This window comes from Myodes glareolus, chromosome 23, assembly GCF_982192425.1.
Source record: "Myodes glareolus chromosome 23, mMyoGla1.1, whole genome shotgun sequence".
Taxonomy (NCBI): domain Eukaryota; kingdom Metazoa; phylum Chordata; class Mammalia; order Rodentia; family Cricetidae; genus Myodes; species Myodes glareolus.
In genome coordinates, this window is record NC_142048.1 from 5,728,755 (window position 1) to 5,800,843 (window position 72,089).

At 39.0% G+C, this 72,089-nt stretch overlaps 1 protein-coding gene and 1 pseudogene across 2 annotated transcripts; one reads left to right on the forward strand and one right to left on the reverse strand.

The window, feature by feature from the left end:
- Positions 1–12,175: 12,175 nt before the first annotated feature.
- On the reverse strand, positions 12,176–43,239 carry LOC125405992 (uncharacterized). Of its 2 annotated transcripts, none has more exons than XM_048442787.3 (4): positions 43,134–43,239; positions 25,970–26,096; positions 25,707–25,767; positions 12,176–14,646 (listed from the first exon to the last, which is right to left on the reverse strand). In XM_048442787.3, exons 1-4 carry the CDS (start codon positions 43,134–43,136, stop codon positions 13,443–13,445), a joined length of 1,395 nt encoding a protein of 464 aa, XP_048298744.1. In that variant the 5' UTR covers positions 43,137–43,239; the 3' UTR covers positions 12,176–13,442. The 2 variants fall into 2 exon arrangements, with proteins under 2 accessions (XP_048298744.1, XP_087757196.1); XM_087901070.1 differs by lacking the exon at positions 43,134–43,239 and adding an exon at positions 27,205–27,433 and having other exon boundaries at positions 25,970–26,098.
- Positions 20,894–21,101, forward strand: LOC125405998 (guanine nucleotide-binding protein G(I)/G(S)/G(O) subunit gamma-10 pseudogene; annotated as a pseudogene).
- Positions 43,240–72,089: the final 28,850 nt, after the last annotated feature.

Sequence of the window (72,089 nt, forward strand, 5' to 3'; positions counted from 1 at the left end):
CGTATCCAATCTCTTAGTCTGTGCCTTTTTATAGGTGAATTGAGTCCATTAATATTAAGTGATATTAATGACCAGTGGTTGTTGACTCCGGTTATTATTATTTTTGTTCGTTTGCTTGTTTAATAGAGTTTGTATGTGTCCCTTCTTTGAGTAAAGCTCGTGAATGGTTGCTAGATGTCTGAGTTATTGTACGCAGTGTTGGCAATGTTGGATTCCTTGGGTTGCGTTTTTCCTTCTATTACTTTCTGTAAGGCTGGGTTTGTGGCTACGAATTGTTTAAATTTGTTCTTATCCTGAAACATTTTGTTTCCTCCATTGATAGTGAATGATAGCTTGGCTGGGTATAGAAGTCTGGGTTTGCATCCATGGTCTCTTAGTTTCTGCAGTACCTCTATCCAGGACCTTCTGGCTTTCATGGTTTCCATAGAGAAGTCCGGTGTAAGTCTGATAGGTTTACCTTTATAAGTTACTTGACCTTTTTCCTTTGCAGCTCTTAATAGTCTTTCTTTAATCTGTAATGTTTTGTGTTTTGATTATTATATGGCGAGGGGATTTTTTTTTTGATCAAGTCTATTCGGTGTTCTGTATGCTTCTTGCACCTTCATAGGAATATCATTCTTTAGGTTGGGAAAGTTTTCTTCTATAATTTTGTTGAATATATTTTCTGGGCCTTTGATCTGCAGTTCTTCTCCTTCCTTAATCCCTATTTTTCTTAGATTTGGTTTTTTTTATTGTGTCCCAGATTTCTTGAATGTTTTGTGATGAGAATTTGTTGGATTTGCTATTTTCTTTGATCAGAGCATTTATTTTCTCTATGGTATCTTCAGACTCTGAGATTCGTTCTTCCATCTCTTGTATCTTATTGGTTATGCTTGATTCTGTAGTCTCTGTTCATTTACCTAGATTTTCCATATCCAGCCGGTTCTCGTTTTGTGTTTTCTTCATTGCCTCCATTTCAGTTTTCAATTCTTGAACTGTTTCCATTACCTGTTTGATTGTTTTTTTTTTTGGTTTCCCAGTGTATCATTCATGGATTTACTCATTTCTTCGAACTTTTTCTTATACTTCTCATCCATTTCTTTACTCATTTCTTCAATCTTTTTGTTGTACTTCTCATCCAGTTCTTTAAGGGAGTTATTCATATCCTGTTTAAGGGACTCTATTGCTTTCATAATGGCACTTTCCCCCACTTCTTCTGAATTAAGAGGTTCATGTCCTTCTATTGTAGGGTCGTTGGGATCTGGTGATTTCATGTTGTTTTTTAGATTGTTGGAGGAGTTATTGCCTTGGCATCTGCCCATCTCTTCCTTCAAATGCTCTCTATTGGATCTTCTGGTACCGGGTCAGGTTCCCTTGTTGGGCAGGGACTTCACTGATAGAAGGCCTACCTTTCCTCAGGCAGCCTATTGAAACACAGGCACTCCCTCCTGCTGGGTTGCACTCACAGCCCAGGCCCAGCATGCAAGGGAGCTGCTCTGGGGAGATCTTGTGGCCCCAGGGGAAGAGAGGAAGGTGTACCTGGATGAATGCTGGGATGGAATTCGGGAGAACTCAGCAGGGTGGAGCCACCACTGCAGGGTGACCAGAAAGTCGAGGGGTCAGGGAAAGTCTGAATTCCTCCTTGCCGAAGCCCTCGGGTCAGGAGCAAACTCACCCCTCCTCCAATGGATGTCTGCTAGAAGATCATTGCCTCTTGCTGGCCAGGAATGTGGCTGAGCTGACACAGGGCCCGCCTGTCCTCAGGCAGGCTATCAAAGCACAGGAACTGCCCCTGCCGGGTTGCACCCACAGCCCAGGCCCAGCGCGCAAAGAAGCTGCTCTGGGGAGATCTTGTGGCCCCAGGGGGAAGGGGGGAAGAGAGGAAGGTGTACCTGGATGAAGGCTGGGATGGGATTCGGGAGAGCTCCGCAGGGTGAAGCCACCACTGCAGGGTGACCAGGAAGTCGAGGGGGGCTGGGAAAGTCTGAGCAAACTCACCCCTCCTCCAATGGATGTCTGCTAGAAGATCATTGCCTCTTGCTGGCCAGGAATGTGACTGAGCTGACACAGGGCCTGCCTGTCCTCAGGCAGACTATCAAAAACAGGAACTGCCCCTGCCGGGTTGTGCCCACAGCCCAGGCCCAGCGTGCAATGGAGCTGCTCTGGGGAGATCTTGTGGCCCCAGGGGGAAGGGGAGAAGAGAGCATAGTTTTCATTTCTTATATCATATGTTGTCAGGTATTTATTTTCTCCAAAGAGGCAGTAGCTTAAACAACTCCTCCATGTTCTCCTTGGGAACAGAAGTATATTTTTGTAGGACTAATTTTTCTTTTTTCTTTTACTTTTCTTTTTTAAAACAATCTTTTTTTTTTTATACTGAGTTGATTTTTTTTTAGTAAATTTTATTAAATTATAAAAGTTTCCATTTCCGCCCCCGCTCCCAACACCCTCCCACTCCCCCCACTCCCCCCCTCCTTCCCCTCCGTCCCCCAGGGCAGTCAGGGTTTCCTGCCCTGTGGGAAGCTCCAGCTCCCTCCCCCTCCCTCCAGGTCCAGGAAGGCGAGCGTCCAAACAGACTGGATCCCCAAAATCCAGCATATGCAGAGGAAACAGGTCCCAGTGTCATAGTCAATGGCTTTTCAGAAAGACCCCGGGCCAGCCACAGTCAGAGAATCCGGCCAAATTCCGAGAATCTGGCTAGATCACGTCCTCGTAAAACAATCTTTTTTACTTTACATACCGATACCAGTTCCCTCTCCCTTTCCTCCTCCTACTTCCCTCACCTTTCTCCAACCCCACTCTCCATCCATTTCTCAGAGGGTGAGGCCTGCCATGGGGAATCAACAAAGTCTGTGTATGACTAATTTTTAAATCTAATTGTCAGTGTCAAGAGTCATAGCAAAGATTTTCATAAGTGCAAGTCAGTGCCAGATACTAGCTTATGCCCAGCTATTTAGCCTTGTGGTTCCTGTGGAACTGTAGATACAGATAGTTGTAAACTCCCCTGTAGGTGCTGGGATCCAACTAGGTGTCCTCTTGAAGTAGTAACAGCGCTGTTAACCACTAAATGATCTTTCCAGTCTCTCTTTTAATAAAGCAAAATACAATATCATACACAGGAGAGTGGAGAAAGGAGGACCATGTACATTCTTTGAGAAAGGAGTGGGCATGTAATAGAGCTGGTCAAAAGGAGATGATATGTGCTACAGACAGAGATGGAGGGGTGGGAATACCTATGTTCTCTGCATTCCAGTCAATTTTACCGTGAGCTAAAGATATACATAGAATTGTCAGATCTGATGTTTAGTTTGTTGGATTTTGGTCATGCTTTTGGTCTGTCTTTTACTTTCTGTGCTCTGATTCTTTCATTGTGGAATGGAAATGTTTATTTTGTGGCAATAAATGTTGAAAGCATCACAGTCTCACTTAAGGATATGGTAGAGTTTGTTCAGATAAAGAGTAGGTGTAACTATCTAAGACTAGAAGAAATGTATGCTGATTTGAATGAAAATGATTCTCATATACTCATACAGTTGAATACTTGCTTCTCATTTGGTGGAATATTTAGAAAACATTAGAGCTATTGTCCTTTTTAAGGTGTGTCACAGGAGTGGGTTTTGAGCCTTTAAAATCCTCCCACCACCCCAAGTATGCTCCCTGTTAGTTTGGGAGGTGAGCTCTCAGCTGTTCTTGCTGCCATTACCTTACTCAATCTTCATAAACTAACCCTCTAGAACCATAATCCCAATTTAACATTTTCTTTTAAAAGTTGCCTTGATTATGGTGTTTTATCAGAGAAATAGAATAGCAACAAATATAGAAATATTTTGTGGGAGATTAGACTATTCATTTCTTCCAAATATATTTCTTCAAACTACAGAAACCAAGGAGTTGTTTTCTCTGACTTTATCTCTACACTAGGTAGCATAAACTCTATGTCTTTTAGACTAGGAGTGAACTCAAAATTCACAAATCTATATTGCCTTGAAGGAACAACAGTATTGCGAACATTCTCCTTTACTTCTACCAAGACCAACATCAAATTGCTTGGAAATTGTTCTATAAAAGATTGTCATGCTAGTAATCATGAACCAAAGACACAAAATTAAATATATGCCAGTATTTATTTTCAGATACTCACTATATATTATACATTATAGTGAACACATGAAGCAAGGCAAGCTGGGGTATCTAATGAGACCATGTCTCAAACAAAGAAAAATTGTGGTGATTTGAATAAGAAGACAGTCCACTTTATGCTTATATATTTAAATGTTTAGGAAATTGGAGTTAAAGAAAAGTTTGAGCAGGGAAGGAAATCACCAAAAATATTAAGCTGATGTAGTTGTTATTGAACAAGGGGGAGCATGTTCCAGTGTCATTGAGCAGGAGAACTTGGCAGCTTTGGCCATGTAGTTCTGGATTTAGGGTCAAGGATTCAACAAAACAGTTATGGAATCTCTCTCCATGGTTATAGAAAGTCACTGAGACCAGGTGTGTGTCAAGGTAATCACTGCACAGAGGTCCAGAGAGGCCTTTGCATGAAGCTATGAAGGTGAAGCCTGCATTGCCTGGGAGACTACAAGATGCTTGAAATTTCAGAGTTATATGGGATTCCTCTTTGTAGGCTGTGAATATGTTTTATTGCTATTCGTTAATAAAGAAGTTTCTTTGATCTATGGCAGGGCAGAATATAGCCAAGTGGGAAATCTGAACAGAGATAGAAAGAAAGAGTAGGTGGAGTCAAGGAGACATCATGTAGCTGCCAAAGGAGAAAGATGCTGGAACTTTACCGGTAGGCTACAGCCATGCGGTGATATATTGATTAATAGAAATGGGTTAATTTAAGATCTAAGAGCTAGCTAGAAATATGCCTGAGTCATCCACCAAACAGTGTTGTAATTAATATAGCTTTGTATGATTATTTGGGTCTGGGTGGCTGGGAAATGAACAAGTAGTCTCCACTTATAAAATGGCATCCAGCAGCAGAGGAGAGGGTGCCTGAACTGCCCTTATCCCATAGCCACACTGATGAATATCTTACATATCACCATAGAACCTTCATCTGGCGATGGATGGAGATAGAGACAGAAACCCACATTGGAGCACTGGACTGAGCTCCCAAGTCCCAGATGAAGAGCAGAGAGAGGGAGAACATGAGCAAGGAAGTCAGGACTGCGAGGGGTGCATCCATGCACAGAGACGGTGGGACTAATCTAATGGGAGCTCACCAAGGCCTGCTGGACTGGGACTGAACGAGCATGTGATCATACCAGACTCTCTGAATGTGACTGACAACGAGGGTGGACTGAGAAGCCAATGATAATGACACCAGATTTTGATTCTACTGCATGTACTGGCTTTTGGGGATCCTAGTCTGTTTGGATGCACCCCTTCCTAGACCTGGATGGAGTTGGGGGCTTGGACTTCCGACAGGGCAGGGCATCCTGACTTCTCTTAGGACTGGAGAGCGAGGAGGAGGGGGAGTGGGGGGGAGTGAGAGGGAAATGGGAGGATGGGAGGAGGTGGAAATTTTTAATAAATAAATAAATAATATAAAATGGCATCCAGTGTTTGGCAATGTACATCTACATAAAGCCCAAGAAAACTTAAAAAAGGGCATCTAGACCCACAAAAACAGGAGTTATTTTGGAGCTTTTTGGTAGCCACATGTTTTCAGATAGGCTGTTTGCTGGAGGTGAGCAGAGGCACAGTTCCTTTAAGAGATGTTAGGTTTTTATTATATTTTATATATAATACATCTCTGTATATCTAGAAAACCTAACGTGTTTACTACAAATTTATTATAAATGACTATGTATTAGTCTATAATTTTAATTATACATTACATTATAACATATATATATAAGCTTTAACACTTCAAAGAACTACAGAATTTGGCATTTAAATTGTTTTAAGAGCTAAGTCTTTTCTCAATAGTGAGACATATCTGCTTCTTGCTGCACCAAATACTTCAGAGAGGTTGATGGGCACTGAAGAAACTTTTTGTGGAATTTGCCTTCAATGTGATAAGACTAGCCATTTGGGCAAGAAACTACTCTTGCCTGGACTTTCAGATAGTATGCTGTATAAACTGGACATGCAGGGCCCATAGGAAAATGACTACTGAGCTTGCCTAAAGAAGGTGTGACAGTCCCTCAGGTTTCCTGTTTCATGAGTCTTCTAGACATTCTGCAGAACACAGAAGAAAGTGACTGACAAACTGTCAATATAGGTAAAACAGTCTTTCAAATTTCCTGCTTCTTGAAAAGGTCTTCCAGATACTATGGATCTGTAGGCTGAAGATGAATGCCCCAACATTACAGAAGAACTTTGGGTCCAGGCAGTCTCTGTCAATACTAGAGTTTCAGAAGTTGCTTACAATGCACTTCCGTTTCTTAGATAATATTATATTCTTCTGGGGTCTTTGATGGAGTTGAAGACAGCTATAGTTTTCTTTAGTTATAATAAAAGATAAATTATATATGAAAGTTTAGACTTTCAAAGAAATACTGTACCAGTAATTCTTGCTCGATACCTGTTTCGTTATATGTAATTTCACTATGTTAAAGTTAAAAAACGTGGAGATGATGTAGGATTCCCTTCTGTATGCTGTGACTATGTTTTATTTATTTATGTCCTTGGTTAATAAGGAAGTTTCTTTGGCCTATGACAGGGCAGAATATAGTCAGATGGAAAGCCCAAACAGAGATAGGAAGAGTAGGCAGAGTTGAGGAGACACCATGTAGCTGCTGAAGGAGAAAGATGTTGGAACCTTAACAGTAGGCCACAGCCTCTTTGCAAAACAGATGAATAGAAATGGGTTAATTTAAAATGTAAAAGTTAGCTAGAAATATGCCTGAGCCATCAGGCAAGCAGTGTTGTGATTAATATAGTTTTTGTGTGATTATTTGTGTCTGGGTGACTGGGAAATGCACAAGCAGTCTCCATTTACACCAGAGCCATGGGAAACCTTCCAAGAAAAGCAGCAGACTGGGCACAGACCAACTCGAGAGGGAGTAGTATGTTGCAGACAACTGAGAGGAGTTGGAAATTTGAAGACCCTTCCATATTAGACACGAAGATGCAAAGTTTGAAGACTTCCTTGCTGGTTTTATGTGTTCCTTTGGTTTAGTATTTTCCCACTCTGCTCCCTTTCCTCCATTTTGGAATGACAATGTTTTTCCTGTGATGTTGTATGTCAGAAGTATGTGATCTGCTTTTTTATCTTTATTTTACAGGGGCTACAGGTAAGAGATTGCCCTTAATCTCAGAAGACCTTTGAATATTGGAACTTTAACCAGTTTTGAGATTATTATGGACCACAGAGACTTTTGAAGTTGGACTGAATATATTTTTGCATTGTGGTATGGCCATAAGCCTATGTGGGCCAGGGAATGGAATGCAGCAGTTTTTAATAAGAACAGTCCCCATAGTTTCATAGACACTATTTGGAAGGATTACTAGGTTTGATCTTGCTGGAGGAAGTATGTTACTGGAGATGGGTTTTGAAGTTTCGGAAGCCCAAGCCAGGTCAAAAGTCTCTGTCTGGTCTCTGATCTGTGGATTCAGGTGCAGAACTCTCAGTTACTCATGAGCACCACGTCTGCCTTCAAGCTGCCAGGATCACTGCCATGATGTTTGTATGGGCTGGTTTGTTTGTTGACTTGACACAAGCTAGATTCATCAGAGAGGAAGAAGCTTCAGTTAAAAAAAAATGCCTCCATGAGATCCACTAGTAAGACATTTTCTCAATTAGTGATCATTTGGAGAGGACCCAGCATATTGTGGGTGGTCTGAGCAAGCAATGTGAAGAAAGCCAGTGAGCCACACCCTTCCAGAGCCTCTGTAACAGCTCCTGCCTCCAGAATCCAGCCCTGCTTGACTTCTTCCAATGATGGCCTATGATCTGGAAATGTAAGCCAAATAATCCCTTTCCTTCCCAACTTGCTTTTTGGTCACAGTGTTTTTGTCACAGCAATAGAAACACTAAGACAATGATAATGGACTAAACTTCAAACTGTTAGAAAGCCCCAGTTAAATGCTTTCATTTGTACTAGTTTCTGTGGTTATTGTGCCTCTGCACCACAATAGAACACTGTTTAACACACAAAAAATGTATTTTCCTTTCAGTGTTTGTTTGTCTTACTATAACAGACTGTTTAGACCAATCTGGCCTGGAACTCATCATGACTAGCCTAACTCTGTCTTCCAGTTTCTGGAATTAATAGTATGTGCTCATATCCTGGATAATTTTGTTTTTGAAAATGATGGATTGTATGGGAATAAGCAGTTTACAAGTGAAAAGACTTTAGGAGATATTTTACCATTTCCCCAAGACTTCTCTTCCTGTTATTCAGTTTTCTTCTTCTTTTCATGTGTGTGTGTTGATGTAGTACCAGTTTTCCTCGAACTGACAGTGATCTTTCTGCCTCTGAATCCTTTGTGCTATAATTTAAGGCATACACCACCATGCCTGACTAGAAAAAAAAAGTTTTATTCTGCAGTTCTCTTTAATTTTTTTATGTTATTATTTAATGTGTATGGATGTTTTGCCTCTGATTTTATCTCTGTACCCAGTTCATGCCTGGTAGTGGTGGTGGTGGGGGGGGCAGAAAGAGAGTGTCAGATTTCTTGGAAGTGGATTTATAGATAGATTAAATCACCATATGTATAACGAAATGCATCCTGCATGTTCTGCAAGAGTCTTTAGGACTATTAACTGCTGAGCTATTTCTTCAGCTTGTTTTCTGTTCAAGACATGCTATGCCACTAGGGCATCAGACTCCTGTTCTTCATTAAAGAGTAGAATCTTCTTCAAATGGGAGAATTAGCCTAAGGCAGGGATGAACTCTCTAACTTGTTACCTAATACATGGTTAGGTGACTAACCCCGAAACTATGTATACACAACCAAAAAAAAATTATTAAGCAAGATATATTCATATATTTGTGTGCACATATTCATATAAATGTATAGAGACTTGACAAAAAAAGGTGTGAATAGGGAACCTGAGTAGGGATGAAGGGATGGCAAAGAAGGAAAGTAATGTAATTATATTTTAATTGAAAATGAATTAAAATAAAATGAAGATGAGATGGCCTAGATAAGTGAGTCTCAATCTGCGATCCACACCCCCTTTAGGTATTAGATACTCTCTCATGGGGTTTGCATATCAGATATCCTGCATATCAGATATTTACATTATGATTCCTAACAGTAGCAAATTTACAGTCTCCACTGTTATCTAACATGTATTTGTTATAGAGAATAGCAAAGATTTATACACCTAAATTCATTTAAATTTTGAAAATAAATAACAGACACATGAAAAATATTTATTTTTACAAACTGTTATGACATATATATGTGTGTCTTTTTACCATTTGTATATCTGGTGCCTTAGGAGGCGAGAAGAGGCATCTAATCTCCTGGATCTAAAAATACAAGTAGTTCTGAGTCACCTGATGTTGGAGCTAGGAATCAAACTTGGGTACTTAAGAGAAGCAGTACTACTGAACAAACTCTCCAGGTCCCGAATATGTGATTATAATAAAGATGAAGATGCCAAACTATTTCTTCTGTCTTATATCATGTGAAGGAGCTGAAGTACCTGTTAGATGGTTGTCAAATGAGTCAATGAATTTCTATTCCTCTGTGAATAGACTCTCCACATTGCTTCTTAATTTCATTATTAATATGGTTAATGTTAAGCAAAGATAAGAAAAGGTTTTATTGAAACCAGTCAGAGTTCAGTCAGGTTATATTAGGAAAAGTTTCATAATTCAATATATACTCTTTTTTTGGGGGGAAATTTTTTTTGAGACAGGCTATCACTATATAGTCAAGGCTGTTCTCGAACTCATTTATGTTGACCAAGATGGCCTCTAACTCAGAGAGAATGGCCTTCCACCATCTCCTAAGTACTGAGATTACAGGCTTGCACTACTAAGACCAGGAGAGATTTTTAAAAATGACTTATCTTTGAATAATGAAAGAATAAAATGAAGTTTACAAAGAAACCATTATTGTTTTGATGGACAATAATACTCCTTGAAATTCTATAATAACAATAACAATAATAATAATAAATTTAAACTTGAAAATTATTTCATACATTCCCAATAATTGGGTTATTTTCATTGCTTTTGAAAATTTCAGTCACTTAAAAATGCTTGAACTGTGTGTGTATATACCCATGCTATGTAACAGTGAGAGGTAATTTACAGGTGTCAGTTGTCTACTTCCTCTACGTGAGTTATCTACTTCTCTGTGAGGTCTAGAGATGAAACCTAGGGAGTCAGGTTTGGCTAAAAGTAACCTCATTAGCCCTTATTTGGATTTAAAAATTACTTATGTATGTGCTGGCATTGGAGAGTGCACAGTTCAAGTGTAGGTATAAGAGAAAAACTTGTAGGAGTATTACAGCGATTTAACTGAGGTCACTAGACTTAGCAGCAATCAATTTTACCCACTGAGATTTCTGGCATTCATTTGTGCTTCTGATGAAATGTTATGAACAATTGTTTAGTCCTCAGAATAAACAAACACAATCAAAGGAGAGAAAGAGCAAAGAAAAAAGAAAGATAGCAATACATCATTTTCATTTGCATTTATGATTATTCAAACTCTCCTGTTTTTATCATCCTTAGACGGCAATGTTTACAGTTTGAAAAGACAATATTTTATTGATGTAAGGTTTCAACTAATCTTTTTTGATAATCAGTGAGGGAGCTCACTGGAAAATGTCTATGGTGTGCAAAGCTGGAACCTGTCCTTGATATACATATAAAGACGGTAAAAAGTAGACCCCACAAAACTGTTTTTCGTCTCCACACTGTCTTGGCCTAAAAACTGATAATTACATTGGTTTTGACACACACACATGTATTAACACGTATATACAACATACACACACGCCAGGCTTTTAAAAAAAAAAGTAAATCCCATTGCTGTTGTGTTATCTGGCATATTTAGATAAATTCCCTAGAAGGCAGTACTTCAAGATAAAGTGCCCAATAGATAACTAATTGGGGCATGAAGACGCATGGAACATCAACCAATACAACCACACCCATATCAAATATAGCTATGTTGTGTCATATGTTGTGCTGATTATCTTACTTTATCATATTTCACCCTGAAAGTAGAAAATGCCTCTTTGGATATATGCATGAGGTATTTATTGTTTTTTATGTTCTCTTCTATTAAGCATTTTAACATTAACATTGTTAATTAAATGTTAAATAATTAAACATTGTAAAAATGTGTAGAAATATCAGCACACATCAGGGGTACATCTTCTGCCTTGGACTTGTATTCAAGATACTGACAAATGGATCAAGAGTTGAAATGTATCCCTGACTACTTGTAGATATCCAAGTCAGGCTGCAAGGGCCCACAGATGTGAGTCCATTTCACCGTGACTAAATGTTAGAGAGTCTGAGCTTATTCTTGCTCTCTCAAAGTTGCTGACAACAGGTGTGGCTACAAACAAGAGATCCTGATCAAGGATGTGGTGAATTAATATTTTAAGTATAAAGGTGGATCTGCTGTACCTTGACCAAAGGTCAGAGAATACAAGTCTATTCCTGTTTCGTTAAGGAGATTGGCTGGAAGTTCCAGGGAGTGGCTGCCTGCAGGTACTTGTTCAAAGGGTGGATTGTTATGTGTCCTGTCTAAACAACAGAGTACTTGACTGAAGATGCTGTGTTTATTCCTTATATCATGTTAATGAAGTCTGTTGCCTCCCCAGTCCCTTTTTGGAGTAGGATATAAACATGTAGAAAACAAACACAGGTGATTTCAGTATTTACTGAATTTCCCTCCTGGTTCTTCAGTATTTTGTTTCTCTCATATCTCTTTTTCTTTTGTTTGATAATTCAAATCCTCCTGCTCCTATCCTGGAATATGTGAACCCCTCCGAGGCTAGACCCCATCACCAGGCTAGACAACAAAAAACAACATCTCAAGGGAATTTGTGAATACATGAAAAACAAAACCAGGAACAAAATCCCAACACGCTTTCACAGACACCCTTACTTGAAAAGTGTGATGACACATGGCCTGATGTTTAAATAAACAATGGATCACTTAAAAGATGGGCATCACATTCTATATATTGCAAATATATACCAACCAAGTGAAAGTGCAAAAGGAAAACAATAGCTACACAAGGAATAGCAGGACCACAAAATAAACTTCACTAAATGAATTTGCTACATGTACTGCAAATTTCATACCTACTCCAAATGTTTCAAAACACAAAGCACAACCACAATTGTTATCTTCACCATTACACTTGCATGAACATGAAAAATAATTTACTTCTTTCAGGATATGATGAAAAAGAGATGAAACAACATTTTTTCCTTGAAAGTGAAGACAACTTTGATGTTTAAAATCTTTGTGAAATCATTTACATGAATAGGTTTTTTTTTTTACCTTGTATGAATCTTTCCTATTATCTAACATTAAGTTGACATATAAAGTCTTTAAAACATTTACAGGGTAGGAGACGTGCACGGCCACACAGTTAAGACAGGTTCATTCCCAGGGCCAAGGTCAGGTTTTTGACAACTTCCTGAAATTCCTCCTGCTACAAGACTTTTGGGGAATGAGCACAAACATGCACATACCCACACAGAGACACATTGATACCACAACATGAAAATGAAAACAAATCATTAAAAAATTTTTCACTCATGAATGTTTTTCCCAAGCATTCATTACTATAACACAGGTGTTGAGGCATCTGAAGGTCTGCTTACAGAGTTGGTTCATGACACAGAAAGCAAGCATGCAAACTTGAAGTCAGAGAAATTAATCCTTGGTGGCGTCATTTGGGAAGATTTAGAAAATGCTGTCCTGTTGGAAGAAATACGTCACCGAGGGTGGATGGGCCTTAGAGTTTACGTCTGTACACTATTTTCAGATCCCACTGTGTATTGCATGGTGCAGGCTGAGGATGTGAGTTCTTAGCTTTCTGCTGTACCCACCACATCTGACAAATTCTGCCATGCCATTTTCATAGTGATGCTGCAACCAAGGGCCAAGTTAAACTCGTCTGTAAGCTGACTTAGACATGCTTTATCAAAGCAACAGAAAAAGCATTAATACTCATCCATAGAGTTTACACCTGGATGAATTAGTTCATGTAATGGAAGAGAACTGTGAAATCTAAAAGGGTTATCTCCTCATATAAATTCATACGGTCATCATAATGCTTGAACAGATTGTTGACATCTGCCAGATCTTTTCACCAGAACAATCCTGTTTAGCTGAATGTAGGTGTGTTGGCTAAAGATCTTACCAAATCCCTTATAGTCAGATTCCCTTCTGTATTAGTGATTTTCAAGGGCTCAAAGATTACTGATATATAAAAGCTTGAACAGACCAACTACTAAATTTTACTCATGTCAAAAGACTACCATGAAGAGCAAAGTTTATAACAATGACTATATTTATGGGGCTTTTCCGCAGTATGATTTTCTTTTCTCATGAATTCGAAGATTACTGCTACATGCAAAGGCTTTACCACATTTATGACATTTGTAGGGTTTCTCTCCAGTATGTGTTCTCTTATGTAGTTGAAGATGACTTTGACGTGCAAAGTCTTTACCACACTGATTACATTTATAGGGTTTTTCTCCAGTATGTGTTCTTTTATGTATTCGGAGACTACTGTGACATACAAAGGCCTTACCACATTCGTTACATTCATAGGGTTTCTCTCCAGTATGTATTCTTTTATGTATTCGGAGGCTACTGTGACATGAAAAGGCTTTACCACATTGATTACATCCATAGGGTTTCTCTCCAGTATGTGTTCCTTTATGTACTCGGAGACTACTATGATGTGCAAAAACTTTACCACATTGATTACATTCATAGGGTTTCTCTCCAGTATGTGTTCCTTTATGCATTCGAAGACGACTGTAACATGCAAAGGCTTCACCACATTGATTGCATTCATATGGCTTCTCTCCCGTATGTGTTCTTTTATGAATTTGGAGACTACTGTTTTGTGAAAACGCTTTCCCACATTGATCACATTCATAGGGTCTCTCTCCCGTATGTGTTCTTTTATGCATTCGGAGGCTACTGTTTTGTGAAAACGCTTTCCCACATTGATCACATTTATAGGGTCTCTCTCCAGTATGTATTCTTTTATGTACTTGAAGGTGAGTGTGATCTGCAAAATCTTTGCCACATTGATGACATTTGTAGGGTTTCTCTCCAGTATGTGTTCTTTTATGTTTTTGAAGATAGTGACGTGCAAAGGCTTTACCACATTGATTACAAACATAAGGCTTCTCTCCAGTATGTATTCTTTTATGTACTCGGAGACTACTTTGATGTGCAAAAGATTTACTACATTGATTACATCCATAAGGCTTCTCTCCAGTATGTATTCTTTTATGTACTCGGAGACTACTTTGATGTGCAAAAGATTTACTACATTGATTACATCCATAGGGTTTCTCTCCAGGATGTGTTCTTCGGAGACTACTGTGATGTACCAAGGTTTTACCATACTGAATACTTTCATAGGATTTCTCTTCAGTATGAATTCTTTCTTGCCTTTGAAGATGTCTGTGATATGCAAAGTCTTTGCTACAATGAGGATATTCAAAAGTTTTCTCTCCAATATGACTACTTTCATACCTGCAAAAATAATTGGCAAATGGAAAAAACTTTACCATACTTATTAGATGATATTTATTTACTATATTTATCAATGATGAGCCATTATAACTGTATGAATTTTACAATGTAATCTAATTATAAAAAGGAATTAGAACTTAAGGTTTATAGTTATGGTGTTCCCCTTCATTAAGGATTGTTTTGCATATTTGAAGATGTCTGTGATGGTAACAACCTCTTTTATATGGCCCACATCTATAGCATTTTTTCCCTAAATGAGATTTTTCACATATTTAATGAGAACTAGAGGAATTCAGAACTTTACCACACTTTTACACTCACAAGTATTCCTATACTGTGAGTCATACTATATAGTGATATTTTGTTTGTTTTAACAAATAAAGGTTGCCTAAAGATCAGAGTGCAGAGTTATGCCACTCGAGATCAGGCACTGGTGGCACAAGCCTTTAATCTCAGGATTTGAAAGACAGAGGCAGAGGGATCTCTGTTAGTTCAAGGCCACCCTGGGCTACATGAGATTGGATTTGTCTAAAAGAGGAATAGAGCTCACACAAAGCTGATCCCAGCACTTGGGATCCCATGCCTTTAATCCCGCACTTGGGAGGTGAAGACAGGAGTGGTATGGCTGGGTAGAAAGAGGACTATAAGACAGGAGACAGGAACTTAGTGCGATCTGAGGTTTGGTGAAGACAGATAAAATCTGGAGATGTAGTTTGAGCACTGGGATAGATGAAAGAACTCTCTAGTGGCTGACCTCTCTGCTTCTCTGATCTTCAGCATTCATCCCTGTATCTGACTCTGGGCTTTTATTATTAAGACCAACTAATATTTGTGCTACATCTTGTGATTAAAGTTTGGGGTACAGATTTATGAAAAAAACATTTGTCTGTGGCTCTGCAGCCAATGGCATTGGCTGGAGCTACACGTAGATGGAATCACTTCCCTACTGGCTAGGTTTTTCTTTCTTCTTTCTTGGTTGGCTTTTCCTGGATCCCCTTCTTGGGCTGCTTCCAAACTAGGCAGCTGCCTTGAAATCTGGTCAGATTTTTACTGTTCTACACAACAGCAGTCAGCCTCACATTGTCATCATCATCGTTGGCAGATTTGGGGAGAAAAATAGGAAATTATTAAAGGGAGGAATTAGTTAAAAGAGAGTTTTTTCCCACATTAAAAAAATGGGAAACAGTTGTTATGGAGAAAGTTAGGTCTCTGTATGATTATATATAGCATGATATAAAGTGGAACAATTAAATGAAGGGATAATCAGCTTAGCTGGGATTAATATACTTTGAATTGTCATTTTGATAATCCTTGTTGTTATTTTGATAACTCATGGTTTATCTCTTAAAATGTTGTTTGATATGAACACTGAGATACAGGCCTTAGAAAAACTTAATAAAAGAGATCAGAGAGATATTCAAATCCAGACAGAGGAATTTAATGGAGAACCAATTTTAGTGTTACATTATAAGGTTAGAGAGGAACAGACTACCTTAATATAAATCAGTATTTTAAAAAACCAACCTTAATATAATCAGTAACCTTACAGGAACTGCCAAATGATAGAGGCTCTGTAAGAGCTGAATGGACTCCTTTGCCAATGTTAGATTTAAGGAGATTCAAGGAAGTGATAGTCTCATATGGCATGCTTTCACAGTATGTGAAGCAGGTGTTAAACTCACGGTAATCTTGTAATGCAACTATTCATAAAGATTGGAAAGATTTGGTCACAGTAATCTTGGAGACTGGTCCACAATTACCATGGAAGACCTGGTTGAAAGAAGAGGCTAAGATGATTGTTAACAGTGTAGAAGTACAGGTATGGAAATCTCTCAAGTTTAATTTCTTGGAGAAGGAGATTATGTGAATATAGAAAGGCAATACCCATATGACAGCCATATATGCTTTATGTGGCTTTATGCCATGCATCAGCTTTTAATGCTTGGGAGATAATAGAAAAAGTAGGAAGGAAGATTGACTCACTTATTACAGTCATACAGGGCCCAAAAGAAACCTTCACTGATTTCTTACAAAGATTGGTATCAGCAGTAAATAGAATGATACCAAATTCAAAAGGCAGACAAAAATAATTGAAACTCTGGCTTTTGAAAATGTTAATTCTCAATGTAAAATGATAATTAGGTCTTTAAAGGCAAGACCAGAGTCCTTGGAGGAATGGATCCAAGATGCAATCACATGACCATGATGATGCTTGGATAAGAGAAGGGATTTCCAGAAGTTTGAGGAAAAATTGAAATGTCAAGTGTTTTAATTGTGGCAAAACAGATTACCTTAAAGGGGACTATAAACAGGGCATTCCTAGAAAAATTGTTTTTTTCTAAGCATAATTCAAACAGAATGCCCTTCCCTTCTGGGTTATGCAGAAAATAAGCCATAGGCAAGCACTGGAGAAATGAATGATGATCAATGAGGGACAATCAATGTAACTCTTTGCCATTGGGAAACTCCTTGAGAGGCCTTTTGCAGGCCGCTATACCAAATTTGGTACAGTTGTTTCCTGTTATTGTAGAGGAAACTCCTCCTCAGAGTAACTAAAGAACCTAATGCATATTATAAGAAGTCACACTGTTGTGGATGATAAAACAGCTATAAAAAAGAGAACAAAAGTTCAGAAGAAACCATAGAGTGGGTATTTTGGCAAACTTCAATAAATGGACAAAGACTAAAACTAAGAATACAAATAAATAGGGGTTGGACATATGGCTCAGTGGTTAAGAGCACTGGCTGCTTTTCTAGAGGTCCTGAGTTCAATTTCCAGCAACCACATGAGGGCTCACAACCATCTGTAAGAAGATCTGGTGCCCTCTTCTGGCCTGGAGGCATACATGCAGGCAGAACACTGTATATGATAAATAAATAAAACTTTAAAAAATAAAAATAAATGATGTCATCATTAAAGACTTGGTAGACATGGATACCGATGTAATAATAAGTGCACCAGAATCTTGGCATCCAGATTTGCCTCTTCAGGATGTCTGTTCAGTTTTTAGGGATCAGAATTTTTTCTCAGGTAAAGCAGAGCATGAGATGAGTCAAATGGATAGGATCAGAAGGACAGAGAAGAATATTAAAATCATATGTGACTAACATAGCAATGAATTTGTGGGGATATGATTTGTTACAACAATGATACTCAGATCAACATTCCCTTAGAAACAAATTATAAATTAATTAATGTTTCTGGCGAAAATATTACAAGGTAATATAAAGAACTGTCACTGACCATTCAGGTTGTACAAGAAGAGGATATAACAGCAGCTGATCTTTCAAAGTTATCAACAGCTCTACCTTTAAAATATTTGGCAGACATCCTGTATGGGTTGTGCAATGGTACTTAATAACAGAGAAACTGCAGGAATTAGAAAGGTTGGTAAAGGAGCAATTAAATGCTCAGCATATTGAAGGATCAACTAGCCCTTGAAATTCTCCTGTATTTGTTGTTAAAAAATAAATCTGGAAAATGAAGAAAGGTGACGGATCTAAGAGCTGTCAATAGGTGATTCAGCCAACGGGCCCTCTACAGTCTAGCATTCCTTTGTCTTCTCTATTGCCTAAAGGATGGCCTCTTATAGTTACTGATTTCAAAGATTGTTTCTTCACTATACCTTTACAAGAAAAAGACAGAAAAATTTGCCTACACAGCGTCTGCTTATAAAAATTCTCAGCCTGCTAAGATATATCAATGGAAGATTCTCCCCCAGCAAATGTACAATAGCCCCATCTGTAACAATATTTTGATGGCAGTCAGCAATTTCCTGAATCTAAAGTTTATTATTACATGGACATTTTGCTATCTGGTTCAAAGGCAGACACTTTAGAAAGAATGTTTGAAGAGGTAAAGAAAATCTTGCCTTGTTGTGAATTACAAATTGCTCCTGAAAAAATACAAAGAGGAGATTCTATTAATTACTTAAGCTATAAAAATACATTTGCACTGGGCTGTGGTGGCGCATGTCTTTAATCCCAGCACTTGGGAGGCAGAGATAGACAAATCTCTGTGAGTTTGAGGTCAGTCTGGTCTACAAGAGCGAGTTCCAGGACAGGTTCCAAAACTAGAGAAACCCTGTCTCGAAAAACAAAAACAAAAATAGGTTTACAAAAAAACTAGACCCCAAAAGGTACAAATTAGGAGAGATCAATTTTAGACTCTCAATGACACACAAAGATTACAAAGATTACTAGGAGGCATTTCATATTTATGGTCCAATAGGATAGGCCCTGAGGAACTAAGTAATTGATCAAAACCTTAGATTGTGGCAAGAATTTAAATAGTCCCAACTGAAGCTGAGACAGAATTGGCTTTGATAGAAGAGAAATTACAGAAGGCACATGTCAATCATGTGGATCCAAAACTTAACTGAGTTATGGCCATATTACTCTCCAAGCATTCCCCTGCAGGAATTTTTAATGCAGATGGAAATATTATCTTAGAACGAACTTTTTAACCATATAAACCAAGTAAAAAATTAAAAACTTATGTGTAAAATGTCTCTGAATAAATTCTAAATGAAAAATTGATATTACTATCAATAAACAGGAAGTGACCCAGCAGAAATTGTTGTATCATTCACTGAAGATAAAATTGACAAATTTTAGGCAGAAAGTGAACCCTGGCAAAGAGCTTGTAATAATTTTCTGGTAAAGATTTATAACAAATAAGGCAAAAGCAAGGGAATTCAACATATTAAAAAAAAACTAGCTGAATCCTTTCTCACATTGTACAGGAAACACCAATATCTGGAGCCCCTACATTCTATACTGATGCAAATTATTCAGGAAAGGCAGGTTATAAATTAGAAAAATTAAGTAAGGTGAATCTAAGCCCTTATAATTCTGTCCAAAAGTAAGAGCTATATGTGATTCTCATGCCACTAATGTATTTTAAGGAACCTTTCAACGCAGTTACTGGTTCACAATATGTGGAAAAGGTTGTTTTGCATATAGAAACTGCTGAATCTATACCAGATGATACAGAATCGACTTTATTATTTATTCAGTTACAAGAAATAATTAGGAATAAGAGACATCCCATATACATAACACATATCTGATCTTTCACAGGTCTGTCAAGTCCTCTAGCATAAGGTAATGCAGAAACTGATCAATTATTGATTGGAAATGGAAATGTTCTGGAGGCCTCAGAACTTCATAAAAAGCATCATGTCAGTTGGGTGGTAGTGGCACAGGCCTTTACCTCCAGGACTTTGGAGGCAGAGACAGGTGGATCTCCCTGAGTTCGATGCTAACCTGGTCTACAGAGCAAGTTCTAGGACAGGCTCCAAAGATAAAGAGAAACATCATCTCGAAAAACCAAAAGCTAAAAATTATGTCAATAGCAAGGTTAAAAAAACCTTTAAAAAATTTGGCAAATGCCAAGGAAATTATAAGGAAATGTCTTACTTGCTTTTTATATAACCAAACTCTACTACCTGTAGGAAGTAACCCAAAGGGTACTCAAAAGAATAAAATATGGTAGATAGATGTGTTTCATTTTGTAGAATTTGGAAGAACTAAAATATGTACACTGCACCATTGATACCTATTCAGGTTTTCAATGGGCAACTGCTTTAAGTTTGGAAAAGGCTCATTTGGTAATCACATATTTGCTAGAAGTTATGACCATTATGTGTATACCTGCACAAATCAAAACAGATAATGCTCCAGCACATGTGTCTAAGAAAATGAAACAGTTTTTTTGCTTATTATAATATAAAGCATATTACAGGTATACCACACAACCCTACAGCGCAGGAAGTTAAAGAGTAATCAAATCAAATTCTTAAGGATATGTTGAATAAACAGAAAGGAATGATAAAGAGCCCCAAAAATAGATTGCATAATGCTTTATTAACTTTGAATTTTCTAAATGCTAATGAGAAAGGAACAACAGCTGTGAAGAGACACTGAATAATAGAAAAAGCTATGGAATTAAATCAGTTGGTATACTTTAAAGTCATGTTGACCTCAGAATGGAAACCAAGACATGTTTTATGTTGGGGAAGGGGTTTTTGCTTTACTTTCTAGAGAAAAAGAGCTATGGATACCATCAAAATTGATAAAGATTGTATTTGAATAAGAGAGATTTCTTAATTAGAAGAAATGATAGCTCATCAAGTAGCATGTCCATTTAATCTTAACTAACCTATAAAACTAACAAATGCTTTTCATTTGATCAGATATAACTTGCCAAAAGGGAATGTTCCAAAAATTAGGGTTGGTAGCTTCCATGTCTTCCAGGGCCAGTGAAAGTGCCCTGCAGTGCCTGGTGGAGGAGCTCAAGCTGGAGGCTGGCACCAAAAGGATCAGGTCTCTCACAGGCAGCCACAGAGCTTCAGCAGTACTACATGCAGAATGCCTGCAAGGATGTCCTGCAGCTTGGCATTCCAGTTGGAAGCAATCCCTTCTGGGAACCCAGATCCTGTGCTTTATTGTGAAGACCTCCAGGAAGAAGTTTGCTGGACTGCAACCAGGTCCCAAGAAAGCAGTTTCAACAGCCAAATCACTTTCTCTGTTGCATGGTCCTAGAGTCTACAGAAATCATTTTTTTTTAAACCTTACCACCACATTTACTAAACTGCATCTCTTTTGTTGTTCTGCCTAGGGTATGGGCATGTTTTACTTACTGGGTATTTGCATTTTAGGAGGGAAATGCTTTATTTTCAAAAACTAAGTATTTGTAATCTTCCTAATATTTTATACTCTAGTAAAAATTGTTCTTAAGAATTATAATTACTAAATGAAGACAAAGTATAAAACTGGGGAAATAATTGATAGCAGAAAGGAGAACATTTTCATTTCTTAATGAGATAAGGTCTTACTTACTTTGACAGTAAACTTGGCAGATTCCTTCGCCAACTGAAAAGATTGATGTAATCTCCATCCTGGGTGAGGTTGATTAGATCTTTCTTTAGTTCCTTTAGTTCAAAATTTATGATTGTGTTTGTAGCTCTTAAAACGTGCTTATGTCTTTTAAAATGTTTAAAATGTGAACTATATTCAGAACACTGCAATTGTTTAAAAAATGTAAAAATATTATAACCTAAAAGAATTAATGTCACAAGTATTTTATTGGAGTGATGTGCCTTTGATTTAATTTGGGAAACTTTTAGAAAAAAAGTTTGTGTTTATAATAATCTTTGAAGAACTTGGATATAAAATTTTTCCATAGTTAAAAAAATAGTGTTGGGAAAGGGCTTTGTTTCTGTTTTTTCAAGAGTATTTAAGACATTTAAGGAATCCGAAGAACACTGGACAAATGAGACATCTGAAGAAACAGGAAAATATCCAGAAAAAAAATTCCCAAGAAAAAGAGTAAGTTGGCTTATTGGTATATCATATTTCCAACCAGATAGAATTTTCATAAATCTTCCAAAATGTTTGTTTCTGCTGTTCTCTACAGACATATAATGCAAATGGTATTTTTGTACTCCCAGTTCAATTAAAGATTAAAATTGGCTTTGTTTTAAAAACCACAGTTGGGGTGTGGCTCTCTCCTTCTCTAAACCCAAGCATGCATGTTAAAGTAATATCCAAAAATCTCTGTCTCATGTCAGAAGAGCTACCTGATAAGGGACAGAAGAAAAAAAAATTAAGGACTATCTTATTTCCACTAATCTTATAATCCTTTGGTTTTTATATTAACTCATTAACAGATTTTCTTATGGCATAAACATTATCTCAAAATTTGTAAGATTAATATATATGTATTTTAAAGTTTTTGTCATGATATTAATATAGAGTACCAACTAATTCTAGAAAAAGCCTTCATCTACCTTCCTGCACATGATTTCAGGTTTCAGTCTATAGTTTTCTACAGTGATCCATGACCATACCTAACAGTGACCTTTGAAGTCTCCAAAAGCAGGATGGGCCCCACAAGGATGATTCCATCAGGACTATGATAATACCACCAAGCTGAAAAACATCTAAAGATTGGCTTTGCACTACAAATGACTCAGAGCAATTTCAAGGTAGCTAGCTGAGATGAACCAGCCTCATAGTCTACTCAAGCCAGGACTTGAGATAAGTTCTGCACTTTCCCATTACACAGAGACTAGACAACAAATGATACAGCTACCTCTCCCAGGACTTGACAATTAACACAAATTTTTCTTTTTCAGGATCTCCTAAAGATGCTGTTGCCCCCAGACATCAGTAAGTAAATTAAGAACATGTCCACATTTCCAAGAGGTGGAGTTGGTGGTTTTAAATTATACTATAGGTTATGGTTCTTTGTCATTGTTTAAGGCAATTGGTTATAATGGTCAGGAGAAAAAACTAAACAAAGGAGATTAGATTCAAGACTCTTGTTTCGAAAAGAAAAAAAAGGGGATGCAGATATAATAGGATAAAAGGTTAGATTATTGAATCTACTTTGAAAATAAGAAAGGGAGGAATATAGATAAGATAGAAATGTAGAATATTGAATCTACATTTAAAAAGCAACTATTAGATTTAAATATTCCACACTGGTTTGGACTTTTGTATATTGTATAAAAATTTTGTATATTGATACAAATTTGAGACTAATTGTGTTAGAACATACTGGACATACATTTCTACTCTTGTTCAATGTATTGTACCTGAACAGCTCATTTAACAATGAAATGCAAATTTCTAGTTCTTGAAATTATTATTACCAACTATTTAAGATATTAAGGAAATGCAAATTAGCAATTAGTCATCTATTCCAATTGAACTTGAAGTCATATTAGGTATGTTTTCAAGATCAAACAGATATATTTTAAAATGACAGGTCATCTTCAAGTACTTCAGAGGTCTACAGAATATGGCATTTAAGAAGCTTTAATAACATAGGCTCTTTTTTGTGACAATGAGCCATGTCTGCTCCTTGTAGCATCAATCTACTTCAGAGAAGATAAGGGGCATCAATGAAACTCTACACAGAGTTTACTTTCTTTGTGGCAAAAGTAAGCCAGTGGGTAAAAAAGTGCTTTTTCCTTGATTGCTGATGGTATGCTGTCCTAATTGGACAAGCAGGATACAAAAGAGAATGACTACAAAACTTTGCCAAGTCAAGGAGGGATAGTCCTTCAAAAATTCTGCTTCATAGAAAAGTTTGTTGAATATTCTAGGCCTGTGGGCCAAAGATGGATGCCCCAGCATTGCTGAGGAACCTTGGGTGACTGTCCAGGTAGCCAATTGCTTTTGTCATTTCTCAGATTTTTTTGGAAGTCACTTGATCACACTGCCTGCTTACTCAGTTAATATTTCCTTCTGGGTCTCTGAGGGAATTGAATACTAAATAGTTACAGTTATAGTTTTTCTTGTTTGCCTGACTCAGAAAAGAAATTCACTAAAGAAGTGATATCCAAAGATAGTTTTGCATGGTAATGCACGTAAGAATAGAAAGTGAATTATGTACAACACTTTGGACTCAAGAAGATAGGATAGATATGTAGTATTTTCTCGAAATTTTTCAATTGCAAATGGATTAGACATTGTTGATGTATTTATTGTCTGTATATATTGTATAGTTATGTGTTTATTAAATACAGTTTTTCTTATATTTTATTTCTTTCCTTATTTTAGACCAAAAAGGGTAAATGTAACATCTCTTATAGCATCCTTTTTTTCTAAATGACGTTTTTCACATATTTAACTTGAACTGGAGAAATTTAGAACTTTACCTCGCTTTTGCACTCACAAGTATTCCAAAAGTGTGAGTCATAATATGTAATGATATTTTATTTATGGTTAACAAATAATGCTTGCCTAAAGATCAGAGGTAAGCTACTAGAGGCCAGAGAGTGGTGGCACACACCTTTAATCCCAGGACTTGGAAGACAGAGGCAGAGGCGGTCTCTGTTAGTATAAGGCCACCCTGGGCTACATGAGATTGAATTTGTCTAAAAGAGAAACAGAGCTCACACAAAGGTGATCCCAGCACTTGGGATCCCAAACCTTTAATACCAGCACTTGGGAGGTAAAGACAGGAGTGATATGGCTTGGTGGAGATAGGACTATAAAGCAGGAGACAGGAACTCAATGTGATTTGAGGTATGGTGGAGACAGTACAGTCTGAGGTTTGGTGGAGACAGATGGAGTCTGGAGATGCAGTCTGAGCACTGGTAGAGGTAAAAGAACTCTCTAGTGGCTGACCTTTCTGCTTCTCTGATCTTCAGCATTCAATCCTGTATCTGTCTCTGGGCTTTTATCATTAAGACCAACTAGAATTTTTGTGTTATAATACTACATTTGCAAAGTGAATCAGGACAAACAAAGTATTTACATATTCCAATATTCATAGGGCTTTCTTCTGGTTTGAGTTAATTGATGTATTCCCAATAAAGTTGGAAAACCAATTAATTGTAAACTTGTATCACATTCTACAAGTCTATTCAAAGTGGGAATTACTACATATCTTCTAATTGTTTGAGAGAAAGAGAGAGTTAAGTTGATTCTTTCCATATTCCTATATTTACATGGCTTGAATTAAGAGTGACATGTGAAATCCTTAGTAAACTAAGAATAACAAATAAAGGATTTCCACATTGCATTCACAAAATTTAACTTTTGATTCTTCATAGACATGTGGTATAGGTATTAAAGTTTCTCCACAACAACCTCTTGATTCTCATAAACTACCCCTCTCACTAAGCTGAGCAGTTATAAGAAGTATATGAGTAACACTAGCTTTACTATGTACCTTTTGCTTATTAGCAGGCTTTGAATAAACACTTATCATCTATTCAACATTCTTACGTTTTGTAATATCTGAGTGGTACAAAATCTAAATGGATTGGCAGTTTCACAATATGGCTCTCATAGGGCTATGATTCAAATGGTGGTATCATTTAAGGCATTGTTTCTTTGTCTTCTTTCTTAGATAATTGCCTTTCAAACACATTTTGGCTACCTGACATTGAGGTATATGGACTTTTTTGGGGGGGGAATTTAATAATCATCAATACAACTTAAGCTATGCTTATTTACACTGTTGCTTTTCTTTAAAACTTCCAGGACACATTAAATTTTCTTCATAGGCACATTTGTATTACCTTTCACATGAAAATTACCTTTTATGTCTTCTAGAACTTTGACAATGTTCTTCAATAATATGGTCTTCCCAACTGTAGCCTAAAATATAGTATCAGAAAATGTATGATATATTATTAGAAATTGTGTAATATTTAAGTTGTTATCTTCAGAGAACCTTAGAATCATGTCTGACATATTCACCTCATTCTTCCTCTTTCTCAACCAAAATTACAGAAGATTATCAATAGCCAAGAAAGAGTTGTCCCCTTATTTTAAAACATGAAGGAAAATTTAGTCTTACCTATAGCAGTGAGGTTCCTGTATGTTTCCAGCATCACATCTTTGTAGAGATTCTTCTGTAAAGGATCCAGCAAAGCCCATTCTTCCCCAGTGAAGTTAACATGCACATCATCATAGGTCACTGCATTCTAAAATATCCCATGCATGTGTAGAACAGAAAGCATGATAGTGACAATATTGTGCATGTACACTTCCTTGATAATATATAATTCTGGTGCTCCCCACACTTATTCCATGATACAGAATTTCTAATGTAATCACTAAGTAATTTTAGAAAGAAACCAAATATTAAGGTTCACATCTGTCATTTCTTCACTTTGACTAGAATATAGCCTTGGAAAAGAAATGTGAATTAATAGACATAAATAGAGATGCAAGCAATCAGATCAAAGGTACTGAGTACATTTCAGAGAAATAGTATGAAAACTTACTAACTAGAAAAAAAGATAGCCAAGCTGGATGCTGTTGCTCAAGATTTTTATCTCAGCTTTCAGGACGCAGAGGCAGGTGAATTTAATTGAGTTGGATGCCAGCCTGACCTATGCAGTGAGTTCCAGGACAGAGAGAGTTACATACTAGTAAGACCCTGTCTCCCCCATAAAAATCAATTTAAAAAATGGTAGAAAGAACTCAGAGATATTTACTAAAGTTCCTATGAAGACTTATACATTTATTCCAGTTCCAGAAAACGGAAGTGTCCCAGTTTAAAGTGTATCAATAGTGTTACTAAAAGGGCGTGAATGTTTAAACAGTTACAAATGCGCAAACGAACACATCAGCAATGTAAACGTTGATCATAAACAATACAAGACAGGAGAATGGGCTCAGCAGCTAAGAGTCTTGCTGGTCTTACAGATAGGTGAGCTCAACAACCAGTACTCACATAGGGCTCACAGCATCCATTACCCCACACTCAGGCACTTTGAGGCCATCTCCTCACCACATGTGGTGCATACCCATGCAAACAGGCAAAAGACCATATTTGTTCAAAAGAATTCAAAACAAACACAATAGGTAAAAAAGAATGTGCAATCAAGCGACTCAGCGGACTCAGGCAGTATTCACAACATCCTGGGAAACAGAATAAGACCCTCTGTCAAATTTCAAAATTCAAGATGTTGGTGAAACTCAGCACAACAGCATATGCTTGACATGTATAAAAACCTATCTTCCAGATTCATGGGCCACTAATATAAAAACAAAAAAGAAAAAAAAACACCCAGGCATAAAGGGTGTTTAATCCCAGCATGTATGATTCAGAATCATTGGGATCTCTGAGGTGAGGCCAGTCAGTCTGGTTTTCGGGACAGCCAGGGCTACACAGTGAAAGTTTGTCCTCAAAACAAAAAGAAAAAAAAGTCAGGTCTGCAAAATGGCTTTGAATAAGCAAGTATTTCAACTGTATCTTATGTGCTTTAGTGATACCATCTATAGTGGTGGTGAAGTCATGACGGCAGGACACAAAGAACAGGAAATTGATTAAGGATGTAGACACTCAAATCCCATCCCCAGTGAGGAATTCTATCCAGAAAGGCTCCTCCTACTAAAGATTCCACAAGTACCCCAAAGAAAGCCACCAAGGAGAGACCAGTGTTCAAACACATTATACTATCTCTAGGTTTTTCATTCAGTTAACTAGATTCTGACCCAGGTCACTACAGGCATATAGTCAACCCATGATGAAATGCGTTCAACGTCAATGCCCATAGTCTTTAACTTCTTACACTGTTCAAATGCCCAAAGTCTCTTCTGACACTCAAGACAATTTCTTGACTGTGACATTTTGTGAAATCAGAAAAACAAGTTACATCTTCCCAGCACACACTGGCACAGAATACCCTTTCCCATTCCAAAAGAGAAATGGGGACATAGTGAGGAAGACTGGACTATGGCAAGACTGAAACCTGGCAGGGCAAACACCAAATCTGGAAGCTCTGTCTCAGATACATGGGGCTTCAGTTTCAAAGGCCCTTGACGTCACATTTTCCCTGCAGCTTTTCATACACCTCTCTCTTTGGTTACTTTCACTCCCTATGTGCAGCTCTGCATGGCAGATGTCTCATTACTTAGGTATCTCAACATCTTGTCATCTGAAAGGGCAACCCAGGCATCATCCTCACAGCTCTATGCAATGAACTGTTGTATGCTCTGCACTGGGGCTCCGACTCTGCCGAACATAGATGTCTGCAACAGGGCTGAACTGAACCCAGAGACCAAGAATCCATGACCTAAATTTTTTTATTCTTTTTTCCAGAACCAGCGCAAGTTTGGTTTCTAAATTGGGATGGACCCTGCCAAGCAAGCTTGGACCACAGCTTGTAGCAGGTTTTGTATGAAACTGTTTCTTGGGACTAGGAATCACTTTGCCTAATCCCTCCATTAACTGCAGACTTAATAGAATGGAGTCTTACACTTAGGGCATCTTGCTAGGCTCCCAATGTAGAGCAATGGCCTTCTCTTTAATGGTGAAAATCTCTTTGAAAATCCCTGCCTCTGTTTCAGTGCTTGACTGCCATTGGACCTACCTTTTCATATTCATTTATTTAGGCCCCACTTGTTACTATCATTAGTAGGCATCCAGCAGATCCAATATGCCATAAAAAATACACCCATAAATTTTTAATTTGGCCTTACTCAATTTCTCTGGGCATGGGAAAAATAAGAAAAAAATTGGACCAAAATACCACTCAGGGGACCTCTAGCTTAATTTTTCATGAATCTATTTCCAACTGAAATCCTATCATCTCAATCTCCATTGTCTGTATTACTCTCAATTCCCAACTTCCTGGCCAATAGACATTCTAATATAGGTTTGTGTGTCTCTGTGTGTGTGTGTGTGCGATCTAATGAGACCTCAGCCCTAGACAAAGTACTACAGAAAACTAATGAATGTTGAGAGGGAGAATTTATGTTTTCCCAGGGATGAGCTTCCTAGTTGGCTATCTATCACCAGATGAAGGCTCTAAGTGGTCTGCCCTGAAATCACACAAATACAAGAAACTCCAAATGGACTCAGTAACTTATATTTAAATATTTATGTGCATAGATGTATAAAAATATGCAATAATAATAACAAAAGATGAAAGAAAACTAATTTGATGCAGAATCATTGGGAGGCATGAAGTGATTGAAGAGAGAGGAAAAGGAAGGGAGTTGTAATGTATTTATACTTTAAATATTAATCATGGGACATAGAGTTAAATGGAGAAATCTCAAAAAATACAAATGGCTGACAGATACTTAAAATGTTAAACATGCTTAGCTATTAGGGAATTGTACATTATATCTTCTCTCTGATTTCATCTCATCCCAATGAAAAAGGTCTAAGATAAATAAACAAAAAATGACAAGTGTTGGCACTGATTTGCAGAAAATGGAACTCCATTTTAGTACTTGAGGATATGCAAACTGGTGAAACCATTTTAAAAATCAGCATGGAGCTGACTCTAGAAGTACCTACCATAGGAACCAGCAGTATCACTCATATATATATATATATGCAATATATATATATTGCATATATATGTATATATAATTTATGTGTGTTGTGTGTATATACACATGTACATACACATACATGTACACATACACAACATGGAGTTCAAATCCTGTTCTAGAGACATTTGCTTATTCATATTTATTATGATTATATCTACAATAGACAGGAAATGGAAACAACGTAGATTTGCACCAACTGATGAATAAAAATTGTTAGAGTCATACTGGGTAAGGCTACTCAGAGATATTGAGAAAAATGAAACTATGAAATTCACAACTAAACAGAAGGAGCTGGAAAAAGTTATTTTGAGAAAGGCAACCCAGAACAATAAAGATAAATATTACATATTCTCTGTCATTGTGAAGGTTGGTGTTAAATTTTCATATATGTGTTTCAATTGTAATACCAACACGGTTCATGAAATTACTAAAATGCCATGGGGATGGCTATGAAAAGAGGGGAGACAGAATGCACAGATATATGGGGAACAATGGACCAAGGAGGATTAACCTGGGATGGGGGAGTGGAAGTAGGGGACAGGAAGGAGAAGGGAAAGAGATAAATAAAACAGAAGACCTTTGAAAAAGACATGGAAATTTGGTTTAACATCACTAACACACACTCACATAGAAAGATACAAACATGATACATAGGAAAAGAAATGTAGAGAGAGGAGAAAGAGAATTAAAATGGAGTAACTCTGAAACCGAGCAATAATGTCCCTACCGGACACCAGAGGGTAACAAATAAATCTATGCCACGTATAAGTTGCTTCTTTTGGAGGTCTTGCTAATTAGATACCAAACATTGCATTGTATTGCTATTGGCTATCAAGAACTTGATGATAAGATCCTACTGCTGAAGACACTATATGTTTGAGTCAAGGTCATGGCAAAATTAAAGTGGTAAAGAAGCAGAATCTTTATCCCTACTGACTTGCTTTCATGGTGGTGGAAAGGGTCTATGCAAGCTACTAGAGGAGACAAGTAATCACCAGTCATGCCCAACGACAGACACTTCAAGCTACAGTAAAGATTGCCATGACAAGACCATCCCACCGGTGCAATAGTAGCACAAATACTATGGGAGTAAGTACCACTTCCTGACTGTATCTAAGTCCTTCACAGGATCAAATGCATTCCTCGCACCATTACCAGACTAAGAACCTAATACGCAGGTCATTGGCCTTAGGAAAGAATATTATGCTGCTAAGTGGACATAGATTTAAACTGACTCAAAATAACTTACCATTATATCCATAGAGGAGAAATGGGCAGGGCAAAGGTGGCTTCAGCTGGCGATCTGTTGCAGAACTAGGTCTGAGCTGCAGGGGATTAGATCTGGGGGAAGGGATCATACCTCTGCCTTTTACACTCTTCCTGACACAGCTTCCACAATGACCCCTGAGAACTGGGTGGGGATTGAGTTATATATGTTGCTTTAAGTCTGAGCACTCCCCAATCACTTATCCTCTTTACCTTGGCCAGTTATGTACGACCACGTTAATCACAATCTAATTCAGTTAGAAGCATTTAAATGGAGAGATGTGACTTCCATTGGTCGATGGATGTAATGGTAAGTCACCTTCCTGACCATCTGTGGATATACCCAATGGATGGAATAAATGCATGAGATAAACACATAAGCAGTGTGTGTGAATAGCACAATGGATGTGTAGTCTCTGTTATACAACTCTCTTTGGCTGACCCACTTTCCTTTCTAACTCCACACGGAGCAGCATACCTGGTGCTTTGGATCTGACACTAACTTTTAACTATGCACAGTGCACGACATATAACCTCAGCACTTAGTAAGCTGTATAATTTCGATTTTAGAAAATTTACTAGGCTATGCTTAATAATTAGATCTATTGTCCCTTGGGGACTGTAAGATGTGTATAAGCCTGCTTTGTTCGTTTTACTCAAACTAAGACAAGAAAATAAGATATTCTCCTCAGTCTAAGACAAGCTGCACACAATTAGTTCATTTTTACCTCAGAGCAAGTTCAAATTATACTGAAGGCTTTTGTAATAGGTTTTAAACTTTACAATTATGCACATGGTCAGAATTGCAGGTGTCTGACCTTGTTAGATCGAAGTCCTTTAAAGATTTATGATGAAATAGGGCAATATTGCAGGTGTATAACCATAGTTATGTACACAAAGCATCCTACAAAAAGCATGCCAGTTCTCCGCTTGCGAAGTCTGCTGATAAAGACCTATGTTTCAAAGTTTGTTGCAGAGGGCACTGTGCCCCCTCCCTCTGGTCAGAGTCTTACTCCTGAAACCTTGGAACCTTGTGTTGCCAGAAGAAATGGCTTTGCCCTTATTGCTCACCCACTGAGGTGTAACTCTTGTCATTGCTTCAAGTCTCTGGGGGAAAAAAGTGTATTTAAACTAGATGGACAAAAAGCAGAAAGGAATTAGAATTGGGTTAGAGAATTAGTGCTAAAAATTATAAGACAAGAGCATAAGAATAGGGCAGAACAATAAAGAGTCATAACTGGAACAGCATCAGATTAGAAATATTCTAAATTTCTTTTGCTGCTCTGTGGCTTCGAACCTGAACCCTGGAAGGTGGTCTTGCAGAGCAAGTCTCCCAAACTACTGATACCTCTACACAAAAATATGTGAAGGCAATTTTTAAAAAGAAGAATTAAGGAGGCTGAGGCAGGAGGATTAAAATTGGGTAAGGCTACAACAAAACCCTGTGTCAACAAAACCTAAAACAAACAAAAAATTAGACTTCTTATATTTCAATATCAGACTGTTGACCACAAAATATTCCCTGTGTTGTTTTTAGTTCACCTGAGAAAATTTATTGAATGTAATTCTGTCTGTTGTTTCAAAGCATGTTTTTTAAAGAAAAAAAACTATTTCTATTTTCACTAGATGAGAAATACTTATTAATCAAATTATTGAAAAACAAATATTAGTATATCAAATTATGTACCAAATTTTAAACTTCCTTTATTAAAGATGTAATAAGCTTTATCCTAAGAACAGGGAGGTGGCTTCTTCCTAGAGAGACTTTTAGCATGATTTAAAGTTGAGCTATCTTTTTAGATTGACAACAACTTGACCTAGAGCTATGATAATGTCTGTAGTCTTACCTTGACATTACAAATTAGTTAGGGGAAAAAAAGCTAACCACTGAGGAAAGTTTAATGAATGTGTTTTGAGGATCAAAGCCAAGTTTTAAACTAATTCATCCCATATTAAAGACTATGCTTAACACTCTTAAACACAATGGATGAATTTTGTTTATCTAACTTCTGAGTATAGAACTTACCAGCATAGAGAGAATTACCAGACTCACCTACCAATAGTTTTCCTTTTATTTCCTTCTTCATAAAATTGTAATAACAGGGTTGCTATTTATGCTATTTTCCAATGTCAACATGAGAGCCAAGCGTAACTCAGGTCTTTATTGTTAAATCAAAACCCTGTTTAAATATACCTCAATGAGCAAAAAAAACCCACACTGAATACTATCTATTATAAAAAAGACTTAGAAATTATTAAGTTATATCTAGAAAACTTAAATGATTTCCAATGATAATTATTATTTTTTGTTCTTTATTATTATTATTATTATTATTGTTACAAATTTTCACCTCCTCCCCTCCTCCCATTTCCCTCCCCCTCCCCCCACTCTCCCTTCCTCTCCAGTCCAAAGAGCAGTCAGGGTTCCCTGCCTGTGGGAAATCCAAGGTTCTCCCCCCTCCATCCAGGTCTAGGAAGGTGATCCAAATAGACTAGGTTCCCACAAAGCCAGTACATGGAGTAGAATTAAAACCCAGTGCCATTGTCTTTGGCTTCTCAGTCAGCCCTCCATGTCAGCCACTTTCAGAGAGTCCGGTTTGATCACATGCTCCATCAGTCCCAGTCCAGCTGGCCTTGGTGAGTTCCCATTAGATCAGCCCCACCATCACAGTGGGTGGGCGCACCCCTCGGGGCCCTGACTTCCTTGCTCATGTTCTCTCTCCTTCTGCTCCTCATTTGGACCTTGGGAGCTCAGTTCAGTGCTCCAATGTGGGTCTCTGTCTCTATCTCCACCCACTCATTAGTGGATTCTAGCCATAAATAAAGGACGTTGAGCCTATAATTCATGATCCTAGAGAAGCTAAATAGGAAGGTGCCCCCCCCCAAAAAAAACCATGTAGTTATCCCCCTGGATATTGGAAGTATACAAGATTTCCAGGCAAAAATTGAGAGCTTGGGGGTGAAGGTGAGACAGGGGTAAGGGGAGATGGGGAGAGAGAAGTGAGAAGGGGAGGAGGATGGGGAGAGCTTGGGGGAATGGGACAGTTGGGATGGAGGAGTGGATATGGGAGCAGGGAAGTATATATCTTAATTAAGGGAGCCATTTGAGGGTTGGCAAGAGACTGGACTCTAGAGGGGTTCCCAGGTGTCCAAGGAGATGTTCCCAGCTTGTTCCTTGAGCAGCTGAAGAGAGGGCGTCTGAACTGGCTCTATACTATAGCCACTCTGATGAATATCTTGCATATCACCAATGATAATTATTGAGTAATTCTCCAAGATACTGATGTGTTACACAAAATTTTCAGTACTATATTAGTCAGGGTACTTTAGAGTCACAGAATCTATAGAAGAATCTCTACAGCTAGATAGATGAGAATTTATTGAAATGACTTATAGGCTGCAGTCTAACAATGGCTAATTATGACTGGAAAGTCCAAGAATCTGGTATCTGCTCAGTCCCACAAGGCTGGGTGTCTCAGCTGGTCTGCTGGGATCTCAAAGAAGGAGTAGATGGGCTGACAGAGGTGAGGCAAGCAGGCAAAAATACTCTTCCTTCTTCCATTGTTCTTAAATAGTATTCCAACAGAAGATGTGACCCAGATTAAACATGGGCCTTCCAGCCCAAGGTCTGGATGACAGGCCTGTTATTCAGCCTCAATGTCTGGATGAAAGGCATGTTGTTTTCCTGTCTAGAAATTCAGATCACATGCATGCCCTCCATTACTGTATTAAAATTCATTCTAGAAATAGTCAAGTTGACAACCAGCAATAGCCACACAAGTACGTTTTGATGATTGGAGTATCTCTTTAGACTTTACCAGTTAAGCTTGTATCATCCGTAAGGCTTTTCAACATTTTGACAAGATTTCAGATTTTCTGATGAGTATGCTCGACATACACGGTGAATATAATAGAATTGAGAACACATTTTCAGAACTGATTGTATAAAAATAAATACCATATAGCTAGAAACTTCAACATCATTAGAAGCAATACTTACTGATGTGGGATTCCCCTCTGTATGCTATGAATTCCATTGGTTAATAAAGAAACTGCCTTGGCCTGTTGATAGGGCAGAACTAAGGTAGGCAGAGAAAACTAAACTGAATGCTGGGAGAAAAGAGGCACAGAGAGAGAAAGAAGCCATGGAGCTGGTGCTGGAGACAGATGAGCTGAAACTTTGCTGTTAGGCCACAACCACGTGGCAGTACACAGATTAATAGAAATGGGTTAAATTAAGATGTAAGAGTCAGCCAATAAGAAGCTAGAGCTACTGGGCCAAGCAGTGTTTTAAATAATATAGTTTCTGTGTGATTATTTCAAGACTGAGCAGCAAGGAACCAACAAGCGGGCTCCTCTAACAACAACTTACTCTCTAAAAACATGCAATTTTCCTGTCTACTAAAAACAATTTCTAATTTTAACTAAGGAAATATATAATTTACTAAATTCCCACAAATTCAGTAACTAATAAATATTTGAGACATTGCTCAACATAAAAAAATGGCACCTACCACCTATTCCAAACATACTTTTTCTCACTGATTCCTGGAGAACAGGAATGGATATTCCAAGACTGAAGTTCTGTGAACAGTTTCATGGAATCTCTACAAAGACATCCAACTAGCCTTCTCTCTTATGCTATCTGTAGCATTCTTATGTTTCTTGTTTTGATTTGTAACACAGTGAAGCTAAAACTGTGAATCCAGAACTGTATGATATTCTCTAACCCTATAACTCAAGTTACCTCATTCCTGAGGCAGTGGGTAACCACACAGTAAGGTCCTGTCTCAAAGAAAGACAAAGAAAAAGTATATATTATATACACCTGCATAATTAACTTCAGAAATATACTTTGAGTTCTAGAATAAGGAATGATTTTATGAGAAATCAGATGGAAATTTGTAGGTTTTTGTCAGCCTGGTCTACAATACCAGGACCCATTCCAGCCAGTTCTATTGTAAGATCCAAAATCTGAATTTAAAAAAAGAAAGTATTATGTTATGGTATGTTTCATTTGTGTTATAAATGACTATGAAAGAATGGAGTCATGTCATCTTTTATGTTCAGGGAGAAGACAGATATATAGTGGAATTGAACTGCAAAGTGAGGTATAATTTAGCAAATGACTAAGGGAGAACAATGACTAACAAACTGCACATGGAACTAATCAACAAGGATACACATGAAAAGGAAACAAACCACAATGAGAACTTGTGAGTTCACTAATGAAAAAATAAAATTTTTTTTAAAAGTTCAAAAAAATGTAAGCAACTAAATCACCACTAGGTCATGTCCAGTCAAAAATTATGTTACAGCTCCTCTCTCAGGACAGGGAAACAGGTGTAAGTTCTCTACCCTAACATTTGAACAGAGACATGTTTTTTACTCAGGTATCCTATATAATAATGAATCTGAAGATGACCTCCTAGGAAAGGCTGGAAAGTCAAATGACATTCCCACTGTTCTTTCTTTTAAAATGGCACAGTTACAGTAAATGGATTATGAGATTATCAGGGATTTTGAGACCCTGGGAGGACAGATAGACAGAGTCTAACAGTTATCAGCTCTACTCAAAACAGACACTATTGTCTACACCCAAAGAGTTAGCAAGTTTAAAAATCTTTATTTGATATGATAGTTAAGATGTTTAGATTTGGCTATACTTGCTTCTCCACATGGACCTCATTCCATTGGGTAAAGTATTGCTGCAGAGCCTTCTTCAACCAATGGCCTTTGTGATGCTGGATTAGGCTGGGAGTGGCCTTGGGTACAAAAAATGTGTATGCTCATGTGTTTACGCTCTCTCTCTCTCCTCTCTCACCTGACTGCTGGATTTGGTTCCTCTTGTTGGCTTTTGCACAGGACTGTGATCTGTGAGTCCCCCCTAAATAAAGAACCTTTTATTATACTCAGTTCTGAGCTAGTGTGGGACTATTTTATTTGCATTCTCCTACATCTGGAGCCCAATGTGGGGCCCGATCCATACCAACGGGATTTGGCCCAAAAGGTCCACGCATGCCTTCCCCCTTCCCATGCCATGCTTCCTGGCTCACCAGCCTGGGCATGTTTCTCACCTGTGGACTGCCTGCCACTGTGGACTCCCCAGCAGGCACGTAAGCCCGTGACTTTTCCCACCGCAGCAAGCCATTTTTTCCTAGCACAATCCCCACAGCGTCAGTACACCGTCCATGCCAAGGCCCCACTTGCAGCTCATAACTGCCAGCAAGCTTTGAAATCCTTGATATTCTGTACAGCTCAGTCCTCCATATACAAATAGGCTGCTCTTAATTAACTAAGTCCGAGGTGACTTAGGTACTGGAACTTGCTTTGCCCCTGCTGGGCATGCACACCTGCAACTGCGATACCTGCTCATCAATAAAGAGTATTACACCTACAACAATTTCTAAAATCCCCTAATTGAGGTAAGTATAAATAAATTAATATATTTAAAAGTTATATAATTGCAGACACTATCACCATCCAGGAACTTAATAACCTTTTTGCTAACATTATGGATGTTATTCTATAAGGCTCATGTGATTTTTCTAATATATCCATTTATTTGATTTTGGGACTTAGCATTGTTTTTCATATTATATCCTTAAGGAAATGGTTTGATAACAGAGCCAAGAATGAGGCACATTAAAAAAAAATAATACAGTCTTCTTAGTGAGTCTGAGGCTACCCTGAGCTATGTAAGACCTTGTATAAAATAAAGAAACCCAGATAGGATTGGGCTTATGACCCAGTTGGTATCCTTGCCTACCATTTGCAAGACCCTGGGTTCTGTCTGTAGTATCATAATATTAGCACTTGGAAGATAGAAACAAGAAGATTGAGTGAACTCCATAGGAGCAAGACTGAGCCAGCAACCTAGGCCAGAGCAGGTCTAAGGCAGCAAATTCCAAAAGAGCAGGACTGAGATAGCAACCTGGGATGGAGCGGGCCTGGGAGAGTAAACTCCATGGGAGCAGGAGTGGATCCAGACCAGGGTCATTTACAGAAGCAGGACGGGGGGCAGCAACCTAAGCCAGAGCAGGCCTGAGGTGGCAAGTTCTACTGGAGCAGGATTGAGCCAGCTACCTAGGCTGGAGAGGGCCAGAGATGGTGAGCTCCATGAGACAGGGAGCGGATTCAGGCCAGAGACATTTGTGGAAGCAGGACTGAGCCAGCAACCTGGGCCAGAGCAGACCTGAGACAGCAAACCCCACAGGAACAGGTACAGGGGAGCAACTGCTGAGCAAGTGGGCAAGAGCCATAGTGTGAATCTGAGGCCTTTAAGGGAGCAGATGTGAGCCAGGGTCCCTGTGGGCCTGGGCGTGAGTCTAGTACCTCTGAGGAACTAGGTCTGAGCCAAGACCTCTGTGGGTCTGGGCATGAGTCTGGGACCTCCAAGGGAGTAGGCAGGAACCAGAGATCTCTAGAGATCCAGGCATGAGTCTGGGGCCTCTGACGGAGTAAGCCTGAGCCAGGTCCTTTGCAGGTCTGGGCTCACCTGAGTCTGGAACTCCGAGGCAGTAGACCAGAGCCAGAGACCTTTGCAGGACCAACACCAAGCCAGGGACCTCTGCAGGAGTGGAGCCAGACCAGGGACGTTAACAGAAACAAGTCTGAGCCGACAACCTAGGCCAGAGCAGGCCTGAGACAGCAAACTCCACAAGAGCAGAGCAAAGTTCAGGAGTGCTGAGCAACCTCCAAGAACATGGAGTGACCAATAGGGTAACTAGAACTGTGACACTGACCGTACAACAAGGAACAAGCATCTGAGCTTAGGATTCACTGGTATGTAGAAGATTAATCACCAGAATCGCAGACAGCCCCAACGACACCAATAAGCGGAAAAGCTGAATAGACAAGGTAAGAACACATGCAACACCACAAAGAACAACATGACACCAGCAAAATCTAGAGACTCTACAACAGCAAGACTTAAACAACCAAATATAGATGAAGCAAAAGAAAATGACCTAAAAAATAACTTCAAGAGAGTGTTTGAAACTCTTAAAGAGGAAATGAGAAATTCCCTCAAAGAAATGGAGAAAAACAAAAAATTGGAAGACATTAGCAAATCCCTTAAAGAAAACCAAGAAAAAGCAATCACGCATAAGAAAGAAACTATTCAAGACTTGAAAACTGAAATAGAGACAATAAAGAAAAAAAGTCGAGGGAATTATAGAAACAGAAATCATAAGAAAATGATCAGGAACAACAAATGTAAGCATTAACAGCAGAATACAAGAGATGGAAGAGAGACTCTCAAGCATTGAAGATAAAATAGAGGAAATAGACTCATCAGTCAAAGAAAACATTAAATCTAACAAAAGGTTAACCCAAAATATCCAGGAAATATGGGACACCATGAAAAGATCAAACTTAAGAATAATAGGTATAGAAGAAGTTCAACTCAAAAGCACAGAAAATATATTTAACCAAATCATAGAAGAAAACTATCCCAACCTAAAGAAAGATATGCCTATGAAGATACATGAAGCTTACAGAACACGAAACAGACTGGATAAAAACAAAAGTTCCCTCGCCATGCAATAATCAAAACACTAAACATACAGAATAAAGAAAGAATATTAAGAGATGCAAAGGAAAAAGGCCAAGTAACATATAAAGGCAGACTTATCAGAATTACACCTGACTTCTCATTGGAGACAATGAAATCCAAGAGGTCGTCGTCAAGTGTTATGCAGATATTAAGAGATCACGGATGCCAGCCCAGACTATTATAAACAGCAAAACTCTCAATTACTGTAGAAGGACAAAACAAGATATTCCATGACAAAACCAGATTTCACCAATACCTAGCCACAAACCCAGCCCTACACAAAATACTAGAAGGAAAACTCCAACCCAAGAAAGTTGGTTACATCAATAAAAACACAGACAACTGATGGTCTCATAGCAGCAAATCCCAAAGATGGGGAAAATGCACAAATTAACATCACCAACAATGAAAATGAAATTAACAGGAGAGATAGCAATCACTGGTCATTAATATCCCTTAATATAAATGGACTGAACTCACCTATAAAAAGACACAGGCTAACAGATTGGATAAAAAAATAGAACCCATCCTTCTACTGCATACAAGAAACACACCTCATGGTACAGCAAGTTTCTGCAGCTCAGACTCTGATAACTCACCTAACATGCTCTCCCTGGTCTGGGGACAGTGGCCCCCACACTCACCATGGCATGGTTTGTGGCCTTCCTTACGGCTCTCTACAGCAGAACTGGAGGAGAATCCTGGAAAGAACCTGTGGGCTACCTCCCATTGGTGCTCCTGATTGCTATGCCTTCCAAAGTCCCTCATTAGCTAAGACCACCCAGCTGGGCCTCAGAATATTAGAGGGTACCCTACTGGGTGAGCAAGATCAACTGACTCAGCACAGGCCTTCCTAGCACTGCCCTTCCTCCCTAGGGTCAGAAAGGCTCTACTCTGGGAAACTTGTAGTTCAGTAGAATCTTCCATTCTCCCAGAGCACTTTCTGTTCCTCCTCCAAGGCACAGGGTTCTTTCTGTGCACATTCCATTGCACACTCAACGTCCCTTTGCGTCATAGCTCAGAGGTCCTGCAGACAAACACAGGCCACATTCAAACAGTAACTGCTGTTAAAGCTAACAGATTAGAAAAAATGGATTAGAAAAAATGAAGGGTCTTGGGAAGTTTGAGGGGCAGGGAAGAGATACTGGAAATGATGTTAATTATAATCCCACAAAATTATGTTAAAAATCTGAAAGAGGTTTTGTGGTCATGAGCTCCAGGGATTTCTACTAGAGCACTCCAAGTACTACTCATGCCTCTCCTCTCAGGTCGTACATCTTCAACCTGGAAAACACAGCCATGACAGGCAGGGCCACACCATTTTATCTAGTTCTTCCATTTTGGTTGAACTAGTGTAACTACAGTAATTTGGTTTCATGAAAGTTCAGTTCTTTATCCAGGTTCTTGATTGCCTGGTATGTAGATGGAAGAAATGACCAGTTAGGACATTGCTAGATCATCCAAAATTGATTACCTCACTACTCATTACTACTGCCAACTACTGTCAAATCAGGAAAGCTTTACCCTCCTTCTTGCCCATCCTTATCTGTGCTTTGATTACGCCTACTTTTCAGCTGGTCAGCAAACCCAGTTCTTACACACGTCCTACTTCATTTGTGAATTTGCAGTGTAATCTAGAGAAGATGGAGGATACTCATTCGCTGGTCTATTTTTCCTTCTCACAAACCAATAAAGGTCCAGCCTGGAAGAAGTGTCAGGACTGTCCTCCCAACACTGGACAGCAGAGGCAGGATTAAGTGTTCAAAGCAATTCTCAATTACATAGTGTGAGGCAAGACTGACCTACAGGAGACATTGAACTAAACCAGAGGTTCTCAAACTTCCTAATGCTGTGACCCTTTAATACAGTTCCTCATGCTGTAGTGGCCCCCCTCCAACCATAAACTTATTTTTGATGTTACCTCATAACTATAATTTTGCTACTGTTATGAATTGTAATATAAACACCCGTGTTTCCCAGTGGTCTTAGGCCACTGCTATGCTAGGGTCATTTGATACTCCAAAGGGAGCCCTGACCTCTCCAGGATGAGAACTGCTGCTCTAAATTGATATAAACAAACAAACAAACAAATAAATGTTATGAAATAAGTGGAATAGAATTCTTAATGACTACAAACACTGGAAAATATAAAGAAATAGATATTATAGCAGTAATGCATTTAAAGAAAATGAAATTTTAAAAATGATACTGATACTTAAATAACTTTTTAAAGTGATAAGAAATAGTTGGAAGGATACTTAGGTATACAGACTTTGGAACAGAGTAGTCACTTCCCTGGTAGAGAGAAGGCCATTAATAAGACACTGCATGATTTTGTCTCATGTAAAGTGTTAGCTGACACAGATTTACAGCCAATGAATGGCCTGTGTCTCAAACCTCTGAGCTGACCTAACTGTGTCATCAGGAACTGCACATATCTGCATAGAAGAGAACCCTAACTGGAAACTGAATAACCAGTAGTTCAAGCTACAGCTCCCTAAATTGTGCACCCACCAATTCTGTCTGTCTTTATTCACATGGAAGAAATTAATACATGCTGGAAAACTGCACAGAAGGTCACTCGCCCTGCCCGATCAGATCCTTCATTATGATGGAGACCCCTGCAGCTCACTGCCTTAAACTTCAGTCTGGGATCTAGCTGTTGTCTAGTCTGTTTTACCCTGCAGTCTGCACGGACCACTGTTCCTCCTCTTCTGATCTGAAGGGAGAAGCCATGCTCCCTATGCAAATCCATTCCTTGTTACTGCGATGGACACTGCACTATGTGACTCCAGATGATAATTTTAGGACTCTGTGGTGCAACAAACCTTTAATCCCAGGATTAAGAATAGTCAGTCAGGGAGATAGTAAAGGCAACGCCCTGTGGGGCTACAGACAGGATTCAAGTTCACCTCAATCAACACATGAGAACGTGACTTAAAACCACTTTTCAAAAAGACTGGACATGTGGTTGTTCTAGAATTAATGTATCTTTATGGCACAGCAGGACTTAATGTTGGTTGTGACCCTGTAAAGGCCTCTTGAGCAGAGTGTTAGAGGCCTGGTCTTTGATAGGGGTGGGAGACTTTAGGCAGGTTGTAAATCAGGGCTGTCTCCTCTGTTATGGGGATGTAGCTTAACCCCTGGATAATCCCAGTGAACAAACATTTACATTTTATTAATTTAATCTCTAACAGGTATGATTGGCATAGTATTTATCTTTGAGGTATTACCTAAATTCTAGTTTCTGTGACTTAAAGTCTTGAAAGAATTAAGAAATCCTTATACCATCAACTCTATTACCATCAATTCTACTCTTCTACATCACGGTTTAGCAGTGGAGTGCTACTCTACACAGGAGACACCGTTTACAAACTCCACAAAATTATTTCAGACGGATCCTACACTTAAACGCTAAATGTGCAAGAACTTATGGAGGATACCAGAGAGACCAGGGCTCTCTGAGTTTGACAACTCTGCTTTCCCTAGCGACAAGTACTACCGGCGCCAGCATTTCATAGTGACGTCAACAACTGAAGCACCATTGCCCTGCACAGATGTGCAGTGAAGGTATTCAGAGGCTGCTGCCCAGCCCAGGCAGCTGCAAGGACCACACAGGGCACACAGGGCCAGGCCGAATTTTGTTTGGCCGCTGGCTCCTACCCAGCCAGGGGAAGACCCACTTCACCGACTCCTGAGGATCAGCCCGCCACTCCTCCCCATCTAGGGACAGCAGCCCCTCGCTCACTATGGCCCTCCGCTCCTACTCATCTGGGGAGAGCAGCCCCTCGTTCACTATGGCCCGCCGCTCCTCTCTGTCTGGGGACCGAGGCCGCTCACTCACCATGGCGCCGCTGCTTATATCGCTTACTGCTCTCTCCACAAGTGAACACACAAGCAAACGTTCTACTCTCTCAGCGAAGGCGCTCAGCTAGCCGCCTGGCAACCGGAAGAACACTCCCACCTTACTGGCGGGTCTGCTGATGGCTCTGATTGGCTGGTGAGGTCTAAGAGACAGGACTGGGTGAGCTGAAAGGATCAGACACAATGATTCCCAGCCCTGGTTTTTACCACAAGCACAGATTGACTGGAGATTTGCACCAAACAACAGCAAGTCTCTTGTTAATATATACCAATTGGTAAGAGGCTAGTTCGACAACGTTACACAAGAGGAACACCAAGAGGAACACAGGGTATCTCAAAAACATTATAAACAAAGTCCACAGTGCCATTGGGATGATAATCACAGCCTCATGTATAGAAAGAGTTAGATTCTCAGGATCTGAAGCAACCCCTTCCCACAGACCCTGGGCCCAGATATTTACCAGCTCTCCCAAGTTTATTCCAGGTTTTTGAGAAGGAGCTCTGTTTCTTTCTCTATATATCAGGGCCTTGGAGGAACTCTCGGGGCCTAGGCAAGTTGTCAAACTTGGAGAGGCTTAGTTTCTCAAGTATTTTCTAGAAGCTCTGCACTTCAAGCTGGGCATTCAGCTAAGGGAGGGCTGCCTCTAAAATACAAAAATTAGTATGTTAACTAGAGATTAGGATGCTAAGATGTAAATGTTTATTCACCTTTTATGTATATTGTTATTGGTCACATGTCTGTAGTAAAAACAGGTAATGGGATGCTTATCTATGTGTTTGGGTTGAAGCTTTACCTCAGCCCCTCACATCCATATAACCAAAGAGTCTGGGATGTTTGGCTGGAAGCTTCTCCTCAGCCTCTGACATCCATATACCCAAAGACTCTGTGATGTTTGGGTGGAATCTTCACCTCAGCCCCTGACATCCATATAACCAAAGAGTCTGGAATGTTTTGGTGGAAATTCCATCCCAAGCCCCCTCCCCTGGGAGTTGCCTCAGTCCAGATTCCACTTCCTAGAAAGCCTGCCAAATGATAACCCCTCTCCAAAGATGCTCGAGATTACTCCCACAGGGTATTTAAACTGCTTCCCAGATAACAAACATGTGGTTTTCCAGTCTTCCTTCCCAGTCTTCTCTCTGGGGGGGGGGGGGCTGGAAAGCCACCAGGGAGCATTGATATCCATTAAACCTGGGCTTTTTATAATTCAGTTTGATTCGGTCTGATTTGGATTCTTGCATTGGCATAGAGTTTTAACAGGGTGCAAAAACTTTTCACTATGGAGAGGATAGAGAGATCCTCTGTGTAAATATCTCATTATAGTAAGTTAGCTGGAACATCAGAGTTTCAAGAAGGACTTTTTTTTTTTTACTTCTGTTGTACTGGATACTGTAAACATCAACTTCATGGTGTTTTGTTATGTATTTGTTGTATCTTTGTATTGCCTATATAGACCCATTGTAAAACAAAAGCATAGTTATAGTAGTGATGTCATGTATTATATGAAGACTGTCTTGTGTTTTCTCTAAGGTTTAAGTTTAAGAGATTCTCTAAGGTTTAGTTTAAGAGATTGAACCTAGAAAATAGTAATTTATTACATTATCTTATACATAGTTTCTATTCAACTGTCTTTTAGTTAGTTGTTGCTCAGTACTATCTTAAGACAAGCAATCATCACTTCCTGTGATCAGCTGTGCCTGCTGACAAAGGATGAACATCACCAGGTCTGCTGACCATTGATATTCCATCATGGAATTAGGTCTTCCCTCCATCTGAGCAAACAGCTCTTTCCCAGGCACCTATATACAATTCGGTCCTAACAACATGCAACCTTGTGGATTGGGAAGGAGCTATAGACATAGCCTGGGAAAGACTTGGGAATGGGTGGATTCTGCATATGCGTCTATGAGAAAGTTATCTTAAAAGTGGAAACACACTTTGAGTGCTATCAGGCTTACGTCCTATATACATTGAGAAATGTAGTGTAATGCTAAGTAATGGGCAGTAAGAGACTAGAGAGACGCTGAGCTCCACACAGGCAGGTGTGGGAGAGCCGTTGTACATAATGGGTGGAGACATTCTGTGAGGCTGATTTTGGGTATCTGCCTTAGTTAGAGTTTCTATTGCTGTGGAGAGACACCATGACTATGACAATTCTTATAAAGGATGGCATTTCATTGGGACTGGCTTATAATTTCAGAGAGTTTAGTCCATTATCATCATGGTGGGAAGCATGGTGCTTTGCAGGCAGACATGGTGCTGGAAAAATAACCTAGAGTTTTACATACAGATAAGCATACAGGGGGAAGTGACTTTGACACTCTTTCTCCAACAAGACCATAACTATTCCAAAAAGGCCATACCTCCTAATAGTGCCACTCCCTATGGACTATGGGGGCCATTTTGATTCAAATCACCATAGTATCCAAACTCCTGTAACTGTCTTCCTAAAATGTCCAGTAATTAATTTCAATAAACTCATTGGCTCCTCCAGGGTTGACTTTAGTGAATTTGTACTTTGCAATGCCATCGGGACTTATGGGGAATGGAATAAACATTGTTTTGTCTCTCTCCACTGGAGAGAAATGTCTCACAAATGATCATAACTGTATCTGTTAATGTGCCTATATCTCATGGTATGACGAAAAGGAACCAGTACGTAAAGACACATGTTCAAAATTTCAAATATGGAAATGGCCTTAGTAAAGGAAGACTTAGATATAAGCAGGTGTAATGATTAGATGATTCCAGAATGAAAAATGCTAGAAAGCTTAAGCAAGTTGTGAAGGCTTGAGTAAGTTGTCTAAGGTACATAAAGGATGAGATTTAGAGATCATATATTGTATTAAAGTTGATAAGGTGAGATATCAACTATTTCAAGAACTGGCTAAAATATATATCAAACAAAAGTTTATTGAGTTATGTCTGGCTATTGAAATAGTATACAGTCATTAAAAGGACCAAACTGCTGTAAACCTGATCTTCTGCATGTTTCATAATCATTTTTGGAGGTTATTCTAATGTGGCTAGAGGGGTTAAAAGGAAGAATATCTCTCCCCTTTCCCTACAGGTCTATATGATATCCTGGGGCTTAAGGGCATCTATCATTTGTCATGTTCATGGACAATATAGAGACCCCACTTAATGAATTTGAAACATTGTCCAGTCTACAAAAAGGAAGGTCAGTGTGGGAATGTTTTCTTCAGTGTTTCATAGAAAACCACAGTACATAAAGCAAAGCCTTTGACTTATCCTTGCATTGATGGATAGCTGATAAAAGAAAGGCTAGAGGAACCTGAGAGTCCTCTCAAGCCCAAGTGACTCCTGAGGACGAGTTGCTCAACAACACAGAAAGAAAAAATCATTTTGGCCACCTGCATGGTCTTCAGCATCAGCAGGAATGCTTAACCAAATACTAAGACAATTTGCAACAACCCAAGGGATCACACACCACAGACATTAGACTTAAGATTGTATAAGATACTATTTAGACAACCAATCTCACTAATATTTTCTTCACAAAAAGATGTTACCAGGATGTGAGACATCAGACCTCAGTTCACTGAGTACCTTCTCACTGCCAAGGAAGACAGGCCCATGACTGTTTTAACCCTGAAATGAAAGGATAGCTAAATGTGCCTTCTCTCCCTATCCAAAGGCCACGTGGGAAGGGCATTAGGCTGACTTTTGCTGATGAAACAGCTATGGAAGGACGTGAAAGCTGATTGTGTGTTTATCATTCAGGAGACCAATCATAGAGGTCAAAAGGAAATATTTAATAGATGGAAGTTATTGTAAATCTGTTAAATGTTATGGAATATTATTTTAAAATGTGTTGCAACTGTTTATTCTGTGGGATATTTGTTTAATGATGCAAAGACATGTTGCATTTGTTTAACTCTCGAGAGGTGTGTTACTGTACCTGTCAAAAACACCTGCTCGGTCTAATAAAGAGCTGAATGGCCAATTGCTAGGCAGGAGGAAGAAATAGGTGGGGCTGTCAGGCAGAGAGAATACATACGAGAAGAAGAAAGCGGGAGAAGAGAAAAGGGGGAGACAGCAGGGGACACCACCAAGCTACACAGCAATGTGGTGATAGCTTGTTTGTACAAATAAAGCTTGCCTGAAGATCAGATGGCAGAGTTAGCCTCTAGCTAACTGTAGAGGTCTGGAGGTCTATACAGGCCGACAGGAAGTGATATGACTGGGTGTGAGAGAGAGTGATAAGGTGGGAAGAGACAGGAGCTCATTCTCTTTTTGGCTGGGAAGTTGAGTAGGAAAGGTATCTGCGGTTTTGCTCCTTCATCTTTCCGATCTCTCAGCATTTTCCCCAACATTCGACTCCAGGCTGTTATTATTAATACCTATTAGAACTCATGCTACACAGCAAGGCACAGAGTAAGAAGCAAAGAAAGGTATATAGAAAAGCAGAAGCCCAGAGGCAAAAGATAGATGTGAAAATTTAAGTTACAAAAAGCTGTCTAGAAGCAAGCCAAACTAAGACTGGGCATTCATAAACAAGAGTAGGACTGTGTGTATTTATTTGGGAGTTAGGTTGCAGGCACCCAAAGAGCCAAAGAGTAAAAAAAACAAATACCAACTACATTTTTGCATCCAAACATAAGACTCAAATATCCACCTAGAGGCCAAGAAAGCTGAAAAAAAAAAAAGGAAAAGGAAAAAGAACACAGTTCCTTTAAGAGGTACTGCTATTCAGCTGGCAGAACTAAATAAAAATGGTGAGCTAAGTAAACATGCCTGTGGTAGCATACACACCTACTTTCTAGAGCTAGGAATGTGGAATGCAGATCCTAGTCAAACACACTTCCAGGTTGGGCTCTAAGCTTAATGCTTGGCTTTCACAACCCAAGAAACTGACAGGGGCAGCCACTAAGGCTTCGGGAGAGGTCCTAGCCACACTGCTTAGCAGTAGTTTGCTCATTCAGAGAAAAAGAGAGAGGTATTGAAGGTATGGACCAGGGACAAGAAGAGAAAGATAGAAATTTTGAATTTAGTAGGACTAGTATAAGCTGATGCCTCACACCAAGCAAGTTTCAGAAGTATAGCATCTAATATACTATTTTCAGGAGGATATGTGGCAAAGATAGTAGAAAGCTAATAAATACTATATATTTACTTTTTAAGAAAGCAGCTAAGGGTGAAAGTCCTCTGTAATCTCTGTACTAAACACACAGATACAAGAGTGTCCCCTTAAGGGTTTGGCAAGCTTGGCTTATAAGCAAGACCATGTCTCCAGAAGCAAATGACAGCACGTGTGCAAGACCTCCCCCCACCCCAGCTATATGGGCAGTGGAGTCATTCCTGGGGAGGGATATGGCTTGCTCCCCTATTCTTCTTGGATACCAAACAGGAAGGTAGTATATAAACATACTTTTTCTGTCTGTTTTATGTCAACTTGACACAAGCTAGAGTCCTCAGAGAGGAGGGAGCCTCAGTTAAGAAAATGCCTCCATAAGATTGGGCTATAGACAAGCCTGTAAGGCATTTTCTTAACTAGTGATTGATGTGAATGGGACCACTATTGAGACAGGAGCCCTGGGTACTACAAGAAATTAGGCTGACTAAGCCATGGGGAGAATGCCAGTAAGCAGCAGCCTTCCATGGTCTCTGCATGGGATCCTGCCTCTAGGCTCCAGTTTTGTTTGAGTTCCTGTGGAAGTGTACCCAAATCAACCCTTTCCTCCCCAAGTCACATTGGTTATGGTTTCATCTCAGCAATGGTAATCCTAACTACAGTAAGTTGGTAACATAAGTGGGTATTCTAGCGATTGACCTGGCCAAGTTGGGGGAATGTGGCCGAAGGACTTTGGGACCTTGAACAAGAAGAACCATTGGGTGTTAAGGGTTCAGTGAGCTGTTCTGTGGAGCTTGGAGGATGAGAATGTTGAGAGCACTGCAGAGATGATGGAGGCCTGGCTTGTGAAGTTTCAGAGGGAAGCAGACTCTACCAGGACTTTCGTGTGAAAAAGCTGTGGTACCCGAACAGCTGGAGTTGTGTTAGGGTCTCTGTGTAGGCACGGGCCTGTTGAACAAAGAAGGCTCTCCAAGATGAAATTTTAAAACCTATGTGGCAGCTGGAAGGTCCAGCCTGTCTGATGGACTGAACAACCAGGAAATCAGACAAATCCGTATTTATTGATTATTACACAAAATATTTCCTCATACCAAGGCCCCTAATCTATCTTAGATGTCTTAGTAAAGGAAAGCATCCCATGCCCTCATGACGTTATTAGTCCTTTATTATGTATTGTTTGCAATACACAATAATACAGCAGCCTCAGTGTGCCTGAGTTGTCTTATGACCGAAGTCAGGGGATGGCTGCAAAGCCCCTGCAATAAGATAATTCTACAAATCAGGGAAAACAATCACTGTGTTTTGCAAGGATTCTTCAAGGTCAAAGTCCTGGAAAACATCTGTTCTTTCCAATGTCTACCTCAGCTACAGTGACTCTGCTAAATTCCCACAATATTTCCCTTTTGTTTAAGCTATAATAATTGTGGTGAAGATTATACAGCCACACAGTGAAGACAACTTTTTTCTATTTTGTACTTTCTCATAGTCTTATGTACTTAAGCCTGAATACATATGAAAGCCAATTAAATTGTTAAAGCAAAAACAAGTATAATAATTGCTAGAGTAAAAAAATCTGTCAAAATGATTCATAGGATTAAATGAAGCTATGGTATCTGCAAGGCCTTCCATAATATCCATTCCAGATACATTATGTACTTAACCTGAAAAAGTCTCTGTAATTTCTTATTGTAAATCATAAATTATTTGAGAAGAATTAGGGTAACTCAAATTTTTTTTTTACCTTTTCCCAATTATACTTGCTTTCATTAACCTTTAAAGATGTAATACAAAAAGTTGTAACATTCCAATCACATTTCAATTTAATCTGTTCCATTCAAGTCTCTAATTGATCTCCCAAAAGTAGCAGAGCTTGCCTCAAGTCAACTATCTCATTAACTATCTCATCAACTATTTGATTCTCTTGAGTCCAAAGTTCTGCAAAATGTTGATGCCAGTTTCTAACAAACTCAGTAGTTTGAATTTCTTTATGAAAGGTCACTTTGACATTTATAGCAGTAGTAGTCAATGCAGTAATACCCATAACTGTGACAATAATCAACCCCACCATTCAACATGTTCTATTAATATTCTCTCAGTGAGTTTCTGGGCTAGAATCAGCACAGGTGAGTCTTGCCATGACATGGACAACTTCACTACTCTACAGACTGATGGACTTGCGCCAAGAATATATAAACTTTTAGAAGTGACAGTCAATAATATACTAGCATTAATGCAGGTATGAAGAATATAATGCTCACAAGTGATATTAGGGTGCCTTTCTATAGTCCCTTTCATTAATATATAAAGTGATAGTACACATGTTACTAAGGTGTGACTTTGATCTAATTCAAAGGACAAAGTATACTTACCATCATAAACATTTAACTTTCCTTTACATCGTTTAAGACAGCATAAGACACTCACCAATTTCCACAATTTAGTCTGAACTGAATTGCCAAATTGTAGCATAGGACCTGACATTCCAATTCCATGCCATTGAATAGGTTTATCAATCAGAGAACTAATTTCCACAGTTCATTCAAACTATACCACTGTCATCTTAACTTTGAGTGAGAATATTTTCCTTGAGAAAAGTTGTAAGGGCCCCAGTTAATGATGTCTCCATGGAAGATATTAATAAACACTCGAGGCTTCTCACTTTTACATTGCTGCCAATGTACCAAGTCAGATTCCTTGTTGGTAACCTACATCTCACAAGATGGTAGATTTATGGAACTAGTAGTATTAATCTCCTGTCCCCTAAACCCAGATGCATAAAATAAAATTTATCATAAAAATTCTGGGCAGTAGCATGATTAATTAAAGATAACCACATTTGAAAAGTTATATTTAGTTAGTTCCATTATTCATATAAATAGGAATTCCTCGTACTCCCACAGTATAGTTTACAATTGCCTCATCCTTCTCTTCAGGCTTAGCAGGTCCTCTGTGGTGATAAGGAGCAGAAAACCAAGAGGATTCATAGATCACAACAGGAATATTCTTATCTCCCTAACTTATTCCTTTGTTATTTGGAGGATTGGGAATATAAGCCCAGTAAGTATGATTAATCACCATTACCTGTGTGTCCAGGGGTTGTGGAAAATCTTTTTTCTTCAAGTCTTTATTATTAACATAATAGTTTTAATGAAATTCTGAAGTTTCTAATACTTTTCCTACTAATAGTTGAACAATTTCTTCATTTCCTTTTAGTAATGGCCCAGGCAATCCAATATGAGATTGAAGATGGGTAATATGAAGTGGGCAATTCCTTTCTTGAATTGCCTGTTGTAGTTGTAAAAATAATGTTAACTCTGAATCATCAGGAATAAGGTCAGCAGTTTTCAATATGCAACACAACCCCTCTGAATATTGAGAATCAGTAATTATATTAAGAGATTCATTAAAGTCTAATAAAACAATTAGAATGGCATACATTGCTGATTTTTAAATGGAGGCATACGGACTTTGAGTTATTTTACTTATGTTTCCTTTTCCTGCCTTATAGCTAGTCATTCCTAATTTATTTGCATCAATATAGAATGTAAGAGCCCCAGAAATGGGTGTTCTTTTCACTATGCTTGGAAGAATCCATTCAGTTCTGAATGGGTAGAAGATAAAATTACCAAAATACATTCAGTTGTGAGATCTAATCAATCTACACAGGCATTCTGTAATTTTTATTCTACTTGGATCAGCTCCTATTTCTACTTCAACTGTTAAATGCCTTGGATTATTTAAATCTGAGTCACCTCGCAAAATCTGAAACAAATTACTTAATTATTGAGTAGACAAATCAATAGTATGCTCAACCAATTAATATCGCCAATATTTTCTGAAAATCATTGAGAATGTTTTGGAAGGAATTTGCAACCTCCATTGATTTAAGATCTGTTGTGCCTCAGCAAATATCTTTTCAAGGATATTAATATCAGAGGCTGCTATTAAGGTATCATCTATATAATGATAAATAATAGACTGAAGAAATTGTTTATGTCCCACTTCCAGTGGTTAATTTATAAAATATTGACACAGGGTGGGGTAATTTAACATTTCCTGGGGAAGAATATTTCAATGACATCATTTTATTGACTAAGCATTATTTTAAGTTAGAAGTGCAAAAGCAATTTTTCTCTATCCTGTTCTTTTAAAGGAATAATAAAGAAGAAATCTTTTAAATCAGCAACTATTATAGGCCATGCCTTAGGTGATAAAGAAGGTAAAGGAATTTCAGAATGTAAAGGACCCATGGACTGAATTACTGTTTACAGCTCTCAAATCAGTTAACGTTCACAATTTTAGAGATGTCTTTTTTTTTTATTACAAATATAGGAGCATTCTAAGAACTTGTAGTTTACTCAATAGCATCTAACTGTACCTGTACTAGTTGCTCAAACTCCTGCATTTTTTTCTTTAGTTAAGGGTCATTGCTCCATCCATACAGACTTATTAGTTAACCATTTTAAAGGCAGAACTGTTGGGTTGCCTGCATTGGCCCTTACTCCAAATTTGGATAGCCAATTATTGTCCTGTCTTGTTTTTGGACAACCTACATAGCCTGTCATTATCCCTTATAATACTTTCCAATGCCTTTTCCAGGTACATATCCCATTTTAAACATCATTTTAAGAGTTGCTTCTGAAATTGTAGGAAGTTTAATTTGATCTCATTGTTGAAGCAAATCCCACCCCCAAATTCATAGCTATATCAGCTACATAAAGCATGTGCAGTGCCAGTGTGGGAGGATCACCCCAGGTGGTCTGGTCATATTTTTAGATATGGGAAGCAACCAGAGATGAATGTCAGTGAAAGGCTCAACCGTAGCCATGAAGGCTGTGATTGGGGGCTTTCCTCCCATTTCAAGGAACACCAGAGGGTTGCCCTGAGCTCAACAGTCAAGGTCTCAGGTTCGGAGACATGGTTAGGATGACTGGAAGGGGAAAATTCACCAATTGAAGCCAATGATTTGCATGGGGGTCGGCATCCAGGCAGATAGAATGTGGGGTTATTGTGAAGAAACTTGGTTCCTGAACCCAGGGTTCTATGTGTCCTCAGCTGGCCTGCCCACATGTGGGAGGGAACATGGAGAGAGCTTGACTGAGACACAGAGCACCAAAAATGTACGCTTTAGATAAAATGGCACAGTTCCCCGAGAGGCACAGTGGGCCACGAGAGGTGGCCAGTTCCATCACCTGAGGCCTCTGTGGGTCCCTGGCAAGTGGGAGGTGGTGGGTGAAAGACCTCGGTGTGTTGATGGAGCAACTGGTTCCATGGGGAGCCGTAAGAGATGGACAGGCATGCCATGCAGAAGCTGTGGGTATAGTTTATTTCATGGGTTAGGGAAGGGAAGGTGAAGAAGGGGAAGAAGGGGAAGAAAGGGAAGAAGAGGGAGAAGGGGAAGAAGGGGAAGAAGGGGAAGAAGGGGAATAAGGAAGGGGAAGAAAGGGAAGAGGAAAAAAGGAAGGGAAAAAGGGAAAGTGAAAGAAAGAAAGAGAGAGAGAGAGAGAGAGAGAGAGAGAGAGAGAGAGAGAGAGAGAGACAGAAGGGCCAAAGAGGGACGGGGGTGGGGGGGGTGGGGAGGAAAAGAGGCAGCAGCCACCTTTCCAAAGAGGGATGGAGAGAGAGAGAGAGAGAGAGAGAGAAAGAGAGAGAGAGAGAGAGCGCACGCAGAAGATCTGCTTGCCCCAGTGGAAAGGGGAGTGGGCGGGGCTTTCTCTTAAAGGGACAGAACAGACCAATACATTCCCATCTCTCAATCTCTCTCTCTCTCTCTCTCTCTCTCTCTCTCTCTCTCTCTCTCTCTCTCTCTCTCTCTTATAATAAAAAGGCTGGAAGTTAGGCACAACAGGTTAAAGGAATTGGGACGGCGAATTCTTGAGGCTGTTTCCTGTTTATTTGTGGGCATCATTTTGGTAGGAGGGAATCTGAAAAAGCTGGGTTCTAGTCACATCCTGGAGTAGCTGGTTGTTTTACTCCTGTACAGGGTTTGTGGTATGAAACTGTCTGGTGTCATAAGATTGGACATAAGCCCTAATTTTAATTTCTCTCTGGTAGTCTTCTTCTATAATTCCTAGGTGTACAATAAATCTTTGAGACGTTAGCCTACTTCTTCATATAACTATTCATACGGTCCCTGGGGGAAGAGAACCATACACTCCAGTGGCTATTTTATAACAAGAAATTTGTGGAGATAATTTCGAATCTTTACCCACTGCTAAATAGAAAGCAGCATTTTCTGAAGTAGCAAGCATTAACTCTCCAATTCTAAGCCAAAATTCCCCTGATTGCTCTGTTGATGAGCCATACCATTGAAGACAGGCTATTGTTGGCTCATGTTGTTTATTCCTGAACATCCCCAGAACAGAGCTAAACCCCTTTCATTATTTACTCCTGCCCCACCTAGCTAAGCCCCTTATCTGATTTCTGATGGTAAAAGATTGTCTGGTACATCTCTGACTCATCTACCTTCATTAATTCAATGTCTGTCTTTTTTTCCCATGCCTCTTACAAACTCCTAGAGGTTGAGAAACTTTGATTACATTCAAGAGAAACATTTCTTTTTGAAATTGGTAACTGAAAATCCTTTTAATACTCCAATTTCCCACAGTTAAAACATTGAATATCATGAGATAAAAGACCTTTAACCAAAGTCTGCCCAAAAATATTGGCATTGTAAACAGTAGATTCAATGGCAACAGAGGCCCTAATCTCCTCCAGAGGAGCTCCCTCAGATTTCAAAGGCCTATGACTTTCTGACATTCTATATTTGCATTTTTAAAAGCCAAAGACTCAGCCAAAACCTTTCTAACATCAGTGTTCTATGCCCTGCTGAAGGTAATCTTTGTTAAAAAAAAAAAATCAGTGTAAGCTTCTCCTTCGTAACCATATTATTTCTTAAACTATAAGCTAACAACCTCCTCTGTTTCAGGTGATATTTTTTTTTTTTATAGAATTTAGCCAAGAATTTTTAGAAAGCAACTTAAAGACTGGAGTCACATTTTCAGTATTAATAAACACACAAAAGCATACCCAATAATACAGTTTAAAATCATGAATTTTGTTTTTAGTTCATTTATTATGAAAATTAAACATTCATTTTAACTTTAGACAATCAAGAGAAGAGAATATTCTCCGTATAATGAATGACTTATATCTCTGGAAATTTAAACAGTATTGATTTAGTACTGTGTGTGTGTGTGTGTGTGTGTTTAATTTTAAATTTTACTAGAAGTGGGGCTTGTTTTAATTTTTTTCTTTCTCCCTTAAAGGGACCATTGATAATGACTTGCTTCCATTATTAGGGGAAAAAAAAAAAACCATTTCTCACAAAGGGACTTTTAATATTGAGTTATTCTTCTGCGGGAACAACAACAAAAAATACGTGAAGGGTTCAAGAATAAGAATACAAAAATGTAGATTCTAAAAATGAGAATGTAAAAATAAAGAAATGTGAAGTTGTAAGCCTAGGAGAAGAAGAACAGACTGTCAGCAGCTTTCTCAGAGTTTACGGATTAGTTATTAACAGTGGGTTATTTTGCTTTACAATCCATAGCTCTGTTTACAAGGCCATCTCTCTGCAAACTGAGAGCCTAACACCCCTAGCCATTCTTGATTAACACAGATATGAGCTGTGTTTAGGCGATAGATAATTGACCTCTGGGTTACACCCTACCCCTGCTATGTGAAACTGGCAGCATCAAAGGGGAGACCACAGGGCTTCAGAAAGCACCACCTGGAAGTGCCAAGAAAGACAATAGATTAAGTACAAATCCTAGTTCAACTGAAAAACTCTGTTAATGAAGACTGTAAAGTAATGCAATCTGTATCTGAGTTTTAAAAATTTTGTAAAATTCCTTTGTTCAGACCTAATGCCTGGTGCCCCTAGTATAAAAATGTAAGTTCAGAAACCGGCCTTTGCCACAGCCTTACAGAATCCATCTCTGGCTGTGGTCTCAGCAAGCTGATAAGCTTTTTGTGTCCCATGAAGAATTTTTATTTTATTTTATTTATTTTTATTTTTCCTGGAATCTGGTTTCTGGAATAAAATTTGCTTCTGGTTTATTAGACTTTTGTGGTCTGTCCCCATCTTTTTGTGACCCCCCTGGATCCAACAATACGTAAAACAAAATTAAGCAAATAAGCAACAAGAAAATTCTAAGTTCTGGATCATTTGTGCCTGGTCTGACTGCAGCAGTGAGGCCCCACCCACCATTCTTTGCAATTCAGATGCCACAGCTCTGTGCTGACAGGTCAGTTCCTGAAAGAGATGACAGGCAGAGTCAAAGCAGAGAGCTCCAAGTTTTAGAAATCCTTAATTTCTTTCTTTCTTTTTTCTTTCTTTTTTTTTTTAAATCCAAAGAGCCTTTTTTTCTTCCTCTATTTCTACTGGGAAGAGGATTTTTCTTTCCTTTATTTTTTGTTTATAAGACCTTTTTATTTTTAGGCCTTGATTTAATATTTTCCCTTCTTTTACTTGACTAAACATTTCTCCTCTTTCCATTGAGAAACATCCTTTTTTTTTAAAAAAAAAAAAAAACAACAACAACAATATATCATTTCCTTCACCTTTCTGTATTGGGAAGATTCCCTTTAAAGAAAAAACTTTTTATTCTTTGTCTTGGGAGCTCATGCATTTGCAAATGTTTAGCTAGTTTTTCAACCTTTTTTATTTCTAAATCTGTTTCATCTAGAGAAAGAGGAGAGTCATCTTCTGTGTCTTAGTTCTCCTCACTTTTATTTTTCTCTGAAATAATTCTCTTATCTTCCCGTGAAAGAACATTATTCTCTGCAGACTGGCAATTTCTAGCTAGTCTGGACTCTTTTTACCTCCCTGTTCTACATCAAAAGGAGCTGACAGTGACTCCTCACTCTGCAATGGCTCCAAAGCGTTTGAAATTAAATTACATAAATACCAAATTTTTAATGGTATGGGCTCCCCTCTCCAGCGAGCTCTCCTCAAGGCTTGTTTCCACACTGTCAGCTTTAACTGAACATGAGGAGTAGCCTGGCACCAATGATGTCATTTAACTGACACCAAGAGCTCAGTGAGCTTTTCCTTTCACTTCCACTCCATTTTCTTCTAACCAACACTCCAGTAACTGTATATATTGCTGCTTCTGAGATGGGACAGTTCCATTGTTCCTGTTCAATCTTGGAGTCTCACCTACTACCATAGGCCTACCTTACCTCCAGTCTTGGGATGTCCAGTCCCATCTCTCCTCGTGTCCCATGTCAGTGGTCACCAAATGTAAGGGTGTTCTGTGTAGCATGGGTCAGTTGAAGAAAGAAGGCACTCCAAGATGAAATTTTAAGGCCTATGTAGCAGCAGGAAGTTCCCGCCTCTCTGATGGACTGAACACACAGAACAGTCAGACAAAGTCATATTTATTGATTGTTACACAAAATATTTCCTCATACCAAGGTCCCTAATTTAAAAAAAACATTTCTTACTAAAGAAAAGCATCACACATCCTCATGACTTTATTAGTCCTTTATTATGTATTGTTTGCAATACACAATAATACAGGAGCTTCAGTGTGCTTGAGTTGTCTTATTACTAAAGTCATGTGATGGCCCCAATACCCTTCAGTAAAACCATTCTACAGATACAGGAAACAATTGCTGTTTTCCACAAGTATTTGTCAAGGTGAAAGTACTTCTAGAAAACAGCTATTCATTCTAATGTCTACCCCAGATACAGTGAATCTGCTAAACTGCTACAACAGAAGAATCAGTCGTGATTAACAATGAAAGACCTCCGGAGCGGGGAGACTCTTACTCAAGTCTCGGGATAATACGACCCCCCCAGGAACTCACAAGGTTTATTGACAGAACAGGAACCAGTGCACTGGTGCCAAAACTCATTTCCCATGCAGGGGTAGAGAGTTCGACCCCGAGTAGGTGGGAGAAGGGGTATTTAAGGGAAGAAACCACAACCCAGTAATCCAAAGGGGGTAGGGAGGATGCCATTGGAAAACTCCGAAAATACCAGTGATCATTGAAAAATTCCAAAAATACCAGTGATAATCACAAGGGGCTAACTCCCTGTTTCTCAAGATTATTCTCAAGATTATAATCTAACTTTATATTCAGCTAGTTCCTGAAACAGAGTCACTGAACTGGCTAACCTAGATTTTTGGCTCTTCTCTTCCTGCTAGTTTTTTTGGCTCTATTTTTTCTGCTAGAGGGGTCTGGATTTAGCCGGGTCTTTTAACAAGAGACCATAATCAACAAGTAAAACCATTGATTTGCTGGGTCAAAAAATGCTGATAACCAGGGCTGAAGAACTACCTGTGATTAAGAAGAGACCAGTGTCACTGAGGTGAAAACTTCTTGAAAGTGTTTTTCCAGAATCAGCGCATAGAAGTTATATTCCAGAAGTGGCCAAGGTTGTACCTTCTATTAGCAGACAAACTTGGTAGTCACTCTGGTGGTACTGGCTTTGAAGGTATGTAGAAGTCATGGAGAGAAGATGAGGCTTGATACCATGTGACAGGACAGGAGTCCCAGAAAAGAATCCAGGAGAGGCTATTGGTAAAAATGTGGCCCAGTTGCAGCAGAAGACCCTAGCAGTTTTGAAGACAGCAGTACCGTGGACTGACCACCAATAACAGAGCAGTGGAGCCAGCTGGATTCTAGAAGAAAAGCTGTGTGTGCTGTAGAAAGTACAGCTGGAGAAGTGACTGAAACCCCATGCAGGAGCCCAGAAGATCAGGAGTGGTTGCCAGACAGAACATTGAGTTACTTACACCATTGCAGTTTGGTTTTGCTTTGTTCAGAGTGTGACCATTGTTATGTACTCCAGATCTTGGAGTTTTCCCCAAAACCAACTAGGAGACAGAGTTCTCCATGTAAAAGTATTATGCCCAGTCCATGGGGACTCCAAAAGACCACCAGGGAGATCGACTCACCAAAATGCAAAAGCAAGGTTTATTGGGTGCATGTTACAACCCAACAGGGAGCTCATCAGCACAGCAGTGAAAGGAGATCCCCTGCCCTTCTAGATGGCACTATTTAAAGGCAAAACCCAGAAAAGTTACATTAGCAGGGTTTGGATGACAGGTTCAAAACTGATTGGCTGACATTTGTCTAGGGGTGTCCTGGAGAATGTGTGCTGGCAGGTAATTCTATCTACAATAGTTGGGACATTTGGATGTTCCTTTGGATGGTCTGATCCTGGGTGGTGCCTGGGTGATCTCAGTTTGTGGTCTTTCTCGGAACCAGATATTGCCTTGGGGAAAACTACTGAGACCCAGGCCTCTTTTGAGCTTGTCTTTGTAATGGTTTAGATACTCCTCTTTTCTCCCACCCTCCCCTTTCTCTCTCCCCCTTCCCTTTTTTCCCCCATAACCTACTGAATAAACTATATCCAAACCCTCTCTCTGCATGGCGTGCCTATTGGTCTCTATCTCTCACTCACCACTGCTCCTTGTGGGACTGGCTGCCCTGCAGATCTGCCAAGGTCTCTCACTTGCTGCTTCCCACCCTCCTGGGACACACAGAGGCCTCAGGCGGTAGGACCTGGCTGCCCCATACTGCCTGCTGCTGCTCCTCAGGGAATGGCACTGTTGGATCTAAACCATAACCTTTGGTGCTCTGTGAGTCAGCCAGGCTCTTTCCATGTTTCCTCCTGCCTGCGGACAGGTTAGCTGGGGACATTTGGAGCCCTGTGCTTGGGAACCCAGTTTCTTCACAACAGCCCTGCATGAGGGCTGACTTCTATGCACACTATCAGCTTTGGTGGTGAGTTTTCCCTTTCAATCAGTTTAACCGTTTCTTCAAACCCAAAGAATTGACTGGGTGGTAGCAGACCATGAGGGGCAGCCGGGTCTCATGAGCAGCTGCAGAAGGTGAGAGACAGACAAATAGGCAGGCCATGCAGTGAGTTTGGAAAGATAATAGGGAGGGGGGAGAGGAGGAGAGGGGAAGAGGCTGTAGCCATGTCTTCCAAAGAGAGACAGGGCAGAGAGTGCTCAGGTTAGAAGCCTTGCCTTGTTGGAAGGGGGAGTGGGTGGGGCTTGTCTCTTTAAGGGACAGGACAAGTCAGGACTTAAGTACTGTTAGTTTTCTGGAACACAGTAGTTTCTACATGCTTCAGTAAAGTTTTCTAAGTACTCAATTTTATAAAGAGTCATTTCTGAGGGTAAAAACAAGTTTGTATCCAGCTGTTAATATTTGCTGTCTCCTGCAAAGGCAAGACAAAGGTCACAGGGCAAAATGGGAACAGGAGGGAGCCTAGGTGCTAGCATTGCCCTTGATTGAGTTCTAAGGCAGCCCAGCCACCAGGTTAAGGAAGGACAACAAGTTCCCATTTTCTAGGATATGGAGGACAACATCCTTTATAGGGAGTAAGAACTTTCTCCAAACGACCTGAGGGAATGGGAGCTTTATCTGAATGCCTGACCTTGGGAAAAGGACTCTGTCAAACAAAAATTTTCAATTGAAGTTCCTCTTAGTATCAATACAATAAGTTATGATTCAGTTCATCCAAATAGATTAAACCGAACAAAGTTAGCAAACACAAGGAGGCTAAACATATATTTTTAAGCTTGATTAGGTCTTGAACAAGGAAATACATTTTTAAACCATCATTTAATATTGTTAGTGCGATGACTTTTTAATATACTTTCTCATGTTATAGTGATTCCCCCATTACAAAAATATTCTCGTTGTTATTTTAAAATTGCAGTTTTGCCTATGTTGTGAATCTTAATTCAAACATATGACATGCAGGTGGCCATAAATTACTCCTGTACATCCCTCAAAGGATTGAGACCTATGGGCTTGGATGCTGTTTCAAGTCCTCTATCAAACTGACTAGGTCACTGTCTTCTGCATCATAAATGAACATTCAGTTTCTGGTTAGTATTTGGTGCTTATGGCTGTGACCCTAATTTTTAATCTTTATTTTATGTTCAGATATTAACAATAAGACACATTATAAACATAGATGTTCCACATATTTATAAATTTAAGTATTTTAAAGGCTTTTTTAAAAAATTTAAACCTCTTAAATGTCTTCTTGCAATATCAAAAATAAAGTACCTCTCTGGCTCCATTTTTGATGGCATATACATAGCCTGTCTTTTAGATCTCAGTCTACTCTTTCACTGTAGCTGGTACTTCTGGTGACTATCACCTACACTGGCATTTCTAAAACTGTTAAGGTCCATTCTTGTAACTGCACATTCTTTGGGACTGTAATCCTGCCATAACTTAGCTGTTTCCTATTCATTTATATCTTTATAACAATTATCAAGTAGGTGACTCTTAAATTAACAAGGTCTAGCTGACAGAGCATGGTACATTTCTGAGTATAAAAACATTGATGTGTAGCATTAATGCTTTAGATCATATATATATATATATGTATATACATATATATATATTGGAACCATGAGTCATCATGCAAAAATCTATCCCAATCCAAACTGTCTTAGAGATCTGTTGTTGTCTCCTATTTAGGCCCCCTCCACGTGGTCACCTTTAATTGAGATGTTGGTAAAATCATGCAGCATCTAGTTTTTTTAACTTTATAAAAATGACAATTCAAAATTTAAAATGAAATCATGCCTCATGGTTTCTTTAAAATTACCCATGCATAGATTGTAAGCTATCAATTCCCAGTGTTACAAATTAGCTTTTAACAAGTTTTATTTTAATTTTGACAGACTTTTGACTGTATCTTACAAAATAAACTTATAAATCTGAAGCTACAGAATGTGACTCTTCTGCTTTGTTTTCTTCTCCTTGTCATTGTATCAGGGGCTTAGACTGACAGAGTGACAGGAGACACTTTTAAAAAGGCATGGGTCTAGCAAAGTCATAATCCAACTCTATAACTGGGTTTTCAATAAAGAAAAACATAAAACAGTTTTAACATTATCTATACTAAAAAGTCATCTGAATTTCTGCTAACCCAATTCCAATAACCATAACTTAATGATAAATTCTGAGGTCAGGCCCATAAATGTGGCCACAGCAGTGATGGGTGGCAAGACAGTAAAAATATCCAAACATTTCTGTCTCAGCTCCATGTTTGCAAAAAAATTTACACAGACAAAATTTTCAACAAAACAAGCATATTCAATATTTGCAGGTATGAGAAACCACATAAAATATGGTTCACATCTCCTTCTGATCTCCTATAACTTTGTACATACTTTCAATCCATTTTTCTTCTCTTTGTTCTTTTAGTCTCCTGCTTTCTCCCTCGCTTTCCAGACAATATACCAAAGTCTTTCTCGCATCTCAGAAAACATAAAAACTCTTACCAAAATCTTTCTTATTGTTTCCCTCAGTAATATATAATATATTGTATGGATACAATATTTTAAACATGAACAGAAACATGCATATACTATAACATACATAACTTTAAATTCACATCACATAAATTCCTGTACCAGTGTGAAACATCTGAGACAAATAGTAGTTTTTTTCTGTATGCTAACCAATAGTAATTTGTAACCAGCCCCTCTAAATGATGACAGATATTTATAACCCATTGGATCTGAATGACCAAATCAGCTCTGGTGAAGGGAAGTCTGGCTATAGTGTCTCAAAATGGCACTGCAGCTTAACATCTATAGCCAGTGACTATGACTCATTGCCCTTGGCCAGCAGAGCCAAACCTTGGCCAGGTTTGGCCAGAAATTGAAACCTATAGCCTCCAGGGCAGGCCAAGGGAACCCATCCATGAGCATGGGAAGGGGCAGGGTGGCATGCAGCATGGGGGTTTTAAGGTAATAACCTGCAAAAGTGAAGGGGATGCAGTCGGATTAGGTGAAATGAAAGGCTTGTCTAGTCAAGTCAGTCACCAACAGAGATACAAAGACAGAACACACAAGGCTGACAAACACAACAGGGCCCAAAACAGATTCCCAGATGGTCTGGTTTGTTGAGAGCCAGGAAATTCACCCTCAACAAGACCAAAAACCATACAAATGGGGTGGGAGTCTTCCAGTAAGGCTACCTGATCTCCGGATTCTTTAGTTTCAGTGTTACAGACAGGACCCTGACTGGGTCCCTGACAGGATGGTCTCAGATGAGAGATTCCTGTTTAGGTGAGAAAACGGGACACCTCCCAAGTCCCCTAGGTCAGTCCTCTAGCGTGTCCACCAGAGCAAACTGATCTGTTTAGATTCAGATTTTGAGATTGGTGCTAACAAAAACAGAAGACAGACAGACAGACAAGACTTTGAACACAGATAGAGTTACCATGATCTATTAGAATAAACCTTCTGGGTTGGGAGTCCCAATGGGGGTCTCTGGGGATCCTGGGTGAGGCCCCAAATGTTATGGCTAGTTTGTGGGGATGCCAAAAGACCACCAGGGAGACTGAACCACCAAAATGCAAAAGCAAGGTTTGTTGGTTGCATGTTACAGCCTGGCAGGGATCTCAACAGCACAGCAGTAAGAGGAGGACCCCCGCCCTTCTAGAGGGCACTATTTAAAGGCAAAACCCAGAAAAGTTACATTAACAGGATTTGGGGTGACAGGTTCAATCCTGATTGGCTGACATTTGTCTAGGGATGTCCTGGTGAAAAGTGGTGGGTATGTGCTGGCAGGTACATACTGTCTACAATGGTTAGAATGTTAAAAATTTCCTTTGGATGATCTGCTTTGAGTGGTGCCTGGGTAGTCTCAGTTTGTGGTCTTTCTTAGTAGTTTACCTCAGGGTAAACTTCTGAGGCTCAGGCCTCTATTGAGCTAGTCATGGCTGGGTCCTACAGCTGTGTCCTGGTTCTTCCCTCTTGAATTAAGAAAGTATTTATTTTATTTTTGACTTAACAAGAACTTACAGTTGAGAAGCTTTAAACTTTAAAAAGATTTTGGAGTTTTTCAGAGTTTAGATTTTAAAAAAGACTGAATATAAGAAACAACTTGTAAAATGCTAATTCCAGGACAGGCACTAAAGCTACAGAAAAACCCTGTCTCGGGGTGTAAAAGGAATGGTGGGTTGCATTTCCACCCGCCACCTGGCTAGCCTTACCCGAAATAATTATACAGAAACTGCATTCTTTTAAACACTGCCTAGCTCATTAGTTTTAGCCTCTTATTGGCTAATTTTCACATCTTGCTTTAACCCATATTTAGTAATCTGTGTAGCACCACGAGGTGGCGGCTTACCAGGAAAGATCCTAACCTGAGTCTGTCTCAGAGAAGAGAGTCATGGCAACTGCCTCACTGCCTTCTTCCTCCCAGCATTCTGTTCTGTCTAGTCTGCCTACCTAATTTTCTGTCCTATCAAAGGGCCAAGGCAGTTTCTTTACTAACCAATGAAAGTAACACATAGACAGATGACCCTCCTCCACCATTTCCTCTTTTTCTGTTTAAACAAAAAAGAAGGCTTTCATTTTAACATAGTAAAATTACATATAGCAAAACAGTTATAAAGCAAGAATTACAGTTACAATATCTATATCTATTTTATCATAACTAAGGAAAACTATAACTATAACTAACCATTCTTCAACTCCATCAAAGACTCCAGAAGGATATAATATTACCTAAATAAACAAGAAATAAGCAACTTCCAAACTCTAGAAATGACAGAGACATCTTGCTGCCTGGACAGTCAGCCAAAGTTCCTCTGTACCACTGGGACATCCATCTTCCGCCTACAGGCCCATGGTATCCAGCAGACATTTTCATGAAGCAGAAAATTTTAAAGGCAGTTCAGTCACTATCTGCTGTGTCCTGCAGAATGTCTCTCAGACTCTTTCATGAATCAGGAATCCCGAAAGACCATCTCACCTTTAGGCAAGTTCAGCAGTCCTCTCTCTGTGGGTTCTTTGTGTTCAGTTTATACAACAGTCCAGGTAAGAACAGTTTCTTGCCCAAATGTCTAGCCAACTCCATAAGGAGCCTCTTCAGTGTTCATCTTCCTCTTGAAGTAGCTGGTGCTGCCAGGAGCAGACGTGTCTCATTGTCATGAAAAGCCCTAAATTATTAAAATGCCATATTCTGTAGTCTTTGAAAGATATGAAGAATGTCTATCTAACTGAAATATATCTCTATATATCTAGAAAAATCTAACTAACATGACTACAAGTTGGCCTATTGTCAATGATTATACATTAACAACCTATATTTCCTAATTATATATTACATTTTTAAATGAACTACACAATCACAATACCTTAATCAAGATCAGAAATACATAAAACAAAATTGACCTTAAAATCCATACCAATGCAAATTATTCCTAGCACTTGGGAGGCAGAGGCAGGTGAATCTCTGTGAATTCGAGACCAGCCTGGTCTATATCAGCTAATTCTAGGACAGGCACCAAAGCTACAGAAAAACCCTGTCTCGGGGGGAAAAAAAGTTTGAATTTGTAAGACTGTGGGACTTAAGTTTTATACGGTGATATTTTTATTAATGTGTAATCTTGGGGATGAACAAGATCTTTTCCTTCTAACCTCACTCCTCCAACTCCCAGCTGTGTCTTAGCTTCCAGCCCCAGCAGGCTGATAGTGGATCTACACCTCTCCTTCTGCTCTTTCAAATCCAATCTCCTTAGTCTAATCACAACTCAGTAACAGAAAATCTTCTAGGTTTCTGTTTCCTCTCTGACCCCATCCCCAAAGTTTCAGAAAGACCTTTTCCCTGAACCTTCCTTTCCCTACTTCATCCCATCATCCCAGGCTCCAACACCAGCAGGTACTCACTGGGAACACACAAGCTGAGCAGGGAAATCAGCCAACTGAAGACTCCCTCTTCCTCCAAATATAATCCCCTACTCTCATCCGTAGCACTGCAACAGAAAACTAGCTGCAACTTCCCACCCTACCTCCTGCCCACATCTCCTGTGGACCCCAAAGACCATCTCAACCTAACTCCCCTCTCCCACTCATCAATTTACCCCAGGCCCCAACTCACACAGGCACCACCTGCAGATCTTCTCTTCTCCCTCTGTTCCCCTAGATCCAACACCCCATCTCATCTCCAGCTCTTCAGCAGAACACCTTTGGCAGCCTTCCCTGCCTGCCTGTCCCCATCTCCTGTAGATCCCACAGATCTTCCTCTTCTAACTTTCCTCTTCCTAATAGTTGAGTGATGGTGGGATGGGACTGTGGGAGCTGTACCCTAGTGGATGATTCCTGATTCTGCTCTCCTCATTAGGGATTGTTTTCTTTTTTTTATATATATATTAAATGGCCTTTAATATTTTATTTCCTTTCTACAACTACAGCCATTCAGTACCAAAGAAATGAAGTTAAAACAAAGCACATTTATAAACAATTCTTCTTGTGAATCTCAATGAAAATATTTACTTTTATTCCAGATGGTCAAACTACTTCTGTCCAGAGGTGCAAATATTAATGCTTTTGATAAGAAAGATAGACGTGCCATCCACTGGGCGGCATATATGGGTATGTACTTTTTTTATGAGAAAGTAATTTTATTAAATTATAAAAGTTTCCATTACCGCCCCTCCTCCCAACACCCTCCCACTCCCCCCACTCCCTCTCCTCCTCCCTCTCCATCCCTAAGAGCAGTCAGGGTTTCCTGCCCTGTGGGAAGTTCAAGTTCCTCCCCCCTCCCTCCAGGTCCAGGAAGGTGAGTATCCAAACAGACTGGATCCCCAAAATCCAGTATATGCAGAGGAAACAAGTTAGGGATTGCTTTCTTAACGTGTGGTTAGCATCACATGTATTTCTATCATTGTGATGGCAGTCATCACGATGTATGTATGGTACAGATGGCAGCATGCAACATCTTGTGAAATGTTATTTTTGATTCATTCTCCAAAATTGTTTTAGAAAAATTAATCTTACATGTGAAAGGAAAGTCTTATTCATGTGCACAAGCTAGAAGTTTAGTCCCTGAAAATTTACAATAAGATATAAATTATTTAAGATGCCAGTCCTTTCATAAAATATTCAAGGATGACACCATAGGTACTAAAGAATTTTGTTAACAAGAAAGTATATTTAATATTTCAAGTGGAGAAAGGTGAATAAGAGAAACAGTGCAAAAAGAATATGTTCTGGTGGAAGCTTCACCTCAGCCCTTGGCATCCATATACCCAAAGAGTCTGGAATGTTTTAGTGGAAACTCTAACCCAAGCCCCACAACCCATCCCTCTCCAAACCCTGCTATAACCATGAAAGCTTGTCAAATGATGCCCCTCTCCCAGAGATGCTCAAGACCACCCCCACAGGGTATTTGAACTGCCCCCCCTAGAAAATAAACATGTGATTTTTCAGTTTTGCTTTATCATCTCCTCTCTGGCTTGCTGGAGAATCATCTGGGAGTGTTTTATTCATTAAATCTGGGCTTTTTCTAGGTTGGTTTGGTTTGGTCTGATTTGGACTGCTGTGTTTGCAGAGAGGCTTATTGGGGTACAGAAGTTTTTCAGAATATAGGAATCTGGTATTTAAATGTCCTAATTCTGAAAAAAGTAATGTCAGTTATGACTCAACATAATCTTACTTAAATATGCACTTATTCTCTCTGTATGTCTTTACTGGAGTTCCCTTGAAATGACAGGTAAACCATTAGAAATTCAGGATGGATATGAAAAAATGCATTTGTTGTCAGAGTGCTTGACCATGAGTACCAGAAGAGAGAGTGGGTTCAGGGATATACAGACACATAAAGTCCTAAACACCACATCCTAGATAGAATGAGGTCTGGTGGCTTGGGGACAACTGCTGCTTTCAACCCTGAGCAGAGAAGTTTCTTTTGTGAATGCAGATACCCTGGTTACTCAAAGTGCTGAGGATTATTTAATTTTGAGGGTTTTATTGCCCATAAATGGGATATCTACATCACCTCTCTATGGCTCAGAAAAGATTGTGGTTGACATCTAAGCTTTATATCATCAGATTAAATAGTAGTTTGGTATATAAATTGCAAAATATGGTAGACTGATATTTGCAATAATAGTATTCAATTATTCATTTAAGTATTTCTAGTAGAATCTAATTGCCATACTTATTTGTTATTTGTCTTAACAACTGTATGTTTTTTTTAATATTTATTTATTTATTATATATACAATAGTCTTTCTGTGTGTATGTCTGCAGGCCAGAAGAGGGCACCAGACCTCATTACAGATGGTTGTGAGCCACCATGTGGTTGCTGGGAATTGAACTCAGGACCTTTGGAAGAGCCGGCAATGCTCTTAACCGCTGAGCCATCTCTCCAGTCCAACAACTGTATGTTTAAGAATAAATGTATAGTACGGTGACAAACATCAGTTTGAGGTCACTGAGTGCATATCTTCAATCTTGAATGTACAAAATAAAATATGTATTAATTAGATTAGTTTCCTCATTTAACAGTGCACATGTATATCAAATATTCTGTACACAAATCTATGCAACATTTCTTTGTCGATTATGCTTTTCAAAAACTGGGTGAGAATTTGTAAAATTTGGCTGTAAGCATACTGCATTGTTTCTTCTCTCTCTCTCTCTCTCTGATTAAAGATAGTTAGAATTCTATGAGCTGCCATGGAATAAGTGAAAGAGAAAAGAGAGAAGTGTCTGGTCAAGGGCCAGCAAGCAACTAAGTCCCCAGTCTAGGGGACTGTTAGATACTGAACCCAGCAGACAGCTATGCAAGTGAGCAAGATGAAGCTATTGGTCTTCACTTCCCACCACTGAAATCGAGGTGTTGGCTGAACTTCCTGAAGCTCTAGCAGGAAGTCCATATTGATGTCTTTTTTTTCAGTCTCTAGAAACTTACTGCCTTCTTTAGTTAACACCCTGTTCTTTCTTCAAGAGCAAGAATGTTTTACCAAATCTCCCAAACCATATCACTTTGAGACTTCCTCTCTGTCTCCTTACACTTACAAGCAATTTTGTGATTATACTTGGCCTACCTAGTAATCTAGGAACAATATCTTATTTCAAGGGTCATCTATAACTAGCAGCCTTAATTGCATAAGCAACTTTAGTTTTCCCTCTTCATGTGCTGTAACATATTTACAGTTTCCAAAGATTAGATGAGGACAGTTTAACTGTTCTCACCACAATTTTGACTATGTGAAGCAATGGACATGTTAATCAATTTAATTAAATGGTTTCACAATGTGTACATATATCAAAACATCATATTGTACTCCAGAAAAATATAGATTCTCTATTTGTTAATTAAACATCTTAAAAGCTGTTTTAAAGCTGAGTGTGGTGATGCTTGTCTTTAATCTACCACCAGGAGGCAGAGGAAGGAAGATCTCTGAGCTCAGAACTAGTCTGGTTATATAACCAACCTGGGCTACACAGTGAGACCCTGTATCACACAAAAAAAGGTGACTTTAAGGAGATCATTGTACCATATAACAAGACAAACCTTGTTTTGTTTCTTTGTTTGTTTTGGGGGGAGCACTGAGAATGATCTGAATGTCTTATACAAGCTAAGTATGTACCCTACCACTGATTTACACTCTACTTACAGGAACTTTCTTCTCTAGTATTGTATCAAATTAAAAGTCAGTGTGTATGAATCATAAACTGAAGTCTGTGTATCAATCATAAACTAAAATGGCCATTGAAGCAAATAAAGCTTATAAAATATATAATTGAAGAGGCTCTACATTATCTTTTTCAATATTTGAGTGTTGTAAATATTAAATCAATTTCTTCAAAAATGGTGAAGCACATAAGTCTCTTGTTATAACAGTGTTGAGAATTTTAACCCTGACATTACTAACTTAGAGTCCTTTTTTGTCACAATTTCCTCATTATCTCAAGCATGACCTTTTCAGAAATTGAAGATCATATATTGTGTTTGACCTTCATGTCATTTTAGTTTGTTAAAACTAGAAGGCAGGGGGCTGGAAAGATGGCTCAGAGGTTAAGAGCATTGCCTGCTCTTCCAAAGGTCCTGAGTTCAATTCCCAGCAACCACATGGTGGCTTACAACCATCTGTAATGGGGTCTGGTGCCCTCTTCTGACCTGCAGGCATACACACGGACAGAATATTGTATACATAATAAATAAATAAATAATTAAAAAAAAACCCTAGAAGGCAGACTTCATTTTTGTTGTTAATAGAATAGACCACCCTTTAACCTTAAAATCAGTCAGTCCACATAGAAAACTACATCCTACAAGTCCAGCCATTGGAGAGGGTGGAAAAGATTTGAATTCCAGTCCACACTCTCTCCAGTTAGTTAGTTCACTTGTTCAGTCTAGTGACTCCAATAAAAAGTTTACTTACATAGATTTTATGTTTTAGATTAATTTATTTATGTGGTGTGTGTGCATGGATGTGCACATATGCACACATTCCACAACATGCACATGGACATGTGATGGAAACGTGCGGGAGTCAGTTGCTTCCTTCTACCCTCTGGGTCATAGGATTTGACTTAAGGTCGTCAGGGTTGGCAGCAAGAACCTTTGCACAGTGAGCTATGTCACTAACCCCTATTTACTGAGATTTACTTTATGTGACCTCATTCTGAGTTCATTCATGGAGGAAAGCTGTCCATAGAAAGACAACTTTGGGTGAAACAGCTAAATTTATTCCAGAGTATAAAGAATATATAGGATTGGGGAGTCAGGACAAACCCTAATTTGCATTAAGTGGAACATTTCTATCACAGGGCTTTGTATATGGCAGTAGGTTCCTATAGCAGAGCTCCTAGCACAAATCTCCTTAGCAGAAATCGGTGCCAAGAAAAAAGTTAAAGATAAATCCGTTATCTGGCTTAAAAAGAGCTTTCAGATAAGGTCAGCCCTCCAGACCCAGGGACATTCTCTAGATAAGGGTAGGTAGAGACAGGAAGTTCTGCTGGGAAGGGAGGAAGTCTCAATCGCAGAGCTTTTGAGAGAACCTGCCAGGCCAAGGGGAGACTGCAACCTCCACCAGTCAACAAAGCCTTCCAACATTTACTCATGGGTAAGTTTAGTTACCACTACCCACTGTTGTTCCAAGAAGCCATTCTTTACAGCAAATGGAGACTATTACAGAAAACCACAACTGGAAACACTGTATACAGCATCAAATCATATGGTACCCAGCCCCAGTGAATATATCTATATACATATCCTGCTCAGGGATCATCAGAGAAGAAGGGTTCGAGAGATTGTAAGAACCAAAATTCCTAGAAATTGTCTGTGAAACAGTCTCTCCTCGAAATGGCTTCATAAACAATGCCAGAACAATGACACGATCAATGGACATATTAACAATAAAGGGAACATATTTCACATGGTCCCTTGTCTAGAGAAAGAAATACAGAAAACTAATGACTGCTGGGCAACTGGAAAATAGCATCTGCCAGGGACTAACCCCTTTATTGGTTTTCCAATGGAGAGTGGCCAGCCTTGGAGTCATAAACACATAAACAACAAAAGCAGAGTCAGCAATATATATATATATATATATATATATATATATATATATATATATATATATATGTGTGTGTGTGTGTGTGTGTGTGTGTGTGTGTGTGTGTGTGTGTGTGTTTATAAGCTATCAACTTAAGAGTAGGAAGGGATGGGAGTGGCTCAAGGGAATAGATACAGGAATATATATAGGGAGGGAATAGATATAGGGAGGAAAAAGAGGAGAGAAAGTGATGAAATTTTTTGAAATTAAAACAAAATTTTATAAACAAGAAAAAATAAAATAAAGAATTATTGTTGTAGTAGGAATATCCTAATCTTACGTGAACAAGTATATAATATATTTCCTGGTTCTATGATTGCAATCATTTTATCCCATGGACTGATATGTTGAAGCTTAGGTCCTAGAGTGATGAAGATGAGAGATGGTGGCATATTTTAAGACATAGCACTTACTAGGGGCCATCCTGTTATTGTAAGTGCTGACTTCTGAAGGGATAAACGTGATTGAGTGGGACCTTTCTAGTCAA

What these genes read in the sequence shown, in the direction of transcription:
- LOC125405992 (XM_087901070.1), bottom strand. An exon ending in CAGGAACCTCACTGCTATAG is followed by an intron (nt 25,768 to 25,969) that starts GTAAGACTAAAT and finishes ACTATATTTTAG; the next exon opens with GCTACAGTTGGGAAGACCAT. An exon ending in AGTTCTAGAAGACATAAAAG is followed by an intron (nt 14,647 to 25,706) that starts GTAATTTTCATG and finishes TTATTTTTGCAG; the next exon opens with GTATGAAAGTAGTCATATTG.